Source organism: Molothrus ater, chromosome 6 (genome assembly GCF_012460135.2).
Source record: "Molothrus ater isolate BHLD 08-10-18 breed brown headed cowbird chromosome 6, BPBGC_Mater_1.1, whole genome shotgun sequence".
NCBI classification, from domain to species: Eukaryota; Metazoa; Chordata; class Aves; order Passeriformes; family Icteridae; genus Molothrus; species Molothrus ater.
In genome coordinates, this window is record NC_050483.2 from 18,981,303 (window position 1) to 19,042,250 (window position 60,948).

The window sequence follows — 60,948 nt, forward strand, 5'->3', positions numbered from 1 at the left end:
GAAGATCAAATAGTCTTTTTGGTTTTGTTGTCCTCTTGTGTGGCAAATGATTTGGTTGAGGACAGGTTTTTTGAGTTACATGGTGAAATTAATGCTCTATCTCATTTACAAAGCAAAAGGACTATTGTCCTTTTACTCTGGGTGACATTAACTCTCCAAACCTCAACTTCTACTTCTGAGAGCAAGATAGAATCAGCTTCATTTAATGGGAGTGGAAATGAAATATCCAATAGATCTAATAATTAGATTTGAAGTTCCTGATGTGGAAATGAATATTTGGCTGATAAGGGAGAAAATTTGATCTTTAGGCTCTCTAAAAAAATCCTGGTTCAGGACAAAAAGAAAATTAAAAAAGAACCATTTTTTTTCAATTCTCTCAAAAGAAGTTTTGAAAGAATAGGTTTTCTCAGTGGATTTTAGCATTTATGGTTGCATATTAACAGGAAGAGCCATGTACAGCCTACCATTAAAATAAAGTAGGATACAAATAAGAGGTTGTTTATTCATATCCTCAGTGTATGTCTGTATTGCAAGAAAAAAACTTATCTGTATTAAACCACTTGTTTTAGAATAGAAGGCTTCACCGGTTACAATGATGCTGTTACACAGGTATTAAAAACTCCCTTCCTTTCATACCACACCAAAGGGGCTTCTGCTTTTATTTCGGGTGAACTTAACCTCTTTCTAGTCAGAACAATGCCGCATTTAACACTGTAACATGACTGCATTCACAAAGGCACTATGTATCTGTGTTACTGCATTATTTTGAAAGTGCATTTACTCATTTTTACACGTCAGCAGTTGAATTGGGCCTGGTCTCTTTTATTCTGGGTGTCTGGAAGATTGGGATTCAGTGTTTTGAGTGCTAATGTAAATACAGAGATCTTGCAGGAATAGTTTCTAGTAGAAGCTCACAGCAGCTGTTTTTCTGTCTGTATTTTGTTAAGATGCTTCATTATTAAAGGAAATTCTAAGGGAGTTGTTATCCCATATTAACACATAACAAGAGATTTCAATCTGTTATTGAGTCATAATAGCTACTGGCACAGTGGTTTTTTTTTTTTTGAGTAGTAACTGGTTGGAGAGCAACTTCTGGACATGTTCCTGCAGCAACACCCACTCTTCTAGGGAAAAGGATTATCAATGCAAATTACAGGGGTGTGTTTATTAAAGGTTACTAATTTGAAAAATGAAAAATTTGCTGAGATGAATGATTGGACCAAAGTAAGATTATAAGAAACATGGAAAGCAAAAGAGGTTTTTGTTAAAAGGGTGGCCTGGAATCTGTAATTGCTCATTTCTTTAGATTTATTCCAAAGTGTTTATTCAAACCTCCATTTCAAGATCAAGGACTTTTCTCAAGCTTCTTAAGTATTTGTATTAGAGATATCAAATCCATAGGTTCTTTTCCTTGCCATCTAAATTTCTTCTGGAATTGTGTGCAATAATGAAAAGCCTTGAACAACCAAGCACGTACATCAAATTTAAACCCTTTCAGGAGCCAAAATCTTGATGTCTTTGGAGGGTGTGAGCACATCTGGGTCAGGCTCTGAATGAAATGTTTTTTGTAACTGACACAGAAAAGAAGCTTTTACAATTCCATTTTATATAAATGACACTCATTCAAAAATCTCCAGTACAGAGTACACTGTGATTCCTTCTGCTGCTGGAGGTTCTTCATTTCTGCATCTCCCATGACAAAAGCTTTGCTGAATGACAGTACTTTAGCTTCCTTCTGCTTACTCATCTTACCCTAGCTCAAGCTAAAAAAAACCCAAACAACCAACAAGTAGGACAGAGATGCAAACATCTATCTATAAACTAAACCCAGAATAAAATTCAAGACTCCCCTGTCCCATGTAAATTACTTATTGGTTGCTTGAGGTTTCATAGGTACCCCTTGCTATCTCCTTCTGAGCCAGTGAATAATTTCACAGCATTTTCAGCCAAAAGGAATGACAGTACTCCCACCAAATTTAGGATAACTAAAGTTTTAGCTCTTGTCCTGAGATGGGAGAAACGTAGTTGTACCTCCTTATTACAAAAGGGTACCAGGTTTTCATAATTCTGAATAACTGCCTTGGATACAACTTGATGGAACTGGTACTTCCTTCTCCTCAGGAAAAAATAATTCCCTGGTTACATTTTATTCAAAGACAGTGCTTAGTCATCCACCTTTAGGAATGGATTCTAGGTTGGGATTTCTCAAATAGGAGGAGGCTGCTATTCCGCTCTGTTCAGTCTAACACCCAGATATGGCTCAAGATTAAAGAGCTACTGCTGCTCCCATTGTCTGCTACTGGTTCCTTATTTTACTTCACATACAGCTTGCATTTTAAAAATGGAAATTTTCTTCTATTGTTGAGTACAAAATTTTTACTAGGCAGTTCATTCCAGGTATCAGAAACCTACCTCCTTTTTTTGGGCAGCACTTTCAAGCCATAAATGCTTGAAAGATGCATAAGGAAGAACAAAACAGTTAGAGAGCTTAGGTACATTACAGAAGAGTTAAACACCTGATATTACTTCTCTGAACAGGAATTGATTTGTACCCAACTTGGAAATCACACCTTTCTCTTTGTGCTGGTTTTGGCTGGGATACATATAATTTTCTTCATGGTCCTTGGTGCAGGCCTGTGTTTTGGATTTGTGCTGGAAACACTGTTGATAAGAGAGGGATGTTTTTCATTATTGCTCAGCACTGTTACACAGAACTGAGGCCTCCTTGCCCCACCCCACCAGTGAGGAGGCTGGGGGTGTACAGGGGAGAGGACACAGCCTGGACAGCTGACCCCAGATGACTGAAGACATGTCCCACACCATATGGTGTCATGTTCAGCATATAAATCTGGGGAAAGAAAAGAAGAGGGATATGTTCGGAGTGATGGCATTTTTCTTAAGTCATCAACCTGGCTGATGGAGTCCTGCTTTCCAGGGGATAGCTCTACACTGCCCATGTGAAGTGGTGAATTAATTCCTAGGTTTGCTTTGCTTGTGCATGTGGCTTTGCTTTACCTGTTGGACTGTCTTTATCTGAATGCTTGAATTGTCTTTTTTTCCTCTCCTGATTATCTTACCCAGCTCAGCAGGGATCAGTAAGCAAGTGGCTGTGTGGGGCTTAGGCTGGGATTAAACCACAACAGGAACTTGGAGTTCCTCTAAGAACTCAAGCGTTGAAGTTGTAGCTTGGGGAAGGATGTTGTGATTCTGTACTGCTCTTGTGCTCTTGGAGCTCAATTCACTAAATATTTTAGGTAATCCCAAGAGCCTGTTTGGGTTATGGAAGCTAATTCCCAGGGATATCTGCAAATCCTGAGGAAGAGTTGTATCTCCTGCTCCTGAAATCACAGTCTGTGCTCGGCCCCTCAAGGAGGGCGTGCAAGAGTTCTGCAAGGAAATCTTCAGTTGCTTACATTATTCTTTATCCTGGTGAAATTATCTCTGGCCTGATCTTGGACTTTTTAATGTTTTAGTCTTTCTAGTTAATATAAAAAGCATAGAAAACTACTGATAAATTTTCTCTATAGATGGAATTAGTCTGTCTAATTAATTAGTTATAGCCAAAAGTACATTTTCAACACAGAGGTGGCAAGGTACAAAAATACAATTTATGAAACTATCCTGACTTTAATCTCTCCTGGATAACAGCATTTTAGTGATCCCTGCCATATTACTCGGATTTTCTGGGGTTTTAACACTAATTACTTTTGGCTTTTAGCATACCCCTTCCTGTTCATCTGCACCCTATTCCTCTGTTCAGGAATCTTGTGTTCATGGTAGAACTTTTACCATGTATGAATAGTCTGTATTCCTTCTTTCATACTGAAGCAGTTCTCATGTGTGGGTAGCTCTTCTATGAAGAAGTCTTTGTAAATCTGTCCCCTGTGTTGTTAGGATCAATTCTGGATATAGTACAAGGGGAAAAAATGAGACTGGTAAAGATGGGTAAGGCAGATTGGAACCTTGCAGAGCTTTGAAGGATTTCTGGAAGTGAAGCTGTGAATGGCCTATCATTAATAACAAAGGAAATAAGCAAAGTAGTTTTGGGATCTTTTTTTCCCCCAGAGATTAAGCCTTCTGATAAATTTCTTCACATCAATTTCTGCATAGATTTCCAAACGCACAGAAAGATGATAAGGGAAAGCTCATGTCTTGCATAATGCTGCTATATGGCATAATGCCACAATTTTGGTCTCAGTGTTTCAGCTTGGGAACCTTTATCAAGTTAAACATAGGCTATTTTTATGGAGAGAAATTAAATATAGCTGGGATGACTGTCTTCAGTCTGTTGTCTCCCTATGGGAACAGGTTGCATTGTATTGTCATTTCATTGTCTTTGAGAATTTATTTTGTGCAATGTGAGTTTCAAGTTACACTGAGGGTTACACTCAGGTTACGCTTATTGTCTACTCCATCAGCCTTTGTTCTCTTCTGGTTTGAATAGAATTAGCTCCTAATTTTCAGTATTGGATAGTTTTGCTTTTGCCTTTTCAAAAATTTAGTAGGAATCGGTGCTGTATGAACTACTTAAAATATCTAGACCTTCTTTTTCATATATAGAAGTCTTCCTTACTGAGGACTAGAAGTTTCAAACAGGACAATACATCTTAATGTAGGTTAGTATACAACTCTTTTATTGATAATATTAAAGTACTAAGGCTACTAGAGCTGTACTATTTTAATCATAGTTATAATAAATCATGGTACAATTTTCTAGTGGAGTGGAACTGTTTAATTGGTGTTTAAACTGAAATGGACAGTGATCATCATGCTATTTGTTTAACTGTGCTTATTTGCCAACGTTGCTACCACTGCTACTAGATGCTTTTTTATTTAGGTGTCTGAGACCTTAATTATAACCTCTCTTTTTGACTTTCCTACAATTAAATAATCTGTTATCATAATGTTTGCTCTTTCCTCTTGTGCTATGGTTGGAGGCTTGATAGCCTGAGCTGTCCCTGAAGTGCTACTGAATGGGTTCTCCTCCCTCAGCTGCTTTTCAGAAACAGCAGCTGCCCTCTTGCTACACCTACACATCTCTTTGTATGCCCATTTATTTTAACCATGGCAAGCAAACATGACAGCATTGGGATTTTTTTGCCTCTTTTTTTTTCCCCTGGTAATTGGATTTCTGGGTTCAAATAACTTACTTATCCAAGCAGAGTATAAAAGAAAAAGAAACCAATTCTTTTGGGTATCACTACAGCACTCTAGCCATTAGCCAGCCTCTAAGCCTGTTTACCTGGAGGAAGTACCAGGTGGCAAGTATGACAAATTCTTTACTTTGATAATGAGATTCTCCAAATAAAACTTCAAGCATGCACCTGAATTTAAAATGGAAATAGAGAACCTCCAGCCCTAAGTATTAATCTGTTCAGAAACAGCACTGGTATGTGCCTTGATTTTTCATTGCTAATGTACTTTCTTTTGTACTTCTTTCTGCTGAACTCCTACGTGGACACTTCTTTATTTATATACAAGTTGAAAAAAGTACTGCATTAGGAAATCTCATTGGTTTTGCCTATGTTTTTCATAGGTGTAGTCCTGAACCCCTGTTTCTGTGGTGCATGCTATATTTCTGAAGTTATCATAACCTGAAGGGGAGGGTATCAAATAAAATGATGACCCAAGAAGATGCTGCAGCTTGATTTTGAACATGTGACAGAAATTCATAAAAGGAATAGTTTTTTTATTGTATTAATTAAGTTGCAGGGACTGTTAAGTTAAACTTAAAATAACCCTTTTAAAAGTTGTTGAGGATAATGAATTACCCAGGAGGAGTCAGAGCCTGCTGCTGCCAACTAAAGTGCTTGGAGACTTGAGATAGAAGTGAACGATAAGGAGCAGCTTTCATGCATTCAAATAAATTACATGTTGGGCTTGGCCTAATCCTGGCAGCAGAATGATCTCAGGGGTTTTCCCTACATTATCTTGGTCTATGATTATGCAAATATCCTTTTAATGTAGCGACTCCTTAACAGGAAATTAGTCTCATACTTGCTCATATGCTCTTGCAATCAACAGACACTTGCTTGCAAAATCCTAGTGTGTCTGAGATACAAAAGACACATTAACTGTTTTAAGTACCAAAATTTTGCAAACAGACAATAACAGGACATGCCCAGATATGCCAGGGATGTAGCAGATGAATCAGGAAAGAGATGTTTGCAACACAAAAATATTCCTGGGTTTGAAAGTTCAACCAGAATGCAAATGGTACTAAGTTTACATTTGGTTTCAATGATTGTAAGGAAAACACCAGAAGGAAGAAAGTCTTACAGAAAAGCAGGATTAAAACTGAATAAAGCACGGAAATGAGACAAAGCATAAAGACAAAAGAAATGGAATCATTCGTGTTAAGTGCCCAGCAACCTGCAGAGCCCAGGCAATGCGCAGTTGTCATTCACACATATTCCTTCTCACAGTGCTCTCAGGAACTGCCATGCAATGGGGACTGTCAAGGTAACCTGCTTTGTCTGGAGAACAGGAAATAAAAAATGGCATTATAAAACAGAGGTTTCATCTGGAAAGACAGAGAGCTGGTGTCCTTTGGGAAGGGAGAAATTGGAGTCACAAAAATTGTGCTGTGTTACTTTTGGTAGTCTTAATGCACATTCGAGTAAGCAGGACAGCTCAGTTCCTGATTTCTTGGGTTTGTAAATTCCTTCTAGGTGAAATCAAGTTATGTAACCTTTTTCTTAACTACAAGTTTCTAGCATGGGGAAAAAATACCAGTTAGGTATTTGATATCAAACAGGGACACAGCAGTGATTAAGTTGGCAGCTTGTACTCAAGGTGACCTTCTCTGTTTTTTTTCTTTCTTACTCCTGATTGAAATAAAGACAGCTACATCCTTAGAGTTAAGAGGGGAGCCTAACAAAATGAATCCCATAACTTTCCAATGGGATTTAGGGTAGTATCTGATTCATTCAAGGTCTTTTGAAACTCCCATCAAAGTGAACTGTTTAAGGCATGACCTTAAGGTAACAGTTCAATCAGCCACAAAATCTAGACATCCAGCTCTTTGTTTTAAATATAAAACCTATTCTTTCTTCTATATCCAGTGTATTCTGTTTGTAATAACCAGAAATTACCATTAGAGAAATTGAAGCTAATCTGAGGCTCATTAAGGAGACAATTTATGCTTAACTACTTAAATAAATTCCTGTTGATCTGGTTTCTGGAGATTAACCTGTAATTTTATCTGTCATAGATGGGAGAAATTTGCTAGTCCAACAGCACAGTCTCTTAGAGTTAAAAACTCCAACAGACATATATAAGTACAGAGTGTGTTTGTCAATGCTACTCAGAGTATGTGAATTTCCTATGAATTTCCACGATTGCCCATCCACACAAACATGCTCAATTCATTTTTTGGACTGAGCATTAGGCAGTCACTGGTTTTCTTTGACTGCTCCAGCAAAAACTAGCAGATGCTAGATTAGGTGTGCAGACTATAGAAAAATTTAAAAATTTAATATTTGGGATTGCTTTTGATTTCAATAGATTAAAATCCCAGGAAATAGGCAATGGATGTGGTTCCACTAGAGGTTCCACCTCCAAAATAATTTTGCAATGGTTCACTCAGTATATGCTGAAACTCTGGCACTCATATTCAGCAGAAATACAAGCCTGTGCTAATCAAGTCAACCAAAAGCCAGATTTTATTTACCATCCATTATATGCAGTGAAACCTTTAGCACTACCAGAATAAATGCCTGAGAGCTCTTTTTCAGACTTAGGGACTTAAAAGTTCACTCTTAAAAATCAGGTCAGGTAGCATTCTTCTGTAGTAACATTAAGCCTTTAACATTAAGCCGACTTGAAATTTAAGCAAACGTCCAGACCCATGAAGGGTCAGATTAGTTGGTAGCAAAGTGCAATCACAGGCTCCTCTACACACTGTTACAAAAATCTGTCTCAGCTCAGAGGGCTGTCCTTGAAAACTGCCTGGCTCTGTAAGGCACAACTTTCTATTGTACCTAGGAAAACAAAACAAAACCAAAGCCTGCAAGGGTTCACCTTCCCTTAGAACAAACCTGAAATACAAATATGAAGTGGCTTGAAAAATGAAGCATTTTTCAGAGGTTTTTTAATTATTTTGAAATCAGGAAGGATTAATATCAAACTGTATATTTTCTTCTACCCCTCAGTATGGGAGTATCCATTCAGAGTGTTCCAGGGATCTTTTTTCCCATTTACCATCTTCTGTAAAATAGCAAAAAACTGTTACAAACCTGTTTGCCAAAATATGCGGCAAAAAAACAATTTAGAGGAAGGCTACTGGTTTATTTGTAATGCTCCACTAGTCAGTGGGCTTTTTTAATATTAATTTTTTAATTAAAATTTCAGAGTTGAAGAGGATGCCAATTGTTCAGGCATTACAGCATTTACAACAGAACATACATTGGCATCATAACTGCTTATGGTAAGTTAAGAGTTCTATCTCTTTAACATTTTGAGATCCTGTATTCTGCAGTTTTATTTCCTTCTTGGAAAGCAAGCAGGATGTTTGCTAGGAAGTTACTTTTATTGAGAAACGTTGGAACTTACTTAGCTTTTTGGATGAGCCATTTAAATGGGAATTATGTCATTCTGCCATGAGCCTATCTGTGATACTAAACCTAGATAATCAGCTTTGGTGGAGATCAAGTCTTTGCTGCAAACAGAAAAACACCTAGCTGGCTTAAAAGCCTAATATTCACATCAGGAAAAGAGATAGACTTAAAAATTATGTGAGTCAAGAAGCTTTGAATCGTATGAGACATTTTCCTATTTTTGTTCTACATAATCAGAGCTGTACTGCCAGAGCTTTGTGAGCACTTCAGGAAACAGTAATCATTTCACAGGGTTATGAAGCCACCAGAGTTGTGATGGCATTAATTTCTTTGATGAGGATTCATATGAGAAGACATGAGATGGGTGCATTTAACTCGTTTCCAAATCACTGAATGGGACTCTGAGCATCTAGGAATCCTGTATGAAAGAACTTAACTACTACTGTAGAAATGTGATCATTTACAGATTTTAGAAAGGCTACAGAGCAAATTGTAGCTGCATGAGAAAGTGAATATTGTAACTAGCACAACCCCAAAGGAATATATTTGGCAAAAAATACCTTTCCTCGTGAGTGTTCTTTTATGGTTTGTCTTTACATATGCAAAACAAAAAAACATCAAATGTAAAATTTTCTTCATGCTTATAAAACATCAGTATCATGGAATGATACAATTATCACCTATTCTGAAATCATCATCTGAATACCACACAAAGTTATTTTTTGCAAAAATCAGACACTTTAAATAAATAATTAAAGGCCACAATGAATAGATGGCAACTAGATTTCAAGACTAATCGGATTGTCACATGAAGTGTTTTTATTAGTACATCCACAGGGAAGAAAAGTTAAGAGAATTAGACTCTGCTTTCCCTTAAGGGTCGGCTGCACCTCTCAAGTCTTGAACACACTTCAGAGATATTTTATGCTTAAGTGAAGTAGCCTGTCCAAAGTCACCCTCTGGTCTAAAAAATAGCATTTTCATACAAGTTCTTACTGCAATCCACATACATTCAGAAGATATGGAATCACTGCAAACTATTTGCCACTGACAAATGTCTAATAATGAAAAAAAAAATCAATAAACATATAGCAAACAACCTGTAGTTACTCAGTGATAACCATTATTTCACCATAACCAAGGTCCCACTAAGGGTTAAATGTTGTACACTGCAGGTACAGAGGTAAAAGAGGGAAGGGCAAACATGCCTAAGGTACACAAAACACTGACCTTAATTGTCATCCCCAGGAAAAGGGGGAAGTGGTGTCTGCCATCTCTGCCATCAGCCATGTCCTCTTGCCCTGGCTCTAGGTTCTCTTTGGGCCCACCTTTGACTTGATTCAGTGTTTTTATCAATGGCTTAGTAGGAAATAATTGAAACAATTTTTCCCCCACTCCCACAGTAGTTTTATTTTAGGCTGAAGAGTTAATTCACCTCATGGAAGCTCCAAAAAAGTGCCAGAGATGATGGAAGGGAAAGTGGTGGGAATGCACAGCCCCTAGCAGAAACCAGGGTCAGCTGGCACTTAGCCTGGCTCAGCTCATCCTTGGGACTGAGGTCTCAATACTCAATTAGAAAATTGGTCAACAGAGCTTACACTGATGCCACCAGGGGGCTATTCCAGAAGATTTTGAAAGAAGACTCTGTCATAATTATGTGAGATTGTGTTTTAATTAGCAGGTTGATTAAATCTACCTTGGGGTGGGGGCTAAGCAGAGGTCATACAAAGCTGTTATTCAAAGTGAAGGAATTTAAAAAGGTAAGACCCAGAGCAGTCCCTCAGTAACAAGTGCAAAATACATGCTATAAAATTTCCTTCTCATTATAATGACAATTAGGAGAGTTTAAAAATACATATGCTACAGGCTTAATTTAAAAAAAGAAAAAAAACTCCCGAAAACATAAACATGGTATGAAGGAATCAACAGTTCAAACAATGCTTTAAACTTTATTAACTTCTAATTAAGGGGTTGTCCTCACTTTTTTCTGGAAGAATAAAAGCTACAGTAACTTTCAGAATTGCAGACTTATTTCAAGTTAAATGATGTAGCATTAGGGCAGGATCAACAAGTGCAGGTTGTTAAATATGATTTAAGGCACAAAACCAAAATGTGACATTAGTTCTCCAAAGTTTTTCAAAGTATTTTTGCATCTGAATTTTCATTCCTCCTACTGTGGCATTCGACAGGACTTGGAAATTGCAATGATTGTTCAGTAGTTGGGTTTTTTTTAACTCTCCTTTAATTCCTGGGTGCATTTAACAGTTAAAAGTTGCTGCTGACATTTGTCAATCAGCTGAGGATCAGCACCCCCTTCTGGCTTCAATAGTGTGGGGTGAAAGCTGGAACTCCCATCATCATGTAAGAAACCTGTACAGGAGAAATAAAGTAAAAGCAAAAATATTCTAAAACTTGTCACAATAAATAGGCAAAGGAATATTAATTACAGTAGCCCAACTTATCCAATTGCAGGGGCTGAGGAGTAATTTTAGAATGGCCCTTGTGGGCCATGAGATAGGTTTGTGCAGGAGTGGCAGCCAGCCTGTCTTCATCACTGTAGGCAGCAGCAGCACCCTGAATGCCAGCTAAGGCAGAGGCTCACTGACAGCACACCTCCTGCCCCACTGCTTTGGTCAAGAAATTCCTTTATAATCTCAGTACTGGTACCTTTAAATTTGTATTTTCCAACTCTGAAATGTTATGCTACCACTGCATTTTGCCATACCAAGCTGTACGTATGTGAGAATTGTTTCAGGTATCCTTCAGGTAGAGTGCCCTGATCATATTATCTTTGGGCTTTAACTTCAAAAATTTCTTATGAAAACTTTCAAAACTGATCATTGCTACAGTAGAAAACAGAAAGTCAATGTGATTTCCTACATGAGGTAAACAGGTAACACTAATCAGTGAAACTCAACCAGCCACACTGAAGGAAAAAACCAAACCCCCCTAAAACCCCCAACCAACCTACCACATAAGTAATATCACTGAGATGGTCTGAAATCAAACCTGATCCTGCAAGCAGAACAAATGTGGGTGTTCAGACATCTCTGTCTACATCAGCTCACTAGGCTCTGGCCTTTTTAGTCCATTGGCTTTTCTGGAAATGCTTGATATTATTTTGTTTTAAAAAGAAATCACACTCACTCCATGCTGTACATTGGCACTAAAGATCCACTGGACTTACCTAACTGTTAATACATATAAATTTTGCTGCATTGTGTGGAAAAGGAGCACTATTTCAGGCATAGAAACAACTGCAGTGATAATGGAGCAGACTGGGGGAAGATGAGCAATACTGAAGTTTCCTGAGTGGGAAAGCAGACTGAAGTGATGGTGTCATCTATAGTCTCTCCCTCCAAACAGATCATCTTTACAGATAAATTCACACCTGAGTATAAATGTTGTTGACATTTACAAGATCCCATTTTCTCCTGCTGGATGTTTTGAAGGATCTAGCCCGTGCTGCTTCATCTGCACTGCGATATCAAACAAGTAGTCATAACATTCACACCTAAAATAAATAGGGAAAAAATGCAATGTAAGTAAAGCTCAAGCCTTATCATGTTTTATGAAAATTAGTATTTTCCTTCCTTAAGATTTTATCACCAATGTGATAGTCTGACTGGACAGCTCTATTATTGTTTATTTCCAATGCTGTGGAATGGAAAGTGCCATTTTCCTACATAATACTGATTTGCTGCATTTCCATCAGCAGATGAGGTAAATTCCAAAAATAGGACTAGGGAGGGCTACACAAACAGTATTGGCAGGTGTCATATAAAAGCAAAGACTGCCTGTGTGTTTCATATGAGAAGGGATTTGTTGACTTGTCTGAAAGGAAAATGTTGGCAATCCTATCAGCCAGCCCTGATATAGAAGGAAAACCAAGCAATGGAATCATGGATGAATCCATTCCCAAAAGCTCCCTATGCATGCAGTGAGGCCTTAATATTCTGAATCATTGTCCATGGACTAGAAATATACATGGCATTAAGCTCATTAAGATCTTGAGGCAAGAGACAGCATATTCCTGAACTGTACTCACATAGTTTTGGCTTTTTCCCATGTCTCTCCCCATACATAAACACCGTGACGTCTGACCAGCACAGCACAAGAGTCTGGGTACTTTTCCATTGCACGTGCCATTCTCTCCTTGAGATCCTTCTCTTCTGGTGTATTCTCAATAATAGGAACCACTAGTGTATCATCATATCTAGAAAAAAAAACATCTTCATGTATTTAAAAAAAACCCTGTGCTTGGATGTATGAAACTTTTCCCTAAGAAAGAAATTATCCTCTGACTGTGTAAAAAGTTTAATTCTCATCACTAGATTTTATTCTCTTCTCTTGTGAGTCATGCTGTAGCACAGGAATTCTCAGGAACATCTCTCACTCCCAAACACATATTATGCTGGCAATGCCTGAGCTACACTTGAGGCACAAAAAGAAAATAACACTTTAATCTATTAGGTGTAGCTGTTTATTCCCATATCACTTTGTAGTTGGGTCCCTTTACAACTTTTTCAAACTTTTCATCCTGTACTGGCATCATCTACAAGTTTTACCTCAGATTAAATTATTTAAAAGAATCATATCATATAGAAGGAAATGAAGCTGTTTGCTGGAGAGCAGAAAAAAATAATTTAGGTAGTCCAAAAAGCCCCTGGAAGATTGTCCTGCTAAGGCATATAAATAGAAAGTAAAGTCAACACATGAAAAATAAATTCTCTGTGATGGAGTCATTGGTGGGCTACATGTGATCTTAAGAGAGCCTGAGAAGCCCAGCTCCAAAGACAAGATGATGCACGTTACTCAGTGGAACTTGCCTAAGAGTTTCTTCTGAAGGAGGACTGGGATATTTTGGCATTGTTTGAACCTTAATTAACACTAGCAGAAACTTGTTTAAATAGTTTTAATAAGTCCCCAGTTCAGGTTCAGAGTTATCATTGAGATCACATAGATATTTCATGAGTGGATGCTAGTAGTACTTTCTTTTGTGAAACACAGAAAGAAAGCAATGGTAAAAAAACCAACACCAACAGCTTATATTTGAAATCAAATATTCAGAAGATAAAGTCTCATCTCTTACGGTTCTCAATGCTGACACTTTCTCAAGGAAGGCTATAAAAACAGTGAATGAATAAAGTGAGGTGGTATTTGAAGCTCTGACTCTTACAAATTTGGAATGCTAAAATTACACTTGGAGTGTTTGTTACTAATGAGGCCAATTGAGTTAATGGATTGGCTTCCTAGGTTCTGCTTTCTGCTTGAGCTTGGAAGCTGCTATAAATATCATAACTGATTCCTAACCAGGACTATAAGCTTTCTATCAAGAGCTAATACCTAAAAAATGTCAAGAAGACTCTGAATGAGCTAAATACTTGGGCTCTCTTTATTTAAAAAATTGAAATATAAGCAGCCTACGTTTAGTCAAACATGGATGTAAAATACCTTGTGACAGTCTGACTTTCAAACCTGTTTACTACTGATCTAATTCTCTTCTATGGAAATCAAAGGTAAAACCAGTGTGGCATCACTGGAGTCATATTTAGGCAAACATATACTTCTGATTATTCTATCTGTAGCATTTTCCTGGACAGCTTCCAGAAAAGATTTATGTAACTAGAAACAACATGCAATCCCTTTTTTGAAAAGCGCCATTTTGTATTTTGAATCCAAGGACCCATTTTTCCATTTTTTTTTGGGGAGGCTTGTGTGAGGCAAGCCAGTGGAATCAGTCTAGTGTGAATGAACACGCGCTTATGAGCCATATAACCTGGAGCTTTGATTTCTTGGATTTTTCTGGTAAATTAATAGAATGACACAGAAAACTTGGAGGCATGGAACCCAATAAATCCAATGTTTCCTGACTAACGTTTAGGAGTGCTTAAGAGCTCAAAACGCATATAAAAAATTGTTGTGGATTTAACAAAAACAATGTTGTTAGACAATTGAGTACAAGGGTTTGCATTTTACCACATTAAAAATGCACATGCTAATGGTGACAAGAAAGTAAAGTTGGCAAGTCAACCAAAATGGAATAAAATATGCCTGGGCATAAAATCACATATGGCTTTCTCCCTTGCCAAAGGGCAACAGTTAGATACAAAAATTAACATCAAAAAGTGGAAAGAATTTAGCATTTCAATTTCTCATCTCCTTGTCACATGTTATATAAATGTTGTTTGCAGATCCCAATTCAACACTCTGTGGGTGGAGACCTCAAAACAAGCCATCACACATAATTTGGAATAACTCAGCACTTACCTCAGAGCTCATCCTTGAAAAGTAATAACATTATCTTTAATGAGCTGTTTATTCTGAATTTTCTTTCAAACTCTGTCAAGTAAATCTGAAATCCTCTACTCTCTTAACATGCCCTAAACTAGCACAGGCAGTGATATGTGAAGTCCACCCAAATGGAGTTTGTACATGCTATCAATCCAACCTGGTGTTGGCTGGCTCCAGTTTCAGCTGAATGTTGTACAGATGTGGTAACATCTCAGGATGTAGCTCTTTATTTGGCTTCTTCCTGTAGCTCAACAGACCACAGCAGCCTTGGCAGTACAAGATCTTATCTCAGATCTCTTACACAGGCTTCAGATCTTACAGAAAGCCAGTGGTGACTCATTCATTCCAGAGGTCTTTTTACTTCTTATTCTTAATACTTTGTATTATACACTTTCAAGTATATAACTCAAATGACTTGTATTGATATTGCTGAAAACAAATGATCAAACACCACACCTCTATTCCTAAATCTAGAGAAGTACCTGTAATAGCCTCCTGAAGTACACTTCTGGATTCCTTTTATCATCTCCTGATGGGTAATAGAGAACTCACTCCCTGGGTAAAGAAGGGTAACCATAACAGCAGCCTTGGAATGTGTGTGGATCACTGCGCCTGCCCCTAGGAGCAGAAAAAGAAAATTTAGAATTAATTTAAAAATGTCTCTATTATGAAAATTTTATTCACATACTTGATTCATTTCCTTTGATTAGGCATCTTAGCAAATGCTGATCTGCTGTATGAGAGGAAAAAATATACAGCAACTTAAATGAAGGTATAAGGTAATTACTCATATAAGGGATAATTATGGATTGTCTTAGGACGCTTGTGTCAACTTTCAGTTTGTGACACATTCCAGGAGAGACACTGCTTGTACAAATTCAAGCAGAAACACTACTTGTACACTTCTTTACATACTACAATGACTGAGACACTCTTAATTTTATCAGAGTTCTGAGGTTATAAGGAATTCCCAAACTTATTTGTTAAATGAAAGTTTAAAGCCTTTTACTTTCTTTTTATGTTTTCCTCAATTATCTGCTGATTCTCTGAAAAAAAATTCATCATCTTACTGTGTCATGATGGAAAGATAGGTAGAAAATAATTATAATCTACTTATAAAGATGCAATGTTGTTATTCCTTGAGGACACAATGTAAGCTGCTTGTTCAGGAAGACCAGAAAAGACTCCCAAAATCCTTTCTCACATAACAGATGTAAATTCTACACAACATCAAAAGCTCTCTATTACTATCTACCTGTTTTCACCTATTCCTATTTTATAACTGTTAATCTCAGCCAACAGATGCAAAAGGATTTAAACTGTAATAGCTTAATTGGCAAAACCACTGATGTAAAACTATTGTAATCCTGGGCTTCCCCTGCAACCTACCAATATTCTGCACTAAAATCTGTGCTGAAAACATGATCACAGGCATAGCTACAAGACAAGATTAAATTGCAAATGATGCTGACAGGATGTTACTGTGGATTATATCCCACTGTATATATATACCTTTGCATATCAATTTATTTTATAGTTTCATGTTTGTTTCACCCTAACTTCTACGTATAAAGAATATGGTACTGAATAGCAATTTTGTGGATGTACATATACAGTGTTTCAGTCACTGCTGAACTGCAAACATTGCTACATACCTCTCATAGTGTAGGCATTCATAAAAAGAGGTGTGCACTGGCTTTTCTTTAGTTTCTTGTGCAGTGGAGGACCACTGATGTCCTGTTCATTCATGTCACAAACAAACATATCTTCTGGCTGTAAGAAAGAAGAAATTATTTTGATCTGTGATAGTTTTGTTTGATATTTAACCTCAAATAGTTTTGTTTTCCCTCTAAGGAAACAAATATATACAAACCATGTATTTAATAGAGAATGTGATTTGAACTTTGTAAAAGTGCTGTAATGCTCCACATTTATTCCAGCTTCTAACACTACTTACCAACACTGTGTAATGGAAATTAGTATTAGGTACTTTTTCCTCAGACTGATGCCATGCAGATATTTGTAAAACTACAATTTTCTCAGAAAGGAGATAGTGTAGCTCAGTAATAACAACTGATCAAAAGGAAAAGTAGTAACTGATTCAAAATAAGAAATGTAGATGTACTTTTCCTTCCCTACTTAAAAGAACCAACAAACAACACAAGTTAAACTTAAAAAATAATACATTTAACTTATAGAACTATTTATTTTTAAAGTTTGCTTTTAGTAGCTTTACATGAGTGTTACCTTTGCATCAATTAACTATTCATAATAGTACAAAGAATTGTTCAGGATAGTAATATAATGTTAATGTTATTTTAGAAATTAGCAGAAAATACAATTACAGGAGATTTCCTCACTGACTGTGCTTAATCCTCTGTTACTGTGAGCACAGACCACAGCATTGTGGTTATCTTACATACCTTTGCCTGCCTTACTTCTCCACATCCCCAGCAAACACTGCTCTAAGAACCCAAGTTTGTATCAGAGAAGAAATTCCTTTCCCTCCTCACTGTATTTATCCTCCGATTTATGAGATGACAAATCCTTTCCATGTATTACTCTATCCTGGGGGAGTTCCTGCTGTCATAAAATAGGTATTGTTTACCGTTCCCCCCTCCTCTTACATTTTGGGTTTTTTTGGAAAACAGAGACAGGTCACCTTTTCATGGGGAGAGCCTAGTTATTTACTGAGAATATCAAGACAAATATTTGCAATCACTCAAACGAAAATAAACAGCAATGAGGTGTTAATGTCTATTTACATGGGTAACTTGAAACTGTAGCCAGACAAGTCCAGCCAACCAAGCCTGACAAAGAATAAAGCTGGACTGGAGTAATGCTCCACTCTCATGCTGCTTTGTGTTAATTTAAAGCAAGGAGAACATCGAGACTAATCTACACTGGCCACTGAAACACATACTGGCTTCCTATGATAGTGGAGTACTGGGAGAAATCAGCAGTTGTTTCAAATGCATAACAAGTTTGTAACTCACATAAGGAAAAATGAAACTCTAAACAAAGGGACTTTCATCCATCTCAAGATGAGCTCTGAGGTAAAAGCACAGTTTAACACACCTGTATTCTTTCCTTTTGGACTCCTGAAGGAGCGATGTAGATTTCATCCCTAGGAAAAGTTGCAGATGAGAAAAATCAGTAAACACAGCTGAGCAATGACTGTTCCACCAGACAGGCATTCGAGCTCTTGAGCCACTGAAAAGGAAATAGCAAATCTAGACCCTCACAATTAAAAAACTTTCTTGTTCTTTCCATACATTGACAGGCAGATAGTTTTCAAAATAGAACCAAATTGTACAATAAATTGTAAATAACATCTTTAACTTGCAGGGTTACAAAACCCTGCTTTCAACTTGACAGATATCCGAAACACATATAAGAAGTGCATTCTTATTTTTCCAACAAAGAAAAACAGCCTTTCCCTGCAATAACTCAAACTCAAATTCTAGAATTCAGAATAAAAATTAAATGACAAATTGCAAACCGATACTGATCTGTGACAAGGCGGGGGACAAAACCATTACATAAAAATCCATAAACTATCTTAAAACAGGAATCATTATCTGCAACATTTAACATTGTAAATACTTTTTTTTTAAGTGTGCAGGTTAGGTTTCTAGTGCAGTTCCATGTTTAGTTGTGTTGATAAAGAGATAGCACTAATTCAGTGTAATTAAATGACTGAAATTTAAGGAGAAGTGCATCACTTCTTGCAAGGACTACATGAACAAAAAATCATAAAGACTGATTGAAACTAAAATGATTTCAAGATGGCACTGCATTCTTTTCATTATTAGCACAAAATCCCCAACTATATTCTCTCTTTGAACTGCAATCACTATTTGACTTCAGCAGTCACGAACTAAATTCAGGAGCACAGAGACATCTAGTGAATAATTAGTCAAGTTACAGACACATTTCCTATGGACCACGGGATCTTTGTAGTTCTGGACAAGAGTATGGAGCTGGAGAAGGGTCTGGAGCACAAGTCCTGTGAGGAGCAGCTGAGGGAGCTGGGGGTGTTTAGTCTGGAGAAAAGGAGGCTCAGGGGTGACCTCACTGTTCTCTACAACTGCCTGAAAGGAGGCTGTAGTCAGGCGAGGTTGGTCTCCTCTGCCAGGTAACCAGTGACAGGACAAGAGGAAATTATCTCCATTTACATCAGGAGAGGTTTAAATTGGATATTAGGAAAAATTTCTTCTCTGAAAGGGTTACCAAGCATTGCAATAGGCTTCCCAGGAAAGCAGTTGGCTCACCATCTCTGGAAGTTTTTAGAAGACCTTTAGGCATGGTGCTTAGGAATGAGGTTTAGTGGAGAACTTGGCAGTGGTAGGTTTATGGTTGGACACTTGATGATATTAAGGATTTTTACCAATCTAAACAATTCTATGATTTTAATTCTTCCAAAAATAAAACTCTTAAGATGATGGTACTATTCATAGTGATAAAATGTCTGTGAAGCACAGAAAAATGTGGCTTTATCATATTTGTAATTTTTGACATTCATGAATTAACACTGCTGGTGTTGCATTAATTTAGTCTTGATTCATTTGTATGAGCAAGATAAGAAATCAAGTGGTAAACTCAGTTACTTATGACAGACACACAATTTTTCTTGAACCAGATTTTTTTATTTTTTAGAACTTAACCAGAAAATCAGATGATAAAATAAAGTCTTCAAATACAAGATACCTCACAAAGAATTCTACATCAATTTTTAACATGCTATGCCAAGTCCAAATTGGCAATTTTTTTCCTTAATAGTTGATATGAACTGCACAGTGAGTAAGGCTCATTAAGATTACCTGGTAAAAACAGTTGCTATATTTGAATCACATTTCAACTGTTCCTTTACATTTTCCTTTCTAACAATGCCAAGTAAACAAGCTATAGAACTACTAAGGAAAACTATATTACTGTATTAGTGCATTCTCTGATAATGCCATTTGTCTTGCCAAAACCAACAGGAGTTGCACTGGAATGACAAAGAAAATAGGCTACATTTAGGTACTGATGACAAATTAGTGCTAGAAAGGTCTTCTCACAGAATTTACCCTCTTTTAATTCATCTCATTATTATTACTGTTGTGGCTTTGCTTGCAAAATCAAGCAGGGAGGTGAAATGACCTGCACAAAGTCCAAAGAGCACAAGTATGAGCATTTAGGGTCTTTTATTCATATATATAAAATACATCTTTGAATAGCAATGGCTGTTTGTGCATTCATGCAAGTGTATACCAGAAAAATGAGATGTCAGATACTCTCAAGATAGTGTCACAGCCTGGTGACTGGGCACAGAACTGCAGGCACTGTGCAAGGCTCTTTGCAGAATGAGGACTTATCTTTTTTTGCAGTGGCCACTGAGAGGAGCTCTGTTCCCACTAAAAGGATTGGAGATTATGAAAAGGTGGGAGACAGGCAAATAAAAACACAAAGTGGTGCTTCTTCGTAGGAGACACAGACCAAAAATTGTTGTTACCTGTCATGCTTTAATTATATGTAAAGTATTTGTCTCCTTAGAAATTACCTCAGTGAAACAGCAATTTTCCTTCTTAGAGGAAACACCTGGCCTGTAAAATACATCCAGGGTGAGACTGATCTTATTTAACCACAGGCATTTGAAAGCCATGTGCCTGCCTGATGTAACCCACACTAAATTCCATAGTCAGTGAAGTGAAAAAGGGGGAACACGTTGTTCTTTAAAGGCAATTCATCTACTTTAAAAAAAAGGTAGGAAAAGGACAGGATAAGGTCACTCTCTGAAGCTGTCTCTCCCTGTTGAAGGGACTGCAATGATTAATTCAGACTATTCACCTTCCTCCTATATGGTTAATTTTGGCACACTGCTCATTTCATCCTCTAACTTCTTGCCTACTCTCAACTTGCAAACACTTCTCATGGAACTGTAAAGCCCTCACCAAGTACTAAACACAGCCACCTCTCTCTCACCATCACATTATCTCTCTTTCATCATCACTTACCCATGTTTCAAGCTGATTCCTCCACCAGTTCCTGTTACCCAGCCTAAACCATAAAACAGCCTACAAAGTTCTGGGATAAGATTCCTTGGATGTAACCCATCCTAAAAAGAAAATAAATAAATAAATGAGAAACCATCAGAAACACCTCACACCTAAGAATTCAAGCTCTCAAACTGAGTTTAAAGGATTAGTACTTTCATACTGCAGCAAAATGGTCTAATTTATGCTAATGAACTTCAATTACAAAATAACTGCATGTTTACACAATGCCCTTTATGCTCTGCCCGGGACATCACACCTTGAAACAAACAAAACCCCAAATAAGGTACAAGTCTGACTATCCTTCACAGAAAAGATCTCATCTAAAGTTCATCTGAGTGCAGTGGCCCATTCGCCATGATACTATTGCACAAAAAAAAAAGGAAAAATCAATGCATCTAACATTATCAATTTTTAAAAGCTTGACTAGTGGTTTTCCTATTAAATCAGTTTTTCTGTAGGTTAATTTTGCTTGATTTACAAATTCCAGTAGAACAGACTTTATTAGTCAATACACATTTTTAAACAGCACTCAAAAATACCACAGAAAATACATGCAAATTATTTTATGAACTTTACATTCCTACATTTTTACTACATGAAGTTACTTTACATGCAGTTTAGTCAGAAAGAAAATAGCATTATTTTAAAATTTCATTAGGAGGAAAAAAACCCCATCTTGTATTTTTTCCATATTCCATTGTTTATTACATTAATATCCATATCTATATATTAACCAAAGGTATCTCTGGTAAGGTTTCTACCTACATTACCACAGTAAAACAGCTGCTTTTATGGTGTGCTTTTATATAGGATTCTTTTTTTTTATTGCAGCAACTAGAAGCATTAAAAGTTTTTCTAAAATAACAAATGGTTAGCTGCTCTACTGCTCACTTCAGTCATTAATGCCCACCAAAAACATTTCTAAGAAAAATATTCTGTTTAGCAGCAAGAATCCACCTTGGGGTGGGGAGTATTTTGTCAACACCAACAGAATAGAGCGACCCAAAGCAAAAGCAGCACACAGCAAAAATGGCAGGCAGTGGTTACTTGGTGCCAATACCTCTGCTCAGATGTTTAGAAAGAAATGCTTCCAGGTGGTGTTGGACTTGCACAACTAAGGGTGGGGATGGAACAGGAGCACAAGGCAGAGGCAGTGGAGAGTGGGAAGGTGAATTCCTGGAGATGGCAGCATGGGGCACGTTTGACAACGTTTGGAATCTCCTGCTCTAACCTCATCTTTACCTCCAGTGACAGTGAGATGTGCTCTCTCTTACCAAAGATGATGGACATGCAGGAGATGGTCTTCCTCTCACCTACACTGTGACAATGTTTTCTGTATTACAACAACACAGTCTGCTGCCTTTTTTTTGCTTTGCTTTGTTGATAATGAACTGGATTATTTCCCACTTTCCTGGCAGGCCACATTATCTAGGCTGCTGATACCTCTCATCTCCCTGCTGTCAGCTGTGGCTGGTTTTGAAGCTTGGGCTGGTCTCTCCACCAGTGTCACACACAAACTGGAGAGGTGTCTGAGCTTTGTCCAGGCAATGCTTCCATATGCTCAAAGTTTGGTGAAGCACAGCACTGCCAGCTCATGTTCTGGTTGTGATGATACATAAAACCCCAATCAAAGACCAATTAAAAAAAAAAAACAAACAGAAGAAAACCAAATCACAAACCAAACCTAAACAACTCCAGTTAACACAAAAAGAACCATGAGTCCTGTAGATGCCAGACTGACAGATGGCAACATTCTGGAAACTGGACTAAATTTTACAACACGTTTATATAGGTGCACAGAACAGCCAGGGTTGGAAGAGACCTTTGGAGACAATTCAGTGCAATCCCCCTGCCAAGGCAGGGCCACCCAGAGCAGGTGACACAGGAAAGCCTCCAGCTGGGCTTTGAATGTTTCCAGGGAGGGAGACTCCCCGACTCCCTTGGGCAGCCTATTCCAGTGCTCTGCCAGCCTCAGCGTAAAGAAGTTCATGGCCGCGTTGAGGTGGAACTCGTGTTTTAGCTTATGAACACTGCTCCTGGTGTGCCGGACACTGCCTCTGCCTGGATCCTGCTGCCTGAATTTCCTCTCGGCCGCCAGGGCACGCTGCCAGCTCATACTCAACTTGCCATCCACCAGTACTCCCAGGGCCTCTCTCCTAATCAGCAGCTGCAAGGCTGCTGGCCAGTTAGCGAGGTTCAGGAGCAGCCCAGCCCCGCGCTGGCGGGGGCTCTCGGAGCGGTGGCGCGGCCCCGCCGCCCCCCGGCCCCGTTACCTGCGCCGCGTCCCCGCCGGCGGCCGCCATGGCGCGGCCAGCGCGGGGTCCTTGCACGGGGGCTTCTTTGGGGCGCCGCGCGGGCGCCTGCGGAGCGCTGGGCATGCCCAGCAGCGGGCACCGAGCCGAGCGGCGGGCGGGATGGAGAGGCCGCTGCTCTCCCCCCGGGCCGGGAGCCGGCAGGGACCAGAGGAGTTGCGGGTGCGCCCCAGGGACGAACCGCCAGGCTGGACGCGGGTGTCCGCGCGATTAGATTTGCCCACGCCTGAGGCGATCGAGGCGGCCAATGCCACGGCAGGTGCCGCGGGCGGGGCACAGGGGCTCGCTGAAGCCGCCCCCCGGCGCCGGGGGCGTGCCCGGTTGTTTCTGCTCAGGCAGGCAGCGGGGCAGCCCCGGCGCGGTCGGGGGGCGGGGGAAGATGGCGGCGTCCCTGTGGCTGAGCGGCGGTGGGGAGCGGCTGCTGCTGCGGCTGCTGCGGGCCGGGCGCTCGGCGCTGGGCGCGGGGCTCTCCCTGCCCGCCCGGCCAGGATGGAGGCACCTGCATGGCACCTGGGAGTTGCTGGGTGAGTGGCGGGCTGGTGCCCTGCTCTAGGTGTATCTGCGAGGACATGCGGCGGAGAGAAGGTTGAGAGTGGTTGCGGCGGGTTGACCCTGGCTGGATGTCGGGCACTCAGCGGAGCTCCTCTACAGCTCCCCTCCGCAAATGGGCAGGGCAGAGAAAATACAGCAAAAGGTTCAGGTGCTGAGATAAGGACAGGGAGACACCATTGCTCCATTACTGTCATGGGTAGAGCAGACTCGACTTGGAGATATTAATTGAGTTTATTGCCAATCAAGGCAGAGCAGGATAATGCAAAGGGGGGAACAAAAACCCAATACCAATACACCTTTCCTTCACCCTGCTCTGCCCTCTCCCTTCCAGCTGCGCAGGGAGACGGGAACGAGGGTTACGGTCACTTCATCGCATGCTGTTAATGCCGCTGCTGGGGGAGCGGAGCCGGAGCCCCTGCCCTGCTCCAGCGTGGGCTCCGTCTCCCGGGACACAGCGCTCCGTGAGCTGCTCCGGCGTGGGCTCCCTCCCCGGGACACAAACCTCTGCCCGTGAGCTGGGCAGAGGCACAGGGAGCTGCGGTGCCCGGGGGGTTCCCGGCGTGGGGAGGCGAGCTGGGCACAGCGGGGCAGGGCCCCGGGGAGCTGGGTGAGCCGCCCAGCACGGGGCTGTGTTCGCCTTGGTCTCTGGAGGGACTGAAAGCACATTGGCATGTGTAGGAGATGAGCTGGTAGGAGAACTCGGAGAGACATGTGGGAATTGTTAAAGGTCTAGAAGGGAAGAAAGTGAAATCTACAGAGGAAAATAAAATTAAGCCTAAATATAAAATATTTTGTTGGGGATGAGGAAAAGTTCTCACCATTGAAAACAGGAATGTGTTTTCTAAGTGGATGTATAGCTAAGCACTGAAAAAGAAAGTTTTTTCTACTTGGTTATTTTCGTCCATGTTTGGTAATTCCACCACATTTTTGTCATCTTACTCTCCTGATAATGTTTCAGGTAACTGGAGAAGGGTGTGTGATGTATTTTTTATGCAATTCTATTTGGTTCTTTAAGGGAAAAATAGAATTTATTAATTGCATGTCTAGCATACTTTCCTACATAGAAGTCAAGGTGTGAGGTAATGACAACAACCTTTCAAGATGTATTTTTCAGGAGTTTGTTGCTACACGAATATCAGGCAGGTCATTTACCCTTCCATGTTTTCCTCTGTCTCTAAGGGATGTGGGAAATGACAGATTCTGAAATGAAATGTGATCTTTCCCTGCTTGCTCTGTAAATTACAACTTGTCAAACACTTAAACAACGATCAGGTGCATTGTCATGAAGTCCTGGTGTGAAGTACCTGAACTCTTTGAGGTTTAAGTGTACTTACACAAAAGTGAGCTTTCGTTAACCTTTTGTAATAAAACTCAGTAGTAGTTCAGAGCCACTTTCCTCATTGTGGTTTAGACCTCAACATCCCCTTCTTTCCAGCACTGGTTGCCTTTGCTACTTTGCAGTATGAAAATCTTTTCCGTTGTAAAACCTGCTTTGTGTGATGCAGGGAAGTCTGCTCCTTTCTTGAAATAAATGTTATTTGTTTCCAGATTTTATTAGAAAAAGCTTGCTTCTTTCTTTATATAATAGTATGCAAATATGATATAATGCATGATAAACTGCTTCTAAATTGGTCTTATTATTTAACTCCTTAAATAACTTTTGTCTACAGTTCTCCCAGACAATCTATTGTGTTTTTTATGTTGAGAGTACTTAATATACAGCTGGACTTAAATTTCTAAATTTGGATAGGCGAGTGACTAATATCTTTTAATTCCTTATAGTAAGCTTTGAAGTGTTAGGGTGGGTAGATCACACCTTTAACTCATTCAGGCTTTCCTCATTCAACCCTTCTTAGTGTACTTACAGCTTTCTAAGGTGGTGTGTATTTTAGTGATACCATTTTGCTTAACTTCATTGTTGCTTCTAAAATTAAAGATGAGAAGTCATAAATTCCCTGGTAAAATACAACTCATTTGGACATAAAACTCACCTTTGATTCCTAGTTTGACAATGTAAGTTTAAGTAAATTTTATTTTAGCATTGCTTTTATTTCTCTGCTTTTCTGTTTCTGAAAAAGCCACTATTTGAAGTATTGGTTAATGTGGATCTAGTTTTTCAAGTCACATGAATTTTTTTTTTCTTTCTACGTTTCTGTCCTTGTTTGTGGTGCTGGTAAAGGAAAAGTTGTTTTGCATAATTAAAACAATTAATTCAGAATGTAATTCCTAGTTGTTGGTCACAGAGAAATAGGAAAAAGAGAAAATAGAGTCGCGTGACCTCTTTATTAAAGTGTGTCAATTTTTCTTTGTTTTTAATGTTTCATAATCTTATCATTGGTGTTAAGTTGCAGTACATTTTTCAATTCTCTACTGACTGCAGTGTGTGTGTAGGAAGTTATGAAATCTCTTTCTGGTGGGACAGGTTAAATTTGCATTGAATCCCTTCACAGAGAGAGAAGGCAGCAGAAACGTTGCCAGACTCGACTTGATGTTTAAACGTGTCACCAGGAACAAATTCTCTTGGATACACAGAGAGCTGTCTTTAAAATAACAGTCTCTGGTTTGTGTGAGGTTTGTTTGGGTTCTTTTTAAGTCTTCCTCCTTTATATTCACATAATTGAAGTGTAATAACACAGCTGCTGTTGATAGAAGTAAAAATCAGTGGGTGGTGACTGGAAGTTCAGAAGTTTTACTTGCTTATGGTTCTAAATTCTGATCTGCCCATGAGCTTAGCCTTTGAGATTCTGTGCAAATTGCCAGAACTTTTTGCTGACCCACAATTGCAAAGCAATAATATTTACTTCCCAAAGTGCTTGTAAGGGCTGCCTCTACAGTGCAACTAACTTATGGAAATGCAGTGATTCCTTTCACTATCCCCTTTTTTAATTTAATGAAGGCAAATAATATTTGGTGAAGGTAATTCGACATTGTAAGGTTGCTTTTCTTTGAGGAGGCATATTGAAGCCTGGTTTGTGTATGGTCATTAACTCAAAAGTAACTAAAACAGCTCTTAATTGCAACAGCACTGAACTTCTCTGAGCATGAGTCTCTGGACATAAGCATTAAATGGGCGCACAAGGTCCTGTCTTCTACTTTGTATCCAGCTTTATTTATTTGTCCATTTCCTAGCTACTTGTTGCTGGAATTCCTCTCCTAACCAGAATGGATTGTATGTTTTGTGGTAGTTGCTCATAACATCGAAGGGAAAATGTTACAGTGGCACAAATTTGTTGCTCAGTTTTTGTATTTGTGCCAAAGTACAAAGCATATTCTGGGAAATGGATCAAGTAGCTCTTCATGGAAGAGAAATGTAAACCACTGTATTTAAAAATTAATTTTTCCTCATTAAAAATGTGGATTATTTTCACTTTTTAAAATGAGGTCTGTCCACTAGTTCTCAATAAACCTAGATATTTGTGGGATATGACTTCAAAATAATGTTTTGATTGTCAAAGTCAGACTTGTCAAGTTTGACTAATGAAACAGAAAACACCTCTTTGCATCCTATAATGTATCATATAATGTATAATGTTTTCTACTTACTGTTATTGAGAAATATTATTTTAGGGTAAATATGTATAGTACAAGACAATTGTTAACTCATACTTTAATTTGTCAGTCATACTTCAAATACTACAAAACTTTATTTGGTAAATGAACACAGATAAGCATTCACATACAGAACATAGTTCATTTTTCTGTTTATTAGTCCTAGATGAGAAGTTGCAGAAAATTTTTTAAAGAAAGTGCATGGAGGTAATTCAGATGGAAATTGTGAGTGTTACAAGGAACATTGTCTGGATACATTTCTAAACATGACAGTCATGAGTAATATTAACTGAAACTACCATGGAAAGACTGAGAAAAAAAAAATGTGCATCAGCTTATGCAGTCTTCTGGGAGCATCAGCCATGCAATTGAGCTCATTTCCGCAAAACTCAAGTGGTTTTGGTAGCATTATCCTGATTGTGTTGCTGTCTTGGGGACTTTAGGGAATAACTAGCATTCTGCTCTTGGTGCATTTTGAAATGTAAGGATCATTGATGGCTGCTTAGGTCATTAGAGGTTTGCTACAATGTTTCCATCACATTTAAAAAAAATTTTGGAGTGGTTTGGATTGGAAGAGACCTTTAAAGGTCATCTAGTCCATCTCCCCTGCAATGAGCAGGGACATCTTCGAATAGACCATATTACTCAGATCCCCATCCAACCTACCAGTGATGGGGGCATCCACCACCACTCTGGGCAGCCTGTTTCTATGTTTCACCTCTGTCATTGAAAAAATCTTCCTTACAGCCAGTCTAAAATTCAAACCACTACCCCTTGTTCCATTGCTGCAGGCCCAATTAAAAAATCTGTCTCTGTCTCTCTTAAAAGCCCCTTTAGTTATTATTGAAAGACTGTAGTAAGGTCTCCCTGGAACCTTCTCTTCTCCAGACTGAACAACCTTGACTTTCTTGATGTTTCTTCATGTAAGAGGAGCTTCCTCCCTCATCATTTTTGTGCATGTCCCCTGGACCCCCTCCAACAGATCCATGCCTTTCCTGTGCTGAGTATTCAGGAGCTGGATGCATTTCCCCAGGTGGGATCTCACCAGAGCAGAGTAGACAGGCAGAATCACTGCCCTTGACCTGCTGGCCACACTGATTTTTGTATCCCAGGCTATATTTGCCTTCTGGGCTGTGAGCCACAACCTGCCACATCACAATTTTTCATGTGCAAGTACCTTTAACAGATTTGTCACCAGTGTCTGTGGGGGCATTGAGATGATGACCACTACCCTGTGGATCCAACCCATTCCTCACCCATGAAACAGTCCACCCATCAAATCCCTATTTCATCAATTTACAGAGAACAATGCTGTAGGTCCAGAGAGGTGACATCCATAGACCTTCTCTGTGCACTGGTGGAGTCATTCTATCCTATGAAGCCACTAGTTTGGTCAGGCAGGACTTGCCCTTGGTGAAGCTGTTCTGGCTGTCCTGAATCACCTCCCTGTTCTCCACGTGCCTTAGCACAGCTTTTGGAAAATAAAGGGGCAAGGAAAAAAAAAAACAACTTAGAAGAATTTTGAGCTGAAAAGCAGATGATAAGGAAAAACCTGAAAAATTTTTAATTTCTAAGTTTGGTTTTTTTTTTTTTTTTTAGCTGTTTCTAACTACTCCAAGCAATACAGCAACTAGGAGAAATGTGGTGTTGTTTCCTATAGAATGATAACAATCCTTAATGCTGGGTATTAGAGAAAAGGGAATATGAAGCAGAAATAAGCCTTGCCATTGTATACAATGTACCTTCTATGTGTCTATTTCTGTTCTGTAACTGAACACAAATTCAGACATAGTAGTTCAAGAAAGCTTCAAAAGTCAGGTAGTGGAAAGCTGCTTTTACAAAACGGATCTAGAAAGATTCTTCTTTTTGGCCTCATAAGTATATTTAAAAGTTCAGAAAGGTAGTATCTCTCATATTAATGTCCTCTTTGGTGTAGAGGATCAGGTGACAAGAGGTGTAATTTGCTGTGAAGCCAAGCTCTGTGCTGTATCCTGAGCTCTGCCGTCAGAAGAATCCCACTAACATGGCACACAATTGCTGTTGCACAGTGCTGCTGCATATGGGTTTACTGAGCCAAGACAAAATCACTGAAACTTAAAATCAAGCAAGTTTTGCAAAGTAGATATAATTTTATAGTAAAAAGGATAAATAAACATTACCAAACTTTATCAGTGAAAGATAAAGTGAAAGTGTCATCAGCATCTGCAATGCTAGGATCACAAAGGCTTTATTAATTTAAAAGATATGCTTTAATCTGGAAAAAATTCCACAGCCTGAGTCAAGGAGGAGAAGCATGACAGGAGAACGAGGATGTATTTTGATATGATCAACAAAACTTCAGGTCTAGGAATTCAGGGTTTGTGAATTTCCCTTTCTCTTGTAATGTGCCTTTTTTTCTTTGAGCTCTTTGGTGGACTTGCTTGTATGTAAGCTTACAAAGAGCATGATAGTGAATCCTTTGTTCAATTACCTTTCAGATACATGCGCTTTTAATTTCTTTTGTGTTAAGCAGTTAACTGAGGAAAGAATTATACTGAAAAAGTTCTCAGTTGAGATAACCACATGCTTGTTTTGCAGGTACACCTGGTATTAAAGTTCTTATGCCTGCACTTTCTCCAACAATGGAAGAAGGAAACATCGTGAAATGGTTAAAAAAGGAAGGTAAGATAGCATTTTCTGTGGTCACATTTCTTTGTAATTTTTCAGCAATGTAAATCTACTCTGTAAAAACAAGATAATTCTTAATAAAGAAGACAAAAATAAGAGAAATAAAAATAAAATAAGATAATTCTTCCTGGTTATAGATCAGTATAGTGATCAATAGTATAAATCAGTATTTTGAAGCAAAGTATTTGGTGTGGGGATGCTGTCATCATGAACTATACCTGCTTTGAAATTGTTCATTCTTGAAATGTTTTTTTTGCTTCATTGTCTTCCAAAAGGTTGCATTGGTCATATTTTTGAAAAATTTCCATTAGGCTCCTCCAGGGTTTGAGTGTGTGTGCTGTTTTTAATTCCCAGTTTTGTCATGCTGCTCAGTAGCTTTGGAAGTCTGAGAACCATTGACTTTGGGGAGGGTCTCTTTCATTATTCTGCTGTGTTATGGAATACCATGAAAGATATGCTATTTTTGGAATATCTTTTCTAATATCTTAATTATAGTCTACAGTTGAAACTGAGAAAAAATTAAATTCCTTTCATAACCCTAATACCAAATGGGGAAATTTTTTCCTAAAAGAACCCAAACTGAAAACCAAACTCCTCATCCAAAAAAAGCCTGAACTCTGTGCTCTGACAACTATGTGCTTCTGCTAAAATATTTTGGAACAACTGGATAAAAAGTCTGGATAAAAGTCAAGTTTTGCCTTCATGTAGGTTGTATGTAAATGAAAAATGATCTGTAGAAGAATCAGCTGTTCCTGTTCTGTCAGGAGACCTTTGTCCTGTTTACTCCTGTCCTGTCCCTTCTTCAATTTAATATTAAACCTGAATTTTGAGTGTAGATTTGGATTCCAGATAGGTATTGTTCATTGTGCATTGTAGGCTTTTGGATAGCAGTAGGAATGTATTTTGTTCACAGGCATTTTTAGATTTCCTGAAAAGATGAATACATCTGGAGAAAAGAAAATATGTTAAAGCTTATTATCTTTGACAGACACAATTTGGATAGCTAAACGTGTTTTGACTATTGTGCCTAGATAAACCTTTTCCTTTGGCTTATCCTTGGAAGTGTTGATACAGCTCCCATTGTTGTGTTACTGCAGAGCTTTGCTTTCCTGCATTTCGAATACATTTTGAGAGGTGGCTGGAAGACAGCTTCTTGCTCCAGTAGTGGACTTGGCCTTTTGCTCGTGAAACTTTTAGTAAGAATTTTGCAGAATTTACTGGGAACAATTCAGAAGTTTATGTCAATAAAAAAAATTGCACCAGTGTTCTTGAAAATTGAAGCTTTAGTTAATAAAGTCCAAGATGATGCAGAGAGGAAAGAATGATCCAAAGTCCTTTTTATATTTGTTAGTTGTCAATAGCTGTAAAATTTAAATATCAACAGTAACCTGTTTTGCAGTAATTATAGCATTCAAAATTGCAAGAGAAAGCAAAGAGAGCATGGTAGGAGTTGAAGTAGATTCCAGTTTGCTCCCAGCATGAATGAGTCCACTTTCCTCATAAAAAAAGTGTTACAATGTAAAAGCTATACAATTTTTTTTCTCAGTCTTTCCACTAGCCTTCCACCCTAATATAAAAGAAAAAAAAGCTTCACACCTATTTTAATTAAATTACAACCAAGTCTTAATTGATATTAGACTTTGAAGAAAACGATGTTAGTGTTTTTATTGCTCGATTTTCTATTTAGAAAGAAGACCAAACCCAAATAGAGTATTTTGTCTTATTGGCCACATCTATGACCATAATTAATTCCTATCAATACTTTTGTTTCCTGTAACAGTCTGGAGAATAAACATAAAGACAATATTAAGATGAATTTTGAAGAAAATAGTGAAGCGATTTAATGTTTACACACCTCTCTGTAAGGAATGCTCTTAACTACTTAATTCTCTAGAGCGTTTGCCATGTGAAAGCAGTGTTAATGCTTAATATGGATGTTTGACAATCTCATGTCCAAGAAAATAAATATTTTTAAGCAGTTGACAGAAGCAAGCTTGCATACGAAATGTTTTTCCCACTGTATAACCAGAAGGGGTCAGTATAATACTATGTTGATAGTCTTTCTGTTCTTTGTGTAAGTCTCAAATGTTTTCATCTCATGGTTTCACAGGATGGACAGATAATTTCACTACTACAGAAGGGAAGGTGCTGAATTTAATTGATAGCTTTACTTTTCCTTCTCATGGTTAATGCAGTTTCATGTTGATTCCTGTGGGTAATAAAGTCATTCTCACAATGATAAAACTATGTTTCTAAAAACTTGTATTTATTATGTATGAATTTAATGTTGATGAAAGCTGGTAGACTGACAGCCCAGGAGACCAAAATCCTCTTGTTAATGTGGGCAGAAAACAGAAGATACAACAGTGCTGGCAGCATCCACATGCAGTGTAACTCTGCCACCTTTTGAGACATCAGCTCCAGGGACTTCAGTATCTGTGTTCAGTCAACTCTGATTTTATGCTCAACATTAAGAAATGCTGTTTGTATCTTGTGATTTGGATACTTGTCTGTCAGTAATTGAACAGAGCACCAAGGCTATTGGATGCCAATTGGATCTCCTGGAAGGAAACTCTGCTTCAGTAGAGATCCTAACCATTCAGCTTAGCTATGGGAATTTAATAATTAAAACCAAATAAAAAAACAAATGAAGAAACAAAAAAAAAAAACCCCAAAAACAAATAAACAGAAAACCTGAACCCCACACAAAATTTTTCAAGGGTATTATATAGATAATTTCAGAGAGCTTTGGTTCAGGCAACTTTTGTTGCAAATACTGCTTGGTTTAAAGTGTAAAAGCAAAGATATGGTTTGCAAAAGTGTTCTTTCAAATCCTAATTATTGGGGAAGCTGATTTGTAATTGACATCAACCTGGACATTGATTAGGAGCTATCACAAATATTGTAATCTCTAATGAAAGTAACTGTGATCCTATCTATTGCACTTGGGTACTGAAACAGGCCCAGGACTCGAATGCTGCACTGAAGTGAATTCTTACACTGCATTTATTCAATTGCCTTTCAATTTTGTGGTAACTTTGTCTGCAGCAATGAAAGGAAAATTTAAAAAAAGGTAGTGGAAAAGTGGTCTATCCAGTCCTCTGAAGATTCCTTGCCCTCCCTGTGCAAGATGAAGTTAGTTTTCTGGGAACATCTTCAGGTACCCAAGTTGAGGTGTGACATGTGACAAACACATGATGAAGGTATTTGCTTGGCTGGCCCACCCTGCTGGAGGTACTGCTGTTGGTCTCTGAGCACTGAGATTTCTTTTTAATGGTGCAGAACACTTAGAGTCGGATGGCAGATTGAGATACAGAGTTAACCTCCTTTCTGCTTGCCAGTCTTAGCTCTGTAAATTGCAGAATTTGCCCAACAATTTGATTTCTTAACAACTAAGAAGTACTTGCCTAATGATCTGATATATGGCCTACTTGAATTAATGATCCAGTGAAATTAAAACACTTATAGAGCCTAGAGTTTTGACTTCCTCTTATAAACTGTTCATGCTCTAGTTATTGCAAAGTGGAATGTGGCGGTTAGATTATTACATTAAAAAGATGAAGTATATTTCTCTACCAATTTCTGTAATAGGAACATTTATGACTTATAAAACTATGTAGGTAACTGAGCTTTTGATGTTTTTATTCAACACAAATGAGGTACAACACCTCATTTTCCCTTTCTAATTCATGTAGTCCTGAAACAGGAGATGTTTTTTGTATTGTTGTGGTTTTTTATATTATATATATTTTTAAAATATTTTTATATTTTTGTTTTTTATAGTGTTGTCTCTTACCTAAATGTAGGTGGTAACCTGCACTAGGTTTTAATTCTGCTCCTTAAGCACAACGGAGTGATATCTATAGTTCAGCTAAATGCTTAGACAGGTAATGCTGTTGCAGCATTTCTGGTAATGGGGAAATATGAGAATTTTACTTTATGTGAAATTGTAGGCATTTTTTAGGCTTGGATGTCTCTCTAAGGAAAAAAAGCTGTATTTTGTTGGAAGGCAAAACATTCAACTACCTAACAGTTTTTAATGTAATTTCAGTTTTAATGTTGGACATCTAGTCAGTATTGATTTGTTAAAATAATCCAGACACATAATATCTTTATCATCTGCTAGCAGATACAGATATTCTTCAAAAACAGAGGAAGAGTATGCTTCAGAATTAATCTTGGATTTGTGTAATGTGGCAAAAGCAATTTCTAGCACTTGTGCATATTTTTATTTCACAAAGTATGAATGAATGCTTGAAAAGACCTTTCTGAACTATATAGGAGATTAAGCAAGCTTGCAGCTGTGCTTTCCCAAAGACATTAAAATTCCTGAGGTTTATTTGAATTTCTCTAATAGCGTAGACACCAGTTACTGAACTATGATACCATTGTCCTAAGCAGTTTTAGATAGCTTGCTCTGACTGGTGGCTAGCAGTGAGTATGGAAGGCTCAGTATTTTATTCATGGCAGTGCTACTGAGTATGGGGTTCTGAAAAGAAATTTTGGGGTGATGATGACTTATTGAAAAGATTGTACTTCCCCTTGGAAAGTCTGCTGAAAACATCAGTACTGGGAACATGTCAGTGTTCTGTCACAGCAGCTTGTGATTCTTGAATCTTGGTGATTTTATTTGGAAAGGAAAGATACAATATGATAAGTAATGATGGGGGATCTACTAGCTATAAAATTTATTAAGGAATACAAAATAACTGTATTCTATGGTGAATATCTATCTTCCATTGTTGAACAAATCTGAAAGGAAGCTTAGGGTAAGTATTCTCAAGTTCTGTTGTATTTTGCAGGTGACACAGTGAATGTTGGAGATGCATTGTGTGAAATTGAAACGGACAAAGCAGTGGTTACCATGGAATCAAGTGATGATGGCATATTGGCTAAAATACTGGTAGGAATCCTGCATTTCTCAGTAGGGTGTTATAACTTCAGACTGTTGTTTAGCATATTGCCTCAAAAACTAGTTTAGATAGCTGAATTTCTGCTCAGCCTTCAGAAAAATGCACTTGCTTGTATTCCTGGGGAGAAATAATTGCCCCATTTGTGCCACTTGTGTACCAAACTACTGGTACATGGTACATGATTCTGTATATATTTAATGGATTTTCACTTAAGCTGTTGTTTTGTATGTTTTACACCTGGTGAATTATGTCCAGGAAATGTTGTAGCTTATGACACCTTTTAGTCTGAGTTATAGGAAAACAGTTAACAATCAGTTGGAATCTGGAATTTTGGGTGGTACTTTACCCAGGATGTGTCATCTCTCTGCTAGGTTGTCTTGTGCTAGTCATTCAAGGTGGCATGTTATACAACATGGGCTGACCCAGAGAACAGTTCTTGGAGTTAATAATTTCCTCTATCAAAATTAGTTTGATTAAGCTTAATAGAAAGAACAAGAACTGGGATGAGTAGGAAATTTTCTGAAGCAGTCTCAGCTGGTGGTGTCTCGCAGCTGTTTCTTCTCTCCCTCCACAATAATTAAACAACATGGTGAATTGCAAGAATTTGGGAAAAAATGAATAAAAATGAGAGATGAGTACTTTCAGTAAATACTATGTCATTTGGTTAGGGAGGTCTCATCTAGGGCACATCTACCCATGAGGTGTGGATCACATAATCATACAAATTAGGCATGCTGGTATTAATTGCAGTCCAGCTACTTAGGAAACAGCAGAATGGGAACAGGTACAAACTGGTTCCTGGAACCATGAGAAAATTCTACCCTATGCTCAGTCAGACATGTGTTTGGGCTACTATTACAAAAGCTTTTTGGATTGGTGTATTAGACTTCCTATCTCTGTTACAGCTGCATTTTCTTACATCAGCATGTATTTGCACAGTTATCCTTTGCAAAAACAGAAAAGGGAGAGTAGTTTGCTCTGTGGCAGCATTTGAAAAGCAATGTTCTGTTTGGTATCTTCCTTTTTTGTATAAGCAAAGGCAACGTCCTTTGCAAGAATGAAAGTCTTGAGATAGATGGGGGGCTGGGGTAGGGAGGAGAGGGGATGTAAGATAGAACTCAGCTGGAAATGAAGTCTATTAGGGCTTACAAAAACTCATTAGTCTTCAATTCTACAGGATAACTTGGATTTAAGCACAACTGTATATAGAGTTTTTAAAATATTTTTCCTTCTTTTAATTGTGTTGCTAAATTGGTGTTCAGCTATGGAACAACACATTTAATAGGTTTCAGAGGATATGTTCTGCCATGCCAGGATGAAGTCTCACATCAGACATATTTTTCAATCTGTGTTTAGTCTCCATGTAGTTATTTAAATAATTGCTGGGCAATGCTTTCACTATTTTTAAATCTCTCTTCAGTTTTGAATGTTTCTGATAATCAGTTCGCCTCTGCATTTGCAGACACTGCTTTGTTAGATAGTGTGAGGGGGAGATATGGGGATTCTCTCTGTCAAAAGTATTAAAGAATTAATCCTAGAGAGATTAAACTGAAATTTGCTTAGTTTCTTTAATAGTAATTCATTATGGCTACAAGTAACGTTAGTATTTCAGAAGCTGTGGGAGTTTTTTGTTTCCTGTCTTGTATTTCAAATGCATTGCAAATTTCAAAATTTCTCTGTGTATTGCTCTTGTGGCACATTTTTGATAGATCAAAGCCAGACTCTCCAGCAGCTAGATGATATCAGTGTCATGGAGCAGTGACATTCAGCCTTAGTTATATCTACATGATCCAGTAACAATCCAATGCCAAGAGCTGAACCTGAGAAGGAGATAGCAGGAGGTAGAAAATAACTATAACATCTTTCAGAATAAGGGAAGAGAGACAGCTTTGTTGGGGTAACACGAACAGATCATTATGCAAACCCAATTTTTAATGGATTCTTTTAATCCTTGAAATCTAGAAATGGTGGGCCTAAGAGTTAGAGTACATGATGGACAGGCTTTTGTTCCAGTCTCCTAAAAAGTACAGAGAAAACCTGATGTTTCAGAAACTAAAATAATAAGAGAGCAATAAGGTCAGAAATTTTCAGACTTTTTTTTTTTCTAGTGTGTGATCCTTGGTTGTCTTTCTGCACTATCTGATGGACATTTCTGCTCTGTATTAAGTGTTCAGTAGATGTTTGTGTAAGGCTTATAGAATGAGCTATGTCAGGTTTGTGGATGGGGTGATGATTACTTACTGAAAAGATTGTGCTTCCAAGGGCCACTCAGAAGTTTCACATGTGATGTAGTTAATGGGAATTTAAAAATGTTTTGTGCCTCTGAGCTATCATCTGGCTGGATTTCACTCACTTCCTAAAGAAATGAGACAAAAGTGTGTGCCTTTGATGCCAGCTACAATTCTGAACCATCTTGACAGAGTTCAGAATGGCAAACTTGGGTCAGATGAGCATGCTGTCTGCTTAATGCTTGGGTTTTGCATTTAAGGATAAGAGGTTCATCAGGTTAAATTAATTCAACTTCTGTAACTCTTCTTGGTTTTTCTTGACTGTAGAATCTATGTATGGTTTAGGAAGAGCAGTCTAACAGTAGAATAGAAACTCGTGCATATATATTTCTTCTCTGTCTGAATAGTTCTTTTAATGATCACATCTGATTCAGTGTAAAATGCAATAAAAGATTAAATAACTGAATGAAATATTAGAAGGGTAATTTCAGAATGATGACTATTCTTGCAGTAGAGTTGCATCTTAAATGAGCACTGATTTTTTTTTTTCTTAAAATATGGTTCAATTTGGAACAAAACAGATGATGAATGATTGTTTTAGAACTGTAATTAATTGTTGAGGAATAGACTTAGAGCAGGTAGTGGGTGTGCAGCTGCAGGTTTTTCCCTGGGTGGGGGTGTGGTGGGAGCACCAGAAAAGGGGCCTTGACCTGATGCTGACCCTTTGCACAGCAGAGGGCACAGGGACCTGTGGCACTGGCCAAGTGACTGGACACTGGGACACAGCAGGAGCCAAGGACTCAGTAGGAAGACCCCAGACTATTGGCAGCACAGACTGAGGGTATGAAAGCACAGGAATTCCTTTGTTTGTGGTCCTTCCTTAGAGGCACCAGCTTGAGCTGGTTTTGTGCTGCTGGGCTACAATTAAAATTGCTTTGGGGATCCAGGTGTCTGAGATTGTGCTTTGGGAAACCCAGGGTCAATCTGGTGAGGAAACCCTGTCTGAATGCGTGGGCAGGGTGTGCAGGGAGCCACATGAGGCACCCATGGGGTTACTGGAGCCTCCCACTGTAAAGGGGCTCTGGCCCCCCCTTCACGTGGTGGGACTGTGGCTGCCAGGGTTGCTCCTGGATGGTCAGACAGGAAAGTTTCCCTAACATTAGTATCTGTTACCATTTTCTCATTCATGACCTAAATGAGAATTGGTATGGAAACTACTTTGTATAAAAATTCCACTGCAGAATGAGCCAGCATAAGTTCAGTCTCTTTTTCTTTCCAGTGGAGGAAATAAACATTTCAGTATCTATTTGTTAGTGACTAAAGCACTATGCTGCAGTGGCAAAAGCCCCAAGGGAATTTTACTTCTCTGTTTGCTTTATCTCCAATTTTTTCTCCTTGTCATGGTCACCTGTGCTTTGTTGGTTTGGTAGCAAAGCTAGGATTCTTTTGACTCTTCTTGGCTACATAGAATCATTAAATGGTTTGGCTTGTAAGGGTCCTTAAAAATCATCTTGTGCCAGGGATGCCATTCACTAAATTAGGTTGTGCAGGGCCCCATCCAACCCGGCCCTGAATGCTTCCAGGAATAGGTCATCCACCACCCTTATAGGCAACCTGTTCCAGTGCTTTTCCACCTTTGAGTAAAGCATTTCTTTCTAATCTAAACCTGCCCTCTCTGATTCTAAAACCATTGCCCCTTGTCCTGCCTGTATAAAAAGGCCCTCTCCCTCCCTTTTATAAGACCCTCTTAAGCACTGGAAGGTTGCTCGAATGTCTCTCCAAAGCCTTCTCTTCTCCAGGCTCAGCAGCCCCATCTCCCTCAGCCTGTCTTTGTAGGAGAGGTGCTTCAGCCCTCCGGTCGTCTTTGTGCCCCTCCTCTGGACCCACTCTGAACAGGTCCATGTCTTGTTGAGGAACCCAGACCTGGAAAAAGCACTCCAGGTGGGGTCTCACAGAAGTGGAGTAGAGGGGCAGAATCATCTCCCTTGCTCTGCTGGTCACAATCCCGTGTTTGTCTCATCCCAGCACCCTAAAGTCCTTCTATTTATTTCAGCTCTTTCCACATCTGAGATTCCAGGGTTCATTGAGGTTTATGTAGAGGTTTTCTTATTGTGAGTAAAGAAAATGTAGTAGTGACTCAAAAATCCAGGAGATGAAAAGTTAAGCAGAATTGTAATAATTTTTCTTTTTCTATTCTAGTTCTGAGCTGCAAAGGCTGTGTGTATAAAAAGTTACTTTGATTTCTGAGTGCTAACTTTAGGTGTATGGGATTTGTGGCATAATGGATTGTTCCTCTCCTTATCATAGCAATTATAATTAATTTCAGTCTTGAAATATCTTATTAATAGTAGCAATAAAATGGGATATATCTTACTGATGAATTGTCATTAATATGCCTGAAACTTTGATGTCTACTGGTTTTAGTCATATCAGAGCAGACAGTGTAATATGTAACTTAATGTTCTTAATTTAGGTGGAAGAAGGAAGCAAAAATGTTCGCTTGGGTTCACTCATTGGTCTGCTGGTAGAGGAAGGCCAGGACTGGAAGCAAGTTGAAATACCAGCTGATGCTGGAAGTCCATCTTCTGTGGCTCCACCTGCACCTGCCTCAGCTCCTGCAGCCCCTTCAGTTTCAGCTCCTCCTCAACTGCAACATCCACCTGGGAAATTGCAGTAAGTTTCTATGTTTGTTATGAAATGGAACTCTTCATTAGATCAGTAGAACTGAACCAAGAAATATTTTTTGTCACTTTTTACCTTGATGTAGGCTGTTTTTTGAGAGTATTTCAGTATGAGTGAGGTGATAAACCTTGCAGGCCTAGACTATGTCTTTGCTCATAAGCCCAGTAAGTCAATTCAAACAGCATAATGTTATTAGAATTAAATGTACTTATATTCTGTCCTGCAATTAAATTATGAAGGATACTAAGCTTAGAGTTGGAAAGAAGTTGTGCTAATACAGGATGGACAATAGTGTTTATGCATCAGATGCCAGATGTACCTGTGACTTGTTTTCTATTTGTTTGAGGAGAAAAAAATAAAGAAATGGCACACTCCAAAGTCCTTACAAGCTCTTTCATTTTCGATATTAGAAAAAAATTATTCTAATATTTTCATAACAGTGGAGTGCAAAAAACTTAAACCAGTCAGTTTATGTGCTCTTTGTTAGTTTGGTTTGGATCTGTTGGTATTCTAAGCATTGCAAACACCTTGGAGGAGGGGTCAGCTCCAGAGTGTTAGTCAGGTAGCAATAATGCATAATCACTTTGTGTCCCAGGATATATCTTGTTTGGAGGTATCACTCGTTATTTGTGCTTATTTTTTTTCCCCCCAAACCTCATTATCTTTTCTGTCTGCTGGTTTGCTGTGTTCTAAATGCTGCCAGCATTTAGGCTTTCCTCATGCAAGTGGATGGCAGCTGAGGTCATTGCCCAGGCATTACCTGCAGCAGGAGGATGATCCACAAAAGGATCCTTGAAAGGATTATGTCTTTCATTTTAGTACCAAAGAACAGAAGTGCTGTTTCACTGCAACTGTTAGAGATGTATCAGCATGTTTGGAACCAAATGATCACTTATGACATGGGTTTTTTTTGGCAAGGGCTTAATGGACCATTCTTAAAATTCAATGAGCTGCAAATATAATCTCCTTTGGGAAATAATGAATAGGGGATTTTTGTGGAAAGACTTGAAGCCAAGTATTTATTCTTTTATGAGTGTGTTGTTGCTTTGTATCTAAGAATTCTAAAATATTTTCTCTAGATGTTGGCTTTTCTCTTCATTTCAGAAAGTAAATAATATTAAGATGCACTAGGTACTTTGTACCAGTGTGCTGTGCTTTGTAGTTGACCAGAGAGAAATGTAGTTTCTCGTGATGTGCATTAATGAAATAAGTTAATCTTGCAATTTAAATAATTTAAATTTTCCCCTTCATTTCTTTAGGGTTCGCTTAAGTCCTGCAGCTCGTAACATTCTGGAGACACATGGACTAGATCCAAGCAATGTTACACCTACTGGGCCTCGAGGAATCTTCACTAAAGAGTATGTAGAGAATTTGGTAAACCTACAACTTTTGATATTAGACTAACCTCCATTAGATTAAAGTTTGCTTATTAAAAAAGCCATGTCTTTTTTCCATTTTTTGCTGTGGATGGGTATAGTTAAATTTGAAAAATCTGTTGAAAAGATAGGGAGAATGAGTTAGGCAGTATTTGAAGGAGGCCTTAATTAGAAAAAAACCAGAACACATATTTGTATTTTTTAAGTCCCATCTTAGCTGTGTGGTACTGCTGTCACATTTCCTGCAGCTCAGCCTAATGGTGCCTATTGCCTCCTAAGCACCACTATAAGCTACCACTGTGGATCTCAAGAATTTTACTTCCCAAGATGCATACAGAGCCCAAATAAAAACCAGTTTTCTGGTATTTTCTTCAACTCCTTTTCTTCAGGGAGTTCAGATCTTTTGCTTTTTTTCCTGTAGTTCTGTTCTGTAATCTGTCAGAATTTTAATTTTTTTCCTATTTTTATTAGGCTGGGGAGAGCAATGAAGTGTAATGATAAGAAATTCCAGAATTGTGTTTTTCTCCCATTTTTCTTTCCTCTCTATGATTTAAAGAATGTTTGTTTACCAAGCTATGGTTTGTTATGAACTAGTAGTTTTTTATACCCTTTTGAGTATTGCAATATAATGATTGGCACTCAAGCCTTTGAGTGAGAAAGTTGAGTATAAAAAATGTGGTAGATTCGGTGCATTTAGCCTTGAAATGATGCATTCTCTTCACATGAGTATGTATGTTATTGGAAGTGAGGATTTTGGCAGAAATAAATAATTTTGTTCTCAGTAAAATTATTTCTTTTGACAAGTACCATCATTCACTTACACAGACTTTGCTGGCTACTGTTATTTTAGTTCCATTCAGAGACAACCAGGACCAGGTCAGTGTAACTTGGAGCTAGAGCCAGAAGAGTGGCAGACAGTTTTTCAAAGCTTTTTTTTTTCCTTATGACCTTTGGCTGAGTTGAGATGTAATAAGGAATTGAATAGGTAGAATATGCTATGTAACAGCAAATCATCAGAGAGAGTTCTTCCTTAATTATGTAAGTGTAATGGTAATTTATGTGTGTAATGAGGCTATGGCAGGTGGAAACCCTCTAGGACTTTGAGCTAACAAATTAACACTTCCTAGTTGTCATGGAGATCTAGCAAAGTTTTTTCTGTAGTTATGACAATTGTCTAGCAAAATAATTTATTTTTAAAACAGTTTTTTTTTCATGCAAAAGATTTGACTATGAAATGTCAGCTGAAGATGAACAATGTCTGGGGCTTTTTAACCATTCTTTTGAAATGGGGTTAATCTTTCAGATGCCTACAGACTATTATTATATTCAGTTTGAAATGAAATTTGCAGATTTTTATAGAGAGCTGCTGCAGATATTCAGGGAAATATTTCCTTTGCTGCACTCACCAGACTACAATAAAGAAAGATAGCGAGTTATGTAAGCAAGCAAGATTCTTTCCCTCAACTTTCTATCTTTAAATTCAGTTCACTGTAAAACTTGCAGCAGCAGTTGGAACTTCCACTCTACTGGTGTTCTCTGTTATGACTTTCTCCCTCAGTAGGCCAATACTTTATTTTATTTATCTGGATACTTTTATTTATTGATATTTCTCTTATGTGTCTGTTCAAGGTTGAATTACTGTTGTTTTTTTCCTGCCTGTTTTGTTGTTGGTTTTGTGTGTGTTTTTTTTTTAAGGAGCGGCAGGGTTTTTTTTTCTTTGTTATTTCTAAGTAATATCCTCTTATTTCACTTAATATAATTTTCTTCCAAAACGTCCTAGAAATGTCCTAGAAAATTGGTGTGCCAGTACAAAGTAACTCAAATATTCTGTCTAAGATTGTACCATGTTTCTACTCATCAGCTCAGACACTGTTTGGGAGGGCTATATTAAAATGGATTGTTTCAGCCACCACTGCCCTTTCCAATTTTGTTTCATAGTGGTCTAGGGATTTATAAATGCAGCCATGAAAAGGCTGGCTGTTGAGAACTGTGTTTTTCTGAAGCCCTGTTGCTCCCAGCTGTTAAGTCAGTGTGTCTTGGGATCTCTGAGCTGCTCAGGCATTTTCAGCTTGCAGAGAATGCATAGCACACCCATGGAGTGCTGTTTTTCTGGAGATGAAATTCATGTGCATGTATGGAGTATGAACTGACCCTGGGATCTCTGCTGTGTGCAATTTGTTAGCTGCTATGTGGGAGGAATGAGTTCCTTCTACAATGATAGTGCAGTAGCTGTGATACCTGGAAGTTTCTGATGTGCTCTGAATCTCTTCTAACCATTTGCCTTCTTGCAGGGAATCTATGAATGAGTAAACAGGTGTAAACATGTGGAAAGGGAATCTGAAATATATGAAAGGGGTTGGGTGCAATTTAGTAACAGTAACTGCACCACAGGAAGCTTGTGTCAATCTAGGCATCTCTTGTTGCACTGTTGGATCCTCGGTGATCCTTAGGTGTCTGGGTAACCTAACTTGTATCAAGAAAAGTATTTTGAACACAAAATACTCAGTTTGCTTTCACCATTCTTTGGGTTTTGGGTAACATGAAGTAAAAAGACTACATGCTTCTGTATTAGTGGTAAACTGAAGTGTAACAAAGTTGCCAGAATCTGCATATTTCTAATAATAACAGTTTGGTAAGACATATTTTTGTTTAAGAAATGTTTAATAAACATTCGTATCTTTTCTGCAAAGTAGGCCGCTCTTTCATGTTTGTTGCCTCTCTTCTCTTCCTCTGTTACTGATCCATGTTGATAGAAGTCTATAGAGTTGTTGGAAAGATGTGACCAACCCTTCCTTTTCCAGTTGTAATAAAATATCTATTTACCTGACTTTAACTTAAAGCTGTTTAATTTTATGTGCTTAGATGACTCTTCTAACTCTGCTTATATTCAGGCTTGCAGTGTTGCAACCATGACAGTCAAAACACTCCTGTACCTGTTTTTCTTAACCAGTTAAATAATTTGGAATTGATGGAGGGATCTCTATTCATATGTATGTATAACAAATACATGTGAACTTTGATTTTTATATATGTGCCTTTTGTACAAGTTAGTTTCAGAGAGTATCGAGCGAATCTTTTAATCTAAAAATAAGCTTAATTTTGGCAATGTTTTCCAATTAACACACTAAAAACCACCAAAACCAGATGGTCTCTCCTATGACTGCCGAGTGCAAGCCCTTAAGAAATTTTTGGTAGCTTCTAAATGTTAACCAAAAAGCTTGTATTATGTCATGCAGTTACTTTTTATGGCTCAAATTGTCATGCTCAGGAATGATTTTCATTCTATCAAATCTAATATTTTTCCCTGATACAGTAGTTGTGTCAAATAATAAACACTTAATTTGAAAACAAATCTTGGCCAGCATATTAATTTGGGAAAACAAGTAACAACTTTTAATTAGGAAAAAATTTATCTTGAGCTCATTTGCTTTTTTTGTTTTCAATATTGTTTGTTGAAGTATGTGTTGAAGGTAAGAATAAATTGAAGCAAGTCAGCAATGGTAAGAGGCATTCGGCAGAGGTTGTCAATTTTTAATTCTTGTTTCTGGAGTGCTACTTTTTAGGAGGAATGAAGAATGCATAATGTTCTGAGATTTTGTTCTTTCTTAATAACAAACTCTTGGCTGTCACTCAAGAATAGTCTCTCAAGCAGTACTGAAATTAGATAGCTTTGTTTAGTATTTATGGCTTGTGTTTCAAAACCTTGGAAATGTTGTAAGGAGTCTGATTTTTAATTTATTTTAATTTCCTCTGCCAATTTGTGCAATTGAACTTTTGTGTACATGCTGTGTCTTGGTGAAATAGTGTGGCCAGCAGGAGCAGGGAGGTCATTCTTCCCCTGTACTGGGCACTGGTGAGGTCACACCTTGAGTATTGCGTCCATAACTGGGCCCCTCACTTTAGGAGGGACGTTGAGATGCTTGAGCGTGTCCAAAGGAGAGCAACGAGGCTGGAGAGGGGCTTGGAACACAAGCCCCATGAAGAATGACTGAGGGAGCTGGGGTTGTTCAGCCTGGAGAAAAGGAGACTCAGAGGTGACCTCATCACTCTCTTCAGCTTCCTGAAGGGTGACTGTGCTGAGCTGGGGGTCGGTCTCTTTCTCAGGGCAACAACAGACAGAACAAGAGGACACAGTCTCAAAATGCACCAAGGGAGATACAGGCTAGAATTAAGGAGGAAGTTTTTCACATAAAAAGTGGTCAAATACTGGAATCATCTACCCAGGGAGGTGGTGGAGTCACCATCCCTCAATGTGTTTAAAAAAAGACTGGATGTGGCACTTGGTGCCATGATCTAGTTGAGGTGTTAGAACATGCGTTGGACTCGATGACCTTAAAGGTCTCTTCCAACCTAGAAATTCTGTGATTCTGTGAAATGATAGAGATTTGTCTAGGGTATATTATACAGGCTTCTGTTAGCAGATCTGGAGATTAAAGAGAGGAGATCTACAATTGGCAGGGGTGGTGGAAATGCAGTTATTGCTGTTCAGCCTCATAGGTGCTGGTTTTTAGTTTGTTGCTTTATGAATGCAGTGCACCTGGAGCAAGACACAGCGTCATGGCTTGGAGATAGGAATCTCTCCTTTCTCTCATACTGTGCCCACAACAGGAAAATTTTGTCTTGGTAGCTGTATCAGTAAAAAATCCTTGCAGAACGCTTTGGCTTTGGTTCTCCAGTGTGGTGCTAGGAAGTATGGGCCTGTATAACATCTGTGCCTCCCTCTGCAAATTTGCCAGAAAGGTGCAGAGAAATGAGTGATAAATGTATTACTCAATTTTCTCTTAGCACTAAGTAATTACATTAAATTAATATTATTGCAAATACAACAGATGAAACAGCTTTTACTTTAGACTTTGTAGCCTGAATAAATGGATTCTTTCATTCAGAAGAATTGTTAGTGCAATTCAGAAATCACTTTGCATGCTTACAGTTAGTGATGATGATTGTTATGCTTCTCTAACACAAATGTTTTCTGTTACTGCATATTCAGGCCCTTTTATTCATAGAAATTAATGAGAATTTACTAAAAAGATACCACAAAGGCAACACAAAATTAATATCATTTAATAATAATCACCTTCTTAATGTTTGGTTTGACAGCAGGAATTTAAATGTACAGAAGTGGCTAATTAAATAGAATAAGTGATGGAATAGAAATACTTAAGTAATTGTTAAGTAGTTTCTTTGTTGTCAGTATTTCACTGTGTTTAATCACCAGGGATGCTCTCAAACTTCTGCAAGAGAAGCAGAAGGGTAAACCCAGTGAATTGAAACCTGTGGTTTCTCCAGCTCCTGCTGCAGTGCCTTCTCCTTCACAAGCAACAGCTGTGTCTTCTTATCCAAGGCCAGCAATTCCACCAGTTTCCACACCAGGACAACCTGCTGCACTGGTAACACTTCTGCTAAGATTTCAGCATTGCTACAGCTGAATAGTGCAAAAGCTGCTTCAGTAGCCCTGAGATCTCTAGATCTAGAGACAGGAAGGAAACTAAGGCCAGCCAGATGCCAAGCTCAGGGATGTGCAGTTTTTAGTATGTTTCAGTGATTCTAAGGAAATGTAATTAAAACTGTGAAATCCTTGAAATGATGGTCTGCATACTATTTTGTGAAGCTTGCAAATTGAAGTGATGGGAAAATTTATATTGCAGGCCTTGGAGAAACTAGAATGATGATTTATTTTTACTGTACTTAATTTGTTGGCTTTCCTGCAAGATATAAGTGTCCATTAATGAGTTGTCAAGAGGTGAGGAAGGAAAAGTCGTCTTGGTGGTTGCCTTGGAGAGTAATTGTGCAAACTCTAGGACTTACTTAAGTTTCTGAGTTAAATTGAAATGTTAGAAATACCAGAAAATATTTTTTTAAAGAATAAATGCCCTTGATGAAATAGACATCAGTGGAAATTGAAAAGCTTTTATGAAAAACATTTTCTGTCTCCAGAACTAAATTTGATGTATCTTTTTAGTCTGAAGTTTACAATGTAACTACAATTCATAATATTCAGAAAATGCTGCCCTTTTTTTTGCGCTGTACAAAGAGCCAAATAACTCAAAAGCTCAGACTTATATCCATTACAGAATAAAACATTTCTATGATTGCACCGGAACATACACATTGTAATTTATTGTATGTTGAGTAGTATTGAATATGTACTAAGGATTCTATGAATCCTTATAAGTTCAAGAGATATGTGCTAAAGATTACAGAATAATGTTTTACAAAATCGTTTATCTTCTTGCTTTCTGTAGTCACTAATATTTTAAGAGATTTCTTGCAAGTTGACCTGCTTCTAGGAAGAACTTGGGAATTAAAACATTATTGGATATATCTGGAAGGAGAGAGAAGAATAACTGAAAAGATGCTGTAAAGCCTGTCTTAAGGGAATTGAAAAAGCAGTAGTTTACTGAGGAAGTGTTCTTTTATAATTTAAATGGAGCAAAGCATAATCTGAGCAATATGCCAAAACTGGAAGATGGAACAGTGCTTGTATACTCTGGCTGAAAATAAATGCCTTAATATTTGGATTATTTTTTTAAAGCAAGGTTAATTCTGTACAGTAAAATGTAATTGTTATGTAAAACCTGTTGTGTTGATCTTAGTTAATAGAAACAGACTAGAACACTCAATGGTCTTTGTCATGTTAATTTCAGTAGTTGGAATGTATCACTTTTGGATACCTAGGGGATAGTTGACATGGGCAGGAGTCACTGATGGTCATGTGTAAATGCTGGAGTACTTTCAGCAAAGGGGAACTGTTAGCTGTCCTGATGTTTAATATGCAGCATATGATTTCTTTCAGGGCACATTCACAGAAATCCCAGCTAGCAACATCCGAAGAGTTATTGCTAAGAGATTAACAGAATCTAAAACCACCATACCTCATGCATATGCTGCTGCTGACTGTGCCATTGATGCTGTTTTGAAATTAAGAAAAGAATTGGCCAAAGGTAAGTGGTCTGATTTACTTTAACATGTGGTAATACTAATGTGGTTATACTATAGTTTAATTTTTCCTGTTCACATAAGCTACCCCAGGAGGTGTAGGTTTTGTCTAGGTAGACGACTATGCATTCAAATAGATTTTTTTTCAGTATGTTGGACTCAAGCTGTAGTTCCTGTTAGTTATTGAATTGGACAACTTGTCAGGATACAGGAAGACAGAGGTGTTACTTTGCCAACTCACACATCACTCTGAAGTCCTATTTTCCACAATAACCAGACTGCATAAGCACTAGTGATGCTCTGTTTGGTGATGGAGACATGCACCTCCTAGACTGGTGCTAAGTTTTTGACTTGGGTAAAATAATTTTAGGTCTAAGACACTTAAAATGTTGATCTGAAGCTTCACAGTTGCTGTCATGGCTTGAAAGCTTATAGGTTCAAATGGTAGCTTTACTAAGCCATGTGAGCTCTGCATTCAGAATAATGCAGCAGAATATTTTAATTTACATTTTTATTGCTCTACTGATTGAGAAACTGAGGCCGACTGTTCTGTACTAGTGACTAGCCCATGCTTGTTTATCTGTTTGTGGGGTCTAAAATTAAATTTGACAGGTATATTCAGGTTTCCTACATGATCATAGGGAGCTGCTTGTCCTTCTACTGGAGTTTTGAGTGACTAATTTTTAATGCACAGTACCGAGGTCATTTTTTCTACCTGTTATTTTTCCTAATGGTATCTTATTCACAATTGAATGTCAAAGACATTTTCTAATGCTGATATTTTCTTTAAACAGCAGCAGTTCATAAGGAATGAACCAAAAAAGGATCTTAGTTAGGAATACTCACTTGATATTTTTCACACCTCTCCTGCTGTTGTTGATTCTTAATGAGTATTTCCTTTAAATGCAGAGGTGGAAAAGCCATATGTCTTTGCATGAAATTGAATTACAGAGCTTGTCCTGGTAGATTTTTATGTTTCCTCTGATGGAAATTGTGGAGTTTTTTACTATTATAAACTTAAGTGATGCAGGGTAAAATATTACCAGATGTGGATGATTTAACTGTATCGCTGCTCTACTACACTGGACAGTGACTTTTTTGCCAGGGATTAGGAATGTAGTATGTAAACAGAAACCAGTGTATATTTGATGATGAAGGTACAGGTTTGTCTGATGTGAAATTCTGCCAGTGCAGCATAGAATTGAAAGTTCCATTATGTTCCGTTGGAATGCTGTCTCTCTTCTTATACATAGATTACTAATCATGGCAAATGTTGCAGGACAGTTATATGGTAAGCGAATACTTGGTTCACTCCTCTAAATTTGTGATGACTTAAGAATGTTTCACTTGATATAATTATCTACAAATTATTTTCCCCTGCAAAAATATTTCGAAAGATGTGTATGTTATGTGCTACTGAATAATAATCCCAATATTTCCGGGTGGGAGTGCCTGGCCTCGTCTGGCCCTTGCTGCTGGGCCAAAGGCGGCAGCTGTGGCGTTTCACCCCAGAGATACCTTTGGCCGGCTGGATGCTGCAGCTGGGCACTCAGAACAAATCCAGGCATAGTAGGAACTCCGTTTACCTCTGGTGGAAAAGGTTCAGGTGACACTGAAGAGAAAGGAGAGGATTCCATCGTAGAGTCTTAATCCAGAGTTTTATTGCAGGATGGTAGACTTCTGAAACAGCTCCCAGTAGAATCTTGACCGCATGGTCTTGTGTCCTTTTAAGCCCTGGGGACAGGGGAGGGGAAGGGACAGGTGAGGGCCAACCAGGTGTGAGGAGGGGAAGGCTCAAGGGATACAGACACTTGGACAGGCCAATGAGCCTGGACCTGAGGGCATCTTTTGAACTTCTGCCAACCACACAACGCCCTTGCTGGAATGTTAAGATTGATGGACAGCTCTTAGCAGGAGGGCAAAGGGGAAAGGAAAGGCTGGCACACCTGAGGGGTTGGGATAGGTGAAACAGGAAATGGCATCACACTGCAACAATACGCCATAAACCGGATTTGAAAATTGGGCGGTTTTGCTACTTGATCAGTTTTGCTGACAGTGGTGATGGTGGTGGAAGGGTAATGTAGTTTTTTTGTATTGTGAGAATGATGAGTTTAATATTGTGTAAATGTCATGCATTTCAGAGTAATTTTATGGCCTAATCTGCTTTGTATCTATTATCCCTGCTTCTGATGCCACTCCTGATTTTAGTTACCAGTTTTAGTCTCCTGAAACTCTGAGTGTCTTTGCATGAGATTTTTCTTGATGGATATGCCTTTTGTCCCAAGGGGGGGGAAAAGTTTTCCCTCTTTTATTGTTGGATTTTGAAGATAAGTGACTTTCTGTTAATGCTTCAAAGAAATAAACCTGGTGAATCACTAGAATCTTGTCATCACACAAATGCTGATAAAGCAAATCTTACGAACAATGATTGTTATCCTTTTTTAAAATTTTTCTGTTTTCCTTTGCAGATGACATTAAAGTATCTGTAAATGATTTTATTATCAAGGCAACAGCAGTTACTCTGAAGGTAAGCAAATAATTAACTTTAAAAATATATTTTAGTAGTAAACTGCCAAGGAGACGAGAATAGTATTTTGTGAGCATGTGGAGATATGAGTGGGATCACAGTAAAGCTGGTAATTCTGTATTACTTATTGTCAGGGTTTTTTAGGTTTCCAGGTAAAATTCTCTTCACTGTCTACGCTGTGAACTATAAAAATGAGAACTTCTTAGTGAAGATCCACTTACTGCAGTTAACATCTGCAAATCACAGTAGTTGCTTAGTCAGCAGACTAAAGCCATTGCCAAGATCATTAATTTAATGATTAGATCTTATCTCTTTTAGTTATAAGCAAGTCTTTATCTAAGTCTTACACAAACCTTGTTATTACCTCAGGTGTATTCTGACGGCACATTGAGTGATACCTGCTTTGAAATAAAAATTCTTCTGGCAACCGCTCTGCTCATTGCTAGGAATTCTCATGGCCTGGATTACCTCACAATAATATAAAAACATTGGAAAGGATGTGAGAGCTGGTTCTCTCATTTGTGAGGATAATTCAAAGTGTTTAAAGGTTGAGAGGAATTTATGTTTAAGTTGGGGGAGTATTCCTGTGGATGTATGGAATTGATAGAACACCGGACTGGAAAAGATGTAACAGATTTCTAGCTGAACATGTACTAAATATTAATGTATAATTTGAAGAGGTATAGCTTAATGTGTAATTTGGACAGAAAATAGACAGGATTCTACACAGTTTCATAAGCAAGTGCCTGAGAGAAATTTGAGGCCTTATTTAGACTGGAAAAAAAAACTCTGCAAGTTAATACCAAAACCAAAAGGAGGGGCTAAATATGTGTGCTGTGCTTTTGTTAGATGTGTATGTAACGAGAAGTTTTTTTTAGTGGTCTAATGAAACCTTTTGTGAGGAGAATAGTGACACTCAAAGTTTACCATGAACTGCTGTGAGTGTTGGATTACTTATCTCTGCACCAGAGAGCAGGTAAAAGGAACAGGAGACAGAGAGCAAGAGGTTTTGTGTTTTGTCTTCTGAGGGGGCTCTTAGCTTTTGAGCTGATAATATTGTGTTGATATGGAAGTAATCAATAAAATTATTCTATCCTATTGCTTTGTTAGAAATCTATGCTAGCATTTGTTTGACTATTAAAATAATACATTAAACAAGACCCAACAGATTTAACTCAGTATATCAGGAAACAAGTTCATGATCAAGCTCACATCTCATCTACTTTGTGTCAGCATTTTAGGGAAAGATATGGGCAACTGCTTTAAAAAAAGAAAACCCACTTCCACCTGTACCTCTCTTCCCTGAAACTGGGTGGTGTGAGTACATCTTCAAGTTTCAATTCAAGGCAGTTTCATTGACTTTTCTGAGTGCTCTTCAGGGAGTATTTTGTTGCTATTTTATTTCTGAACAATGAAAAATGTGTTCTAGCTCTAATGAGCTGACTGCAGCTGGTTTGACAGTTTGACACACCTCAAGATACTGCTTGTATTGGTTCCTGAACATGTGAAATTTCTCCTTCACTTAGGATATCACAACTCCAGTTATGGCTTCTGTGTTTCAGCTTGGTCTTGACATTTGACAGCCAAGATTTTGTGAATGTGCCAGTGGGCTCAGCAGGTGACAGCCCAGTAGAACCATTCTTTCTGGTACAAGGAGGGAGAAGGGTGCAGGAAGGAAGTAAAACTTCCAGGCTGATATCCTCAAGTGGCTGGGCTTTGTAGCAACACCTCCTATAGCAGCTGTCCTTTAAAAAGAAATCTTTCATTGTTGAAGTGACAAATTCTGTCTCTACCATCTCTTTTGAATACCTTTATATAAAGAGTTTGAGTTGCACAGCACCTGCTTGAGAGCATCTTAAAACTGTGTAAACTGTAGGACTTCTAGAAGTTTATTTAGCTTGCAAAGAAGAATACTACATACTTTTTTCTTCTTTTCTCTCTTTCCTTCTTTTTTTTTTCCCACTATACATGCTGGTGTTGAGGAATAGGAACACAGAGTACTGTCATACCACTTCTTCCTAGGAGTGCAGTTACTTTAGATAGACAGTCACTTTTGATATTGTGTCCCTCCCATAATTTTTCTGGAATACCCTCTTCATTTCATTAAACTCAAAAATCTAAATGAAATTATCAGTGAATATCTCAATTTTAACTTAGTCCACCCACAAAAAAAAAAAATCTGGTGCGTTTTGGGAGAACATCTGAATAACAGTGAGTGTACCTGCAACATATTTTATTTGTTGGGAATCATGCTTGAGACATCAGTGAAAAACAACATGTGGGTATAGTAGGATGTCCATTTCCATGCTTTAAGGTCCAACATCCTGTGATTTATTTTGTGGGAGAAGTTGCACTGCTTTGAGGCTTTACATGCTGACCATCATAAGGTGGTATCAGTGAATAAATTTACATTACATTTGAAGTAATGTGGGGTTTTTTTCCTAGCAACACCAAACAAACTTCTGTCTGTCCTGCCATTTTTAATTTCTGGTGCATACATTTCCTTCTTTTTGATGAAGTAAAAATTAATAAAATCAGCAAGCTAATTCACTTGGTGGATGCCTGTAGGTAGCTATGTGTCTTAAAGGAATTTCCTTTTTCTTAATAACTGATTGCACTGTTATTCTTCTAACAGCTGTCTTTTTTTTATTGTCTGTGTTGTAGCAAATGCCAGATGTGAATGTAACGTGGGATGGGGAAGCCTGCAGGCGGCTGCAGTCCATTGACATCTCCATTGCCGTGGCAACGGACAGAGGGCTCATTACACCGATCATAAAAGATGTTGCTGCCAAGGGAATAAAGGAAATTGCTGCCTCTGCAAAGGTGGGTCTGAAATGTGCAGCAGGCTGAGGAATGGAGCAGCTGTATGGTTTTCTGTAGCAGAAAATGTAGCGTGACCCAGATACACATCAGTAATAACAAAGGCAGTGGAACTAAAGCGGTTTCAGCATTACTTACACTTCAAAATTCTTATTAATTTTGCAACTCCATTTTTCATCAACAATAATATCGTGTTATTTAGTTGAATGGTGGCTAGACTGCTTGAAAAATAAACCTGTGCAGACTTTTGCAATTTAATATAATTGAAATTCTTTAATCCTCAAGAGAATGCTACTTAGTGCTAGTTTCATTAGTATTTCCAGTCTTGGGGTTTGAGATTTTGGGTTTTTTGTGTTTTTTCCCTTTCCCAGAAAATTTCTTGTCTGCTTTTTCTCTCTTTGCAGTTATATTATGGAACATATTTCTGTCTGCATTTTTTTCAATATGCAGTTCAATTAAGGCTGTAACATTAAACTCCTCAGACTAATGAGCAGTACTTTGCATAGACCAGGTGCCAGTCAGAGTGATATGTGGCAGTTGTTGCCAGATAAAGGAGTGGTTTTTGGCAGGCAAAAGTAGACTGAATGATGTCCCAAGACAGGCCATTTTTTGTCATTTAACGACTGCTAATCAAAGGCCTACAGCATCTGAGGAATGCAATGGAAGCAGATCCTAGGACATAAAAGTGTCCCCAAACTAGACACTACTGCACTTCGTAAATTCTTGCCTTTTGTGTGAAACTATAGAAGCCATAATAGTCTGTGTTGATGGACGGGAACAGCCAAAAAGTTGTGGCAGAAAAAGATGGATCATACCACAAAACATTCATCAATGGCTGTTTTTAAGATTTTTTTTCCAGTCCATATTGCTTACTTTATACTGAATGTGTTGTGAAAGCAATTCCTTACACTAGTAACCAGTTGAGGAGGAAGGTCAGTTGAGGTGGTTGTGGGGTTAGTGATAGAATGACAAGAAGAGAAGCATTGTTCAGTGTTGTACTTCCATTATAATCCCCAATACCTGTAATAGTGTGCAGCATTGTAAACCTCTTTTACCACAGATCAATGTCCTGCAGTTCCCATGATGGAAATGCAGCTTGTGTTATGTCCAATGGGGCCATGATAGTGAGCATTCCCCTTGCCTTTCAAGGGGAATGTGTGTGACAGAGGTGTCCACACCAACATCATTTTGCTTTTCAACTTCTTCACTGAATTACTGAAATAAACACGTACCTGATATGCACACACTGGAACTGCAGATGCTTCTCTGTCAGTCTCCCTTGTAGTTTGGCAGGCACTGTCTTTGTGTAATTGCTTATCTGTCCCCTTCTGCTGCATGTTAATGTTGACTTCTTTCCAGGTCATATGCATCCTGGCACTGGATTGTCATCATTCAAATAATGCAATTGCACAAACGCATCACGCTTCTATTGATCCTGTTGTGTGAATGCTGTTCCCATGGCTATTGTCTTCACCAGTTATTCAGAGATGAGAAAAAGCCTAAACTGAAGCTTAGTGTATCTTTGTAACTTGACATGCTTATTATGAATTTTAGAATTTTTTACAACTCTGTGATCTTATCGTGGAACATAGTATGACCTTCTTGGGCTGTATTTGAAGCTTTCTTCTGTTGTATTTTAAAGAAAAGTCTCACAAATGAAATGGAGATCACAGAAGGAGTGACCTTAAAGGCAGCCTTCAAAAGGTGGTTTAGCTGGGAGAAATATATTCATTCAATCTGATAGAAAGTTCTGAAATGGTACATGTCAGTTTCTTTAAACAACTATGTTAAGAATACTGTAAATTTATCTCATCAGTATTTTGCTAGATAGTCTAAAACCACCAGAGAGAATGGTGGTTTCATTGTAAAAACTGGATCAATATTTGTAGGGTGAGAGAACAGCTTTTATTGAACAGCCAATATTGGTGGGAAAATGAAGTTTTGTGTTCTAGTCTCTTTGCCAAATCATTGCTGATGGAACAACAGTGTTGCTGAGGTGCTTCCCTAAATCCAAAAGCAAGTGATTTTTGCTTACTTAATGTCTGTATGGTACTTAAAATGTCTTACTGAAATAAAAAGAATTAGTCTATTGCAACATAATAATTTTTTACTTTTCTCTGCCTGCTTTCTTTCATTTTCTGTAGGCTCTAGCAAAGAAGGCCAGAGATGGAAAACTGTTACCAGAAGAGTACCAGGGAGGATCTTTTAGGTAAAACTCTAGCAGCATTTAATACATGCACCATGGGTTCAGAACTGTTTTATCCTCAGCTATTCCATTGTCTTTTAATGCATTGCTTTTAAAATGTTGCTCTGTTTAGGATGAAACTCCTTCTGATGATTCTGAGGGTCAAACCTAGACTGGGTGTCTTGTATCAGGGGGAAACAATTACCCTGCTACGGGTTCATTTCATCTGGTGAGGCCACACCTTGAGATCTGTGTTCAGTTTTGGTTCCATCCCCACAAGAAAGACATTGAGGCCTGGAGTGTGTCCAGAGTAGGGCAGTGGAGCTGGTGAAGGGTCTGGAGCACAAGTCTTGTAAGGAACTGGGATTGTTAAGTCAGGAGGGACCATATCACTCTTCATTCTTTCTACCTAAAAGGAGTGTAGTTGTAGTGAGGTGTGGGTTGGCCTCTTCTCCCAGGTTGTAACAGGAGGAGAGGAAATGGCCTCAAGGGACACCAGGGGAAGTTTAGATTGGATATTAGGAAAAAATTCTTCATGAAATGGATTGTCAAGCATTGCAACAGGTTGTCCAGGGAAGTGGTTGAACCACCATCCCTGGAAGTGTTCAAAAAGCAGGTGGATGTGACATTTAAGGACCTGGTGTATGGTGAACATGGCAGTGGTGCCATTTGGTCATTGGACTGTACCATTTAATCCTTTTTCCACTCTTTGCTGTAACTGTAACTAGAAAGGAGGAGATGGTGGGCCACCTTTCTCCATAGACAACTTGTCACAGAAGAATCCAAGCCTTTCCTAATATACCACTTGACAGGTGGTGACACAGACAGAAATGTTTTCATGTGATACCTGGATGCCCAAATTTTATTGCTTAGTGGATACCAGCAGCCATTGTAACTTGCAGCTGTGAGGTTCAGTCTAAAAGACGTTTGGCTTGGAACAGGGACAGGCAAATATATATTTAAAGACATTGCTTTGCTGGTTTACTTTCTGGTTTCATTGTGTGCAGTGCAAGAATATATTGCTGTAAAGAAATGGGACTTCTTAAAAGGTGCATAATTTTTAATTGCAAAAATTCCAAACCCTTAAGAGTCTGAATGTGCTCAACTGAAAACTGTTCAGATCTATTTTTAACTTAATGGGTTTTGCCTTGGAGGAAATTTAAATCATAGCAGTTCTTGTATATAGATTATTTCCTGGAGGGGTTATGTAATTTCTGATGTTACTGGAACTCTTTTCTGTTTTATTCAGTATCTCCAATCTGGGCATGTTTGGCATCAGTGATTTCACAGCAGTCATAAACCCTCCCCAGGCCTGCATCCTCGCTGTGGGCCGAGCAAGACCAGCGCTCAAGATTGTGGAAGATGAAGAAGGGAATGAGAAACTTGAGCATCATCAGCTCATGACAGTGACTCTCTCGAGTGATGGTCGGGTGGTGGATGATGAACTGGCTTCAAAGTTTCTGGAGACCTTGAAAGCCAATATAGAGAATCCAATGCGACTGGCCTTAAATTAAACTCAGTGAAGATTGCTTCCTGTTTTGACAACATAGATAACTATTATATACTTAGGGTTGTTTTTCTGTATAGAGGAGTAAATAGCTGAAGACGGACAGTTAAAAATATTTAATTTATGAATTAATGTGAAATACTCATGATTTTAGTCTTCTATGATAACCAGGTTTCGTACTGTAAAGCTAAAAGACTTTGAAGTTAACGTACCATATTTCTTTAAACACATAGTACCAATGGCACGTGTTTGCATAGGAAAGTCAATCTCATCTGTAAAAAAACTCAATAAAACTTCATGAAATATAAAAGGGAATAATAGAATAATTTGGGTTGCAAGAAACTTTTAAAGGTTGTCTAGTCCAGCTTCTCCTACAATGACCAGGGATGCCTTCTGAGCCCCACCCATCCTGACCTTGAATGTTTCCAGAGATAGGGGATCTTCTGCCTCTCTGGGCAACCTGTACTGTCTTTTACCACCCTTGCTGTAAAAATCTTCCTTATATCTAGTTTGAATCTACCCGCTTTCAGTTTAAAACTATCACCCCTTCTCCTATTGCAACAGGCCCTGCTAAAAATTTGTTCCAGTCTTTCTTAAAAGCCTCCTTTAAGTATTGAAAAAAACAGAACTTAATTGTGCAAACAGTGTTCTCATAGAGGTCCCAGTATAAAAGGTCAAATTTTGCACACTGAATAGTTGTTGATTAATGCTGTTCTTTGCATGGATGGAATGTAGATGTAAGTAGAAAGTGTTTCATCATCAGTGTATATTGAAATGTAACTCGGAGGCTCAAGTGCAGTGGCCTGATCTTTAACAGAATTAGATTGGTAACTTTCTTACATATAAATATGGAATCACATATTGCATGTAAATGTTATGAAATAACTGTGTTTACAGGACCTCATGAGAATATAAATTGTCAATAGAATTATGGGAGTTTGTCTTATTCTGGTTTGTGCAATTGCTTTTTTCTAATGATTTGTAGGAATTAATTATGGCAGCAACTCAACAAGTAAACAGCTACTTGCAAGACAGCCTTTACTTTAAACTGAGGTGAGAGTTTTTGATAAATGAGTTTGCCTCTTTAGCTTCTTCTATCATAAATTTCACAAACTATTGGTTTGGAGAGATTTTTGATTACCAGATATATTTTACTGTGCAGGAATGGACATAGCCATTCTGTATTTCCAAGAGTTTTTTACTGATAAACCATATTAAAGATTGGTTTCTGAGGATTAATTTGCAATTTGAAACTATTGACTTCCAGTTTTTCCAAAGCTGTTTGTTAACCTTGTATTACCGTGGGGAAAAAAAAAAAAGGATCAATTTCTATATTGTCTTTAATGTACAAGATCTCATTATTTGCTGAATCTGCTCTGCTCAGGAGATTTTTCAGGCCGATTATAAAACTGATTTCCTGCTTTTCACGTGTGCACGTGTTGCTGCAGGGGTGCTGTGTTTTCCCCGGCCCCCCAGGTGGTGCTCCCGCAGGTGAGGGCTGCACGGCTGCTCTGTGTTGCTGCAGTTCTGCATGCGCTGCGATCCCTTCTTGCGAACCAGGGCTTTTCCTGCGCCCTCGGAGCCACTGGAAGGCGCTGTTGCATGCAAGGATGGGATGGGATGTGACTTGTGTCCCGTCTCACCAGCTCTCATCCCCTGTGCTGTCCCAGCAGGCAAGGCAACTTCTGCAGGTTAAATAAACCTTTGGAGCTTCGGAACTGGGCAAGGCTAACGAGGTTGAATTGCAGTTTTTGCACCTGCCGGCTTTGCCAGCGTTGTTATTTGAAGCAGATGTAATTTGTCAGTCATCAGCCTGTGAAGGAAATGTGTGGAGTTCAGATGGGTGATAGCAGTCAGATCTTAATTCAGAGGAAGTGTACCCTTTGGCAACATTTAGCACTTCAGCAGAAGTGAGACAGCAAATATGTGCCCATACAGATTAAATATTCAGTATCTTCTTGATGATTTGGGATAGGAATAAGGGGTAAATTGCCAGAAAGTGAATAAGTAGTAATGGGTATGCTTGCTTTTGAAGCAAATTTTCCTCAAAGTAAAATTTTCACAGATTAAAAATTTAGCTTTCTGTATTTTATTCTTTCAAATGTCTTCTGACAGCCTATTCTTTACATACCAAAGCAAGACGTACAATGAAGACATCTACTTTTGTGAGTAATTTTTTAAAAAAACATTGAAATGGAGTATACTAATATGTGCTGGAAATGTGTGCCTTTAGGATACATACTATCTTTGTATCATTTTCCATTGCAGGAGGCATGATTGAAAAAAAAAAGCTATTTTGGACTTCATGATTGTTGGCAAATATTGAATTGTGTGTCACACTTTAATCCCTAATTGCAATGTCAGAATGTTTGACTTATGGGCATTTTTTTTCCCTGCAATCTACTCATAAAATAAAATTTCTGTAATTCCTGCTTGATGCTGTATCCTGCACCTCAGGATACACTTGGCTCTTCTGGCTGCCAGAGCCCTCTGCTGACTCATATGCAGTGATGTTCTATTCTGTTTGTCCCTAAAATGTTGAAGGTATAGAAAGCAGATTCCTCTGATATAGCAGTTACATCCATAATAGATTAATCAGGAAAAAAAAAACTGATAAGCTGAAAGTATCTTTCAGCATGTTCTTTAGTTAAGCATAAGTTTTGAACTTTAAACTTGGGATTTCTTTCTGTGTAGTCATGCTTGAGTGAATCAGGAGGATGTTCATGGTAGCAGATGTGTAGAAACATGTCCAAGAAACACAAACTTAGGATCTGGGTGAAATCACGTGTTGATTGAACTGGGGTGAAAATCACTTACTGGAAGCTACAGGCTGCTCTGCATGTTTACTTTACAAAATCTGCATCTTTCATCTTTATCAGTGAAAAGCCATCACTGTTTGCCTGAACTCCATTTGCGCTCCTTCACTTTTACGTCAATTTTGTTTCAACTTGTAGGTGTTGTGGTACGTAATTATTCAGCTACAATACCCATACTGTTCTTCCCTTTCTCCATAATAATGGCCCTACCTGGCAAGTTAAACATTTGTGTCATTATGAGAAAATAAGTAGCTGGAAAATGATGGACATTTCTGTTTGTTCAGTACCTGTACCAAGGAAAGTGATTCATGCTACGTTAATGAATGCCACTCTTTATCTCCTTAAAAGATAAGAGAACAATAGAAGATTCCCTTTTATACTTTGGAAGGTTTTCTTGTGTCCTAGACCTAGACAGGAAGAAAGGGCAGCTGTGAACATTTTTATTTCTGCTCACTGTTGTATAAGGAGTGAAGTGAATTGTTAAAGCAACAGATCTCTCCTGCAGTTTCATGATTTTTGCATTGTCTGTGTGATGTGCATTACAGCACACTCTTCAATTTGCAGGGATCTGATTAATTGAAGGATACTCTCCATTGACCTAGCCATCAATTAATTCCCGTTTCAGTTTCCTATTTAAAAAAATAATTATGTTTCATTTTGCAGCTTTGGTACACTTTTAATTTCTTCTCTGCCAAATAAATGATAAGCTTACATATCTGAGGAGGCTGTTTGCTTCTGCAGATGCTTATATTAGCTGTGTCACGTCCCAGTCTGCATTAGCAGCATGCGCTGACTTTCTGGAGGTTTCTGCAGACAGCAACAAGCTGTTTCTTCCTTCTTGCCTGGAGAACAGGAACTGATCCCTGGGTTGATCAGAAAAAGAACTCTTCTTACACTCTTCTGAAGTTTGAAACTTTTGACTTACAGTGTGAATTTCAACCCAGTATTCTGAGTGCAATATGTTACTTGGTCATTCTAGGAT

The 60,948-nt window shown here is 38.4% G+C and overlaps 2 protein-coding genes across 2 annotated transcripts; one reads left to right on the top strand and one right to left on the bottom strand.

Moving 5' to 3' along the window:
• Positions 1-9,354: 9,354 nt before the first annotated feature.
• Positions 9,355-23,309, bottom strand: APIP (APAF1 interacting protein). The gene is made up of 8 exons (XM_036384202.2): positions 23,167-23,309; positions 20,852-20,952; positions 17,931-17,979; positions 16,508-16,625; positions 15,335-15,470; positions 12,607-12,774; positions 11,950-12,072; positions 9,355-10,928 (listed from the first exon to the last, which is right to left on the bottom strand). Exons 1-7 carry the CDS (start codon positions 23,269-23,271, stop codon positions 11,973-11,975), a joined length of 777 nt encoding a protein of 258 aa, XP_036240095.1. The 5' UTR covers positions 23,272-23,309; the 3' UTR covers positions 9,355-10,928; positions 11,950-11,972.
• A 263-nt stretch (positions 23,310-23,572) lies between these two features.
• PDHX (pyruvate dehydrogenase complex component X) lies at positions 23,573-60,681 on the top strand. Its single transcript, XM_036384401.2, has 11 exons — positions 23,573-23,729; positions 29,884-29,967; positions 34,776-34,876; positions 39,588-39,787; positions 41,056-41,154; positions 46,391-46,562; positions 47,969-48,116; positions 50,580-50,638; positions 53,303-53,461; positions 55,603-55,667; positions 56,893-60,681. Exons 1-11 carry the CDS (start codon positions 23,585-23,587, stop codon positions 57,155-57,157), a joined length of 1,497 nt encoding a protein of 498 aa, XP_036240294.1. The 5' UTR covers positions 23,573-23,584; the 3' UTR covers positions 57,158-60,681.
• Positions 60,682-60,948: the final 267 nt, after the last annotated feature.

Bases quoted from the DNA above. Each gene is read 5' to 3' on its own strand.
- APIP (XM_036384202.2), bottom strand. From the start codon at position 23,271: ATGCCCAGCGCTCCGCAGGCGCCCGCGCGGCGCCCCAAAGAAGCCCCC. The intron at 20,953-23,166 runs GTAACGGGGCCG...TTTTCTTTTTAG, and splicing joins CCGGCGGGGACGCGGCGCAG to GATGGGTTACATCCAAGGAA. The intron at 16,626-17,930 runs GTGTGTTAAACT...TCTTTCTTACAG, and splicing joins TCCAAAAGGAAAGAATACAG to CCAGAAGATATGTTTGTTTG.
- PDHX (XM_036384401.2), top strand. From the start codon at position 23,585: ATGGCGGCGTCCCTGTGGCTGAGCGGCGGTGGGGAGCGGCTGCTGCTG. The intron at 46,563-47,968 runs GTAACACTTCTG...GATTTCTTTCAG, and splicing joins CAGGACAACCTGCTGCACTG to GGCACATTCACAGAAATCCC. The intron at 53,462-55,602 runs GTGGGTCTGAAA...CATTTTCTGTAG, and splicing joins AAATTGCTGCCTCTGCAAAG to GCTCTAGCAAAGAAGGCCAG.